General features: G+C 42.1%; 1 protein-coding gene, 1 non-coding gene and 1 pseudogene across 2 annotated transcripts in view; 1 reads left to right on the forward strand and 2 right to left on the reverse strand.

The window, feature by feature from the left end:
- The first annotated feature begins 26,340 nt into the window (after positions 1 to 26,340).
- On the forward strand, positions 26,341 to 27,614 carry LOC693757 (dual specificity mitogen-activated protein kinase kinase 1 pseudogene; annotated as a pseudogene).
- A 12,641-nt stretch (positions 27,615 to 40,255) lies between these two features.
- Positions 40,256 to 40,360, reverse strand: LOC114680462 (U6 spliceosomal RNA). Its single transcript, XR_003732687.1, has one exon. It is a non-coding gene; the product is annotated as a U6 spliceosomal RNA (small nuclear RNA).
- A 21,529-nt stretch (positions 40,361 to 61,889) lies between these two features.
- Positions 61,890 to 72,089, reverse strand: part of SARAF (store-operated calcium entry associated regulatory factor) — a 20,141-nt gene continuing 9,941 nt past the window's right edge. The window contains exons 3-6 of the mRNA XM_015145102.3: positions 67,974 to 68,391; positions 65,730 to 65,871; positions 64,939 to 65,090; positions 61,890 to 62,685 (exon numbers count right to left, since the gene is read on the reverse strand). Coding sequence (XP_015000588.1) covers positions 62,660 to 62,685; positions 64,939 to 65,090; positions 65,730 to 65,871; positions 67,974 to 68,391 — 738 coding nt within the window. The 3' untranslated portion in view covers positions 61,890 to 62,659. The remainder of the gene's footprint in view (positions 62,686 to 64,938; positions 65,091 to 65,729; positions 65,872 to 67,973; positions 68,392 to 72,089) is intronic.

The raw sequence follows: 72,089 nt of genomic DNA on the forward strand, positions 1-72,089 counted from the left end.
CTGCTTACTAACATGTATCTAGCTTGGAAAAAGGATTTCAGGTCCACAAGACCATTTCTCAAGTCAAAGCTAAGCCATTAAGTAATTCTCAGCTTGTGGCTTGAGGACAAATGATCATTTTGTGGTTTTTGTTGCTAAAGCCAAGAATCCTATTAATTGGAAATAAGACATAATGAATACACAACAACAAATGAATTACAAGAAACATCATGGCCTATCAGTAAAACCACATTCTATGAATTATACGATGTTAGATGAATTATATGAATATCAAGGATATGAATGTAATGTTGACATGAATAACTTGGAATAAGAGTCTTAATAAAAATATCAGAACATGTAATTGTACATTCACACCTCTTAGCAACAGCTTAATCACATAGGTTGGAAGTAAGTTTGAAGTGCTTTATGTTGATGAAATTGTTAGTGTTAGTTTTTCTTTTGCTGTGAAGTTCTTGTGGTTCAAAATTTTTTATGGCAACTCACCTTAGAGATTAAAAAATCTGGAGTCAAGTAGAGCTGTGCTTAGCCCTCCTCTTGTAGTCGGGAGAAGAAGTTCCTGTGGTCTCAGCAATTTAGCAGGTGACCCAGGAGTGTTCTCAAAACCAGGCAAGCAGTAGCTAGAACAAAGTGATTGTCTAAAATGCAGCTTTACAATGGGCTTTCAGAGAGTGTAGCATCCAGTTCAGGACTTGTGACAAAGATAAAAATCCTAGCCAGGTTTTGGTCTTTAACTGAAGATTTGGTCTAAGCCACTGGAACAGTCATAGAACAGATTTGAAATCACACCATACTCATGGCTATACAATTCAAAATTAATGACACAACTATCTGAATATCTCCAAATATATGACATGAGGATAAAGATACAGCCCAGAGAATGTTTCAGAAACAGCCAAACCATTCAAAGGCAGAACAAAGGAAGGTAAGGTATGTTCTTAAAACAGGCCAGTCAGGGACAAATAAATCAATCTTGGCAAATAATATTAATCTTCTCATAAATGATTTCCTCACTGAAATTTGTATGCAAATCAATTTGAGAGTAGAAACATAAGGAAAAATGCAAAAATTCACAAAGTAAATGAATAGCCTTTCTAATGATGAACATATTGGCTGGGCATGGTGGCTCATGCCTGTAATCCCAGCACTTTGGGAGACTGAGGTGGGTGAATCACTTGAGGTCAGGAGTTCGAGACCAGCCTGGCCAACAGGGTGAAATCTTGTCTCTACTAAAAATACAAAAATTAGCCAGGCCTGATGGCGTGTGCCTGTAATCTCAGCTACTCAGGAGGATGAGGCAGGAGAATCACTTGAGCAGGAGCAGCAGAGGTTGCAGTGAGCTGAGATCGCACTACTGCACTCCAGCCTGGGTGACAGAGCAAGACTCCATCTCAACAACAACAACAAAAATTGCTGAACATATTATAAAAGAAATAAACCCGTGGTGAAATAGTCATAGTTCAGCATGTAAGGCTATGCATTCCACTTGCCAACAAAAAATATTAAGATCCTGGCAAGCGCAATATGAAACTCACTGCAGAGTGAGTCGAGTATCTGAGCTGGAGTTGCCCTTAGCTTCATGGTTTAAAGTTGGATATGGGTTATACTGAGGAGAAAATAAAGTTTTGTTTTCTTTTGCCTGGAATGAATTCCATTATGCAACTTCAGAACCAGCATTCAGGGTCCTGGGTGGCCTCTCGTAGCTTCCAATTGCAGCTCCCTCTCCTTGTCCTCTTTTCTCCTCTTCTGACATCCAAACTTTTTTTCTTTTTTTCTTTTTGGAGACAGAGTCTCACTCTGTCACCCAGGCTGGAATGCAGTGGCACAATCTCGGCTCACTGCAACTTCCGCCTCCCGGTTCAAACAACTCTCTGCCTCAGCCTCCCGAGTAGCTGGGATTGCGGGTGCCCGCCACCACGCCCAGCTAATTTTTATATTTTTAGTAGAGATGGGGTTTCACCATCTTGGCCAGGCTGGTGTTGAACTCCTGACCTCAGGATCCGCCTGCCTCAGCCTCCCAAAGTGCTGGGATTACAGGCGTGAGCCACTGCGCCTGGCCCCAAACTTTTAAAAGAAAGGAATCACAGACAGGGTTGTTACTGGGCACTCCCCAGTCTTAAACAAGGACACAGATCTTTTCAAAGTTGTTTTTATTGCCCTTAAATGACACTATTGAAAGCTCACTGGTGTCCTAACTCTGGCAGGTGGTTAGCAATGGGGTGAGGTGGGGGAAATGGAAGAGCAGGTGCCCTGTATTAATCCATTCTCACACTGCTATAAAGATACTACCCAAGGCTGGGTGACTTATACACAAATGAGATTTAATTGACTCACAGTTCCACATGGCTGGGAAGGCCTCAGGAAACTTACATTCATGGTGGAAAGGGGAAGAAGTCACCTTCTTCACAAGGCAGCAGGAAAGACAGAGAGAAAAGCAAAGGAGGAACTTGCCAAATGCTTATAAAACCATCAGATCTCATGAGAACTCACTATCACAAGAACAGCCTGGGGAAAACCACCCCCATGATCCAATCACCTCCCACCGGGTTCCTCCGTCAATACCTGGGTTAACAATTCAAGATGAGATTTGTATGGGAACAAAAGCCAAATCATATCTTGCCTCAAGACCAAAAATGAGTGTTAATCGGAGACAGTTTAGAAGTTAATCCTTTTTGTAGGAAGAGAAAATGGCATCAAGATAGCCAGCAGAAATAAATTGGGTTAAATTAGTAAATTTAGAAGAACCCAAACAGAACAGCCAGACCTTGTAGTAAGAGACAGAGAGTGGGAAAAAGAGAAAGACAAAAAGGAGAACTATTGAATAATTTGCATCTGTCGGCAGGGCGCAGTGGCTCACGCCTGTAATCGCAGCACTTTACAGTGCTCGGGAGGCCGAGGCGGGAGGATCACAAGGTCAAGAGATCGAGACCATCCTGGCTAACATGGTAAAACCCAGTCTCTACTAAAAATACAAAAGAATTAGCCGGGCATGGTGGCGGGCACCTGTAGTCACAGCTACTCAGGAGGCTGAGGCAGGAGAACGGCTTGAACCCGGGAGGCAGAGCTTGCAGTAAGCCGAGATCGCGCCACTGCACTTCAGCCTGGGCGACAGAGCGAGACTCCATCTCAAAAATAAAACATAAATAAAAATAAAAAATAAAATAAAAATTTGCATCTGTCATCTCAAAAGTCAGCAGGGGGTCCAACTAAGGCTGAACTGCATATGTCCACTGTTAACTGACCTGGGAGCTCCATGGCTGCAGACTGGGAGAGGACTCCTGTCATCCCCAACAACTATGGACCACACACAGGTAGATTCCTCTTTCTACCCTCAGTTTGCTGTGTACCTTAGCAGTCTCCTGGCTCCTCTAACCAATAGTTTCCTATTTCCATAAATAGGAATCCTATTTCTGCCCTCTGGCCATCCTTTAGAGTTAGGAAGGATAAAACAAACGGCAGTAAAGAACTTGAAACTCCCTGAATATATGTATCATATAACTAGTCTCATACAGTTTCAAGATTTCAACTAATTATAATATGAGCTAGAGGTTTAGTAGAAAATTGGGGGGTAGAGGGGCTAACTTAGAGGAGTCCTATACTCTCTCATTCTTTGCACCTGCAGTGACTATGTTATGGCCATCTTACAAGGCTTCACAGTTCATACGCTCTGGTTGTAATGCACTCCCTTTCTTAGCTTATGCTGGGGCACAAACGAATTCTCCTTCATGCACAATCTTCCTGAAATAATCCTAAAGCATTGAAAGAAGTTGTCCTACAAAAGTTGATGGATTCTACAATGCACTTTGCAGATGAGCGCGGCCATGTAAGAAGTAGAGGACTGGCCAGGTGCAGTGGTTCATGCCTATAATTCCAACACTTTGGGAGGCCAAGGTGGGAGGATCACTTGAACCCAGGAGTTTGAGAGCAGCCTGAGCAACATAGTGAGATCTCCTCTCATGGAGGAAGAGAAGGATGAGGAGGAGGAGGAGAGGGGGAGGAGGAGGAGGAGAGGGGGAGGAGGAGGAGGGGAAGAGGAAGAGAAGACTAACTGCCTTCTCTGGCTCCAAAAACTCTGATGTTTGCCCTCTCTTTTCCCGATAGGGTCTGCTTTCCCCATCAGCCAGCCACAGCCCGGCCAAATAAACCACTGTCCTAGAACTCCCCACATGGTTTTCTCTCATCTACTCTCTGGGTCTGCATCTGGTGCTGAGTGATCCAATTCCTGGAACCAGCCAGTGCCACAGAGCTAAGCTGTTATTTCCCCCAGTGCCACCACCACTGGGGCTTAGAGACCCCCATTCCCACTGGTTCCCTCCTTGACACAGCCACTAAAGTGCTTCTGAGCCACCACCACCACCCCACAGCCTGCCATCCTACCCTACAATCACCTAGAGCTCTGTCTCTTACTCACTCCATCCAGCTGGGCTTTTCTCCCTCACCAAGAAATTGACACAACTTCTAGCGCTCTCTCTCTCCTCTGTCTCTCTCTCTCTCTCTCTCTCTTTCTCTCTCTCTCTCTCTCTGCCATGTGCAGAAAGAAGATGTAACCTTGTAAAGTTGCACCATGTAAGCAAACACCTGTGCATCCAGGAGCGATGTGGCTAATTTTTCCCAAGGGCTGAGGGTCCTTGGAGCCTCAGCATTTTCCTGCCTCCCTCACCTGGGGACCTCCTCAGCGTCTCCAGCTCACTCTTCCCCACATCACCCTCCCTGTAGGAACCAAGACAGTCTCCCCGGGCTCTACATTAGGGATCCCAATGACTTGTATATTTCATTTCCATCCCTGTCTTCCTCCATGCCACTCTCAGAGCCTAGCTAGTCCTTATGGACACTTTATCCAGTGCCAAACCATCCAGACTTCCAGGGAGAGGAAGGATCCCATAGGCCAAATGCTCACACCTGTAATCCCACCACTGTGGCAGGCCAAGGCAGGCGGATCGCTTGAGGTCAGGAGTTCAAGACCAGCCTGGCCAACATGGTGAAACTGTCTCTACTAAAAATACAAAAATTAGCCAGGCATGGTAGTACATACCTGTAATCCCAGTTACTCAGGAAGCTGAGGTAGGAGAACCACTTGAACCCAGGAGGTGGAGTTGCAGTGAGCCAAGATTGTGCTACTGTACTCCAGCCTGGGCAACAGAGCTATAGACTCCATCAAAAAAAAAAAAAACACACACACACACACAGAAAAAGAAACATCCCAGGTGATTTTGATGCCAGGATGCCAAGAAAATAGCACAAAGATATAGCACAATAGGTATCATGGATGACATAAGCTTTCATTGCAACAACCAAATCACAACTAAAACTACTTAAAACTATCTGTTTTCTATGCTAGCCAGTTCCATTACTACATCAGGCACCACACTTAGCAAAACCAATTGCTTTATGTTGCCCAAAGTATTTTTCCATAACTGAAAGATATCTGAAAAAGGAAGAAAATATGAGTTGTCTTAGTGAGACTCATATGAATTTTTCAGTTGCTATAAGAGGTAATTAATTAGAGGGCACTTTTGGTGTCTTGTCATCTTGATCAATCTGGTTTAGCCTCCAGGGCTATCAACCTCAGAGCTGGAAACACTTATTCCTCAGGCCAAATCTGCTGCTGCCACCTAGATCCCAGCAAAGCTTGGTGACCTCTCCTAAACCACAGACAGCTACACATGAGCTCTTGCCATCCCACCTGCAAGGAAACAGCCATGCAATTTGAAGATGGAAGAGACTGTGGTCATCATTTTACATTTTATGAACCTCTTCATTTTACAAGTAAAGAAATAGAGACCCAGAGATCCAAGGGCACAGGGCTAATGCCGCCTCTCCTTGAAGTCAGATAGGAAGAGTCCTCACGCCTCCTGCAGCCAAAATACAGTCATCCCCATTTTCCTTCTTAGAAAGAGGGCAACAGATGGGAGAGTAGCGTTGTTCCTTGCCACCTAACCTTGTCTGTTTCCAAATCACTCATCAATTCACTCAGCAGCCTTGTCAAAAAAATATTTTGAGCTCTGCGGGGGGCCCAAGAAAACTTGGAGACAAGAGGGAATGGGGCTAAGTGACTTCCAATGAGTGGGAGTGACTTCCGAGTGGGAGTGACTTCCCAATGGGACAGAGGATGTCAGGCAGGAAACGCATGTTCACTGGGTCACTGTCTCCCTGCACAAAGCCCAGAGCTGAAGGGCAGAGGGAAGGCAGCAGACCAAAGCAAGGAAGCAGGTCAGGCTTTGAGCTCAAGGTTTCCTTTCTATAGGTTCTAGGGGAAGAGGAGCTCACCAAAAAAAGAAAGAGAGAAAGGGAGAGAGAGAAAAGGAGAAGGGGTGGAGGAAAATGCCCCATGTACACCTAAAAGGTCTGGCAGGGCACAGTTTGTCTAAGCACCCCAAGATGTTTCTCAGCAGCCCAGAGACATGCACAGTAGGTCTGGGCTGTCAGGGGCAGGCAGGTCAGGACTGGGAGATGAGATTGGTCTCTGGGTTGCAGTGCCAGAGGTGTGGCCAGGCCAGGAGAGGGAGGCTCTTCCGGCTGATGCCCACCCCCACTCTGCAGCTGCCCTCCCTCTCCACTCTGCCTTGCTTCACTCCCACCCTTTTCCTGGTTTGGGTTCAAACCCTAGCCACTAGCTCCAACAGATAACACCCGCCCACTCAGCAAACTGGCTCGCAGCCAAGAGACCGCCACACAATTGACTCTTCTGATACAGCACCTTTTGTTGCAGTCAAGATGTTTGAGAAGGAGAGGGTGAGGACACAGCTCAGTGGACCGGCTCCTGGCAACATGGCCTGGTCCGAAGCTCACATTTGCATTCACGTCCTCGGGCCCCCACCCCCGGCCCCCATCCGTGGAGCACAGAGAAACAGGTGGTGAGCATCCTCACTGGCAGATGCAGCAGGCGCTCACAGCAGAGGCAATGTCACTTTCCTTGTAGGTTTCTTGGCACCTTCTGGCCTTTCTGGAGCCAGCGCCTCCCGGGAGCTTGCTTCCTGGTGCTTCATCCAGGCCTTTGGCATAACCATCCAGGATCTGCCACTCGTCCCACAAGGACTAGGGTCCTGCATTTTCTAAGTCACAGAAGCCTGTCAGGTCACACAGCCACAAAGTAAAGAGAGAGACCCAGACAGGAGAAACCTCGTGGAGGAAAATCATCAACACTGAGTAACGGCAAAGGAGGACTCCGCACGTTCTGAAAACCAAATCTCCTTAACTAACCATGTTTTTGTCCCACCCTGGGCAGGCCAGCACTTCTCCATTTTCACACAGCTCTCCCCACATTCACACAGGTCTGTTTGGTTAAAAAAGAAAGAATTGTGCTGAAGTGGCTACTGAATGCTAAGGTTTGGGGGTTTGTTTTATTTTTTTATATTCTAGAAAAGGGTCTTGCTCTGTTACCCAGGCTGGAGTGTAGTGGTGCAATCATAGCTCACTGTAACTGGAAACTCCTAATCTCAGGTATCCTTCCACCTCAGCCTCCTGAGTAGATGGGACCACAAGTGCACACACTACCACACCCAGCAAATTTTTTTTTTTTTTTTTACAGACAGGGTCTCGCTGTGTTGGCCAGGCTGGCACGCAGTGCCACAATCATAGCTCACTGCAGCCTCAACCTCCCAGGCTCAAGCAATCAATCCCCCCACCTCAGCCTCCTGAGTAGCTGGGACCACAGGTGTGCATCACCACAGCCAGCTAAATTATTTTATTTTTTGTAGAGACAGATCTCACTGTGTTGCCGAGGCTGGTCTCAAACTCCTAGCCTCAAGCAATCCTCTCACCTCGGCCTCCTAAGTGCTGGGATGACAGGCGTGAGTCACCACACCTGGCCAAATGTTAAGATTTATATCACTGGAAATTTCTGTGTATGAAGTCAAGTGCCTGACCTTAAGGCCCCTACTTTCTAACAGGAAAAATAAGGCAGGCAACTATCAGAAATATATGTGTAACATGCCACTCTGTGACACTGGGGATACAAGAAACACCTCCTTAATTTTTTTAGTCAGATTGAATCTAATGAGACCCTACTTTCCAAAGATGATGAAAAGTTTCATGTCTGTCATTTGGGGGAGTTATTTCTCCTTCCCATAAGCATAAGAACCCATAGGGTTTACATGATCAAAAAAACAAAGGAGGAGGACCTGCTCATCGCCCCCAAGATGAACTGCTTGCTCCTAGCCCAGGGTGTGTGCTGCATGTGTTCAATGTCAGGCAGTTGTATTCCCTCCATGCCAGGTTCAGCCACAGAGGAATGTCCCTTAATAACCAGAACTCAGACAGCCCAGCAGTCATTGCCTTTGGATGTCTTTCCATCACTGAGATGTTGAATTCAAGGGAGATCAGCTCTGCACTGTTTATGAAACACACATTCCTCCTAGTCCTAGGGGATATAGTCACTGTCTCCCCGGCCCTTGCAGCTCTCTGCTTAGATAAAACCTCCTGGCATTCGATGTCTCAGAGCCCTATCGTATTTTCTTCACCATACTGATCGCTAGCTGAAGCAATCTGATTTGTGGACTATGTGTTGGTTTACTGTGTTCTTCAGAAGAACACAAATTCTATGAGAGCTGGATCCTTCCCAGTCCTATTTGCTGATATATATCCAATGCCTAGAAAAGTGCCTGGCACAAGCTAGGGACAAGTATCTGTTGAATGAGTAACTTAATATGACAAGACTGAAATCTCCTCCTTTTCTTATACTATCAAACATTCTTTTGCCAACAAACCCCATGCTCAATGGCCATAGATCTTCAAAAGCAGCATATCTCAGAGATGGAAAATGGAAAAGCATCGTTGGTTCTTTCTAGCTGAGTCTACAAGAAGAAAACTCAAGTTAATGTTTCAATTACCCATTATACACACATATATATACAGATATCTCTATGATGTCAATATTATTTTGCAGGAATAGAGTTGATAAGGGACTGAGCTGGACAAGATCACAAAGCTGATCTGAATTCAATAATTTTCAGACTGATAGTTCCAACTTGGCTTAAGGTTGCTTTCACTTCTGTTTGCTATCCAACTAGCAAATGAGCAATGAAAATAATACACACAGTCTGGGCATGGTGACCCACGCCTATGATCCCAGCACTTTGGGAGGCTGAAGCAGGAGGATTGCTTGATGCCAGGAGTTCGAGACCAGGCCGGCCAACATGGCGAAACCCCATCTCTACTAAAATTACAAAAATTAGCCAGGTGTGGTGGCTCACACTTGTAATCCCAACTACTCAGGAGGCTAAGGCAGAAGAATTTCTTCAACCCAGGAGGTGGAGGTTGCAATGAGCCAAGATTGCGCCACTGCACTCCAGCCTGGGTGAAAATGAGACTGTGTTTCAAAAAAAGAAAAAGAAAATAATATAAACAGAAGGGCGTGGCAGCTCACATCTGTAAGCCTGCAATCCCAGTGCTTTCAGAGGCCAAGGCAGGAGGATCACTTGAGGCCAGTGTTGGGAACAGGCCCCCAAATCTGGCCATAAACTGGCCCCAAAACTGCCATAAACAAAAATCTCTGTAGCACTGTGACATGTTCATGATGGCCATGACTCCCACACTGAAGGTTGTGGGTTTACCCCAATAAGGGCAAGGAACACCTGGTCCACCCAGCGAGGAAAATCGCTTAAAGGCGTTCCTAAGTCACAAACAATAGCATGAGCAATCTGTGCCTTAAGGACATGTTCCTGCTGCAGATAACTAGCCAGAGCCCTTCCCTTTGTTTCAGCCCATCCCTTTGTTTCCCCATAAGGAATACTTTTAGTTAATCTATAATCTATAGAAATAATGCTTATCACTGGCTTGCTGTCAATAAATATATGAGTCAAACTCTGTTCAGGGCTCTCAGCTCTGAAGGCTGTGTGTCCCTTGATTTCCCACTCCACACTCTATATTTCCGTGCGTGTGTCTTCAATTTCGCTAGTGCTGCTGGGTTAGGGTCTTCATGACCGAGCTGTTCTCGGCAGGCCAGGAGTTTGAGATCAGCCAGGGCAATACAGCAAGACCCCCTAGCTCTTAAAAAAAAAAAAAAAAAAAAAAAAAAGGATATACACAAAAAGAAAAATATGGATGAGTAGAATCATCCCTGTTGCCTTCCTAAAATTATTTACAGTCCCCTAAAATTCAATGGCTTCAGCAGGTCAAGTAGAGTAAGGAACCTACCAAGACAAAAGAGCCCAGAATCTCAGTTCACCACTGACTTTCGCAGGAATTTCCTATCCCATTTTTAACTGCACCAATGGATCAGCTTTGGAGTGTGAGCCCTGGCCACAGTTCACAATAGGGGTTATGGTACAGACTAGCTTTGTGTCATCAAGAATGAATTAAAATAAATGGTTGATCTATGGTTGAAACAAGGAGAGAAATGTGCTATGGAAGACAGGAGGAAGAAAATGCTTTCAAACATATGAAGTGTTTCGTTTAAAAACTTGGAGAAGAGTAGAAGTTGAGTGTGCAGAGGGGAGGAATCCACAAAAGCAAGCCGGGCTCCAAAGGAAGCTGTGGGCGTAGGTTTACACCGAGAGACTGGAGCCATCTGGTGGAGAATGCTGAAAGCAACAAAGAATAATGAGAATCAGTGCAAATCTGCTAGAGAAATGAGGTCCCAGAAGTGGGGACTGGAAGATACTCTTTATTTTTACATATGATGAAGTTGAGATTCAACAAATTTAAGTGACTTGCCGAAGCTGAAAGGGTGAAATAATGTCATATTATTAAATGGGTTACCCTCAGATATGGTTTCAATCCAGTATGAACTGAAAAGTGGAAAAGCTGATTTTGAAGAGCCTCAGTGATCAGGGAATTTGTACTCCACTCTGAAACTTTCAACTCTTGCCCTTCCCTGTGCTAGTCTGTTCTCACACTGCTAATAAAGACATACCTGAAACTGGGTAATTTATAAGGGAAAGAGATTTAAGGGACTCACAGTTCCACATGGCTAAGGAGGCCTCACAATTAAGGCAGAGAGCAAATGAGAAGCAGTCACATCTTACATGGAGGCAGGCAAGAGAGCTTGTGCAGGGAACTCCCCTTTATAAAATCATCAGATCTCGTGAGATGTATTCACTACCACGAGAACAGTATGGGGGGAAACCGCCCCCATGATTCAGTTATATCCACCTGGCCCCAGCCTTGACATATGGGGATTATTACAATTCTAGATGAGATTTGGGTGGGGACACAGCCAAATCATATCCCTCCCTGAGCCTGGGAATCTATAAAGCATCAATCATGATCTCTAAGTCAGTCTTGATTCTCTCTCTGGTCAATATTCAAATGCACACAGTTGGATTCCCAGCTATATGTCACAACCTGCTGCCCAGTCTGAAGGCCTCCCAACAGGGAGGGAAGCATAGGCGACCACTCCCCTCCTAGAGTTGGAATTGCATTCTTAACACCACACCTTTATCACTGGTGGCAATAATGGGATTTCAAATAAACTTCTCTTTGGTCAAAGATTAGATAAGACTGTCCTGCCTCAACTGCATAGAAACTACAAACATTTACCTTGTTCTGATGGGCCTGAAACTTACAGAATGGATTTGCTGTAGATATGCTTTTGTACACATGTGAGCTTAGGCTTGTTCTATGGGTTATTACGCAGACAGAAGTAAACACCATTACTTAGTTCAATAGAGATAGTCTCCCTGAGGCCCAATCTCAAAGATAGATACAATTGATCAAAAGAAAAACAGACAAAAAAAATAAATGAAATGACCCCGGATTTCTTAGCTGCAACCCATGAAAGCCACTCAGACTTAACAGAGTAGGAACTTGGTCAAGGATATTAGACAATTCACACAATTGCTGAGAGAGCTAGAAAGCCAGTTGCTGGAACTACTTGGGCAGAAACAACACCCAGCTAGGTTGTGGGGGCTTGTAAGGAACTACCTTAGCCCCCACTGTTCACTCTCTATGCTCCTAGAGACCGAACATTAAAGAGCTTTTAGCTGGGTGGAATGGCACACACTTGTAGTCCCGGCACTTTGGGAGGCTAAGGCAGGAAGATCAATTGAGGCTGGGAGTTCAAGACCAGCCTGGGTGACACAGTGAGACACCCTCTCTCCAAAAAAATAAAAAGAGTTTTCCCAAGGACCAGCCATCTGTCCCCATGCTAGCTAGAAGATCAATTCCAGCATGTAGCAGAAACTACTATGTAGTCACCAGCACCCATGACTAGATCACATTTCCCAGCCTTCCTTACTATTAAATGTGGTGACTGTCTGAGTTCCAGCCAATAGAATGTAGGTAGAGGAAAAGTGCATCACTTCCAGGAAGAGCCAGTAAAAGCCTCCTGCAAGTCATCTTTTCTTGCTTCCTCCCCTGCCTGAATGGAGAGGACTCTGTGGACCTAGAGAAGGGCAGAACCACAAGATGAAAAAAGCCTTGAGCCCCTGAGTGACCACATGGAAGGTTGCATTACAAGGAACTCTCACATCAGACTCTGGAAAGTGCCAAGTAAGTGTACACTGTGCTTCAGGGCAGAGAAGGTAAAATTGATCGGCGGCAGCAACTGCTGTGACTCACCCTAAGGACAACCACTCACAAGTCTTTCATGGGTTCATGTGAGTGAAAGGATCTAGACTGTATGCTGCACCCTAGCTGCAAGGGGAGCCGGGGGATGCAAGTTTGCTGCCATCATTCTTGTGAAAGTGGGATTCAGAATATGGACAGTTACCAAGATGTAGAGAAAATACTTGAAGCAGTAATAAATGAAGCACGATCCCTACAGAAAGGAACAAACAGTTCACAGAAAATGTAGCCCAAATAGCCAGTAAACATATGGAAGGGGCCGGGTGCGGTGGCTCACGCCTGTAATCCCAGTACTTTGGGAGGCCGAGGCAGGCAGATCACGAGGTCAGGAGATTGAGACCATCATGGCTAACATGGTGAAACCCTGTCTCTACTAAAAATACAAAAAATTAGCCGGGCATTGTGGCACGCACCTGTAGACCCAGCTACTCAGGAGCTTGAGGCAGAAGAATGGCTTGACTCGGAAGGCAGAGGTTGCACTGAGCCGAGATCACACCACTGCCCTCCAGCCTGGGTGACAGAGTGAGATTCCATCTAAAAAAATAAAATAAAATAAAATAAAAACATATGAAAGGATTATCAATGTCACTAGTAATCATGGAGATGCAAAATTTTACCCTAAAAAAACAGGTGATTTTATACCATTAGATTGCAAAACGTTTTAAGGCTTATAAACTTGGCAATGATGTGGAGAAATGAGGCCTCTCATATCAGGTTGGTCAAAGTGTAAATTATCACACCCATTATGGAAAGCAAAATTGAACACTCTATAATAAAGTCAAAGACGTACCTTGAAATCCAATCTAGCAAGTCTGTTTCTAGACATGTATCTTAGCAATGGAGTGTCTCACAGCAGCAGACAAATGCCCTCAAATGACACATCTTGCTTTCACTCATGGCCCATTGACAAGAACTAATCAAAAGGCCCTGCTTTACTATAAGGTCACAAGAAAGAATAATCCTCCCACACGTTCAGAAAGAAGAAGAAAATTAGATATGATTTAGTATAATACTAGAAATCTCTACCACACTTTTCCAAAGAACTTCAACGCTGAAGCCTTTCTTGCAAAAACAGCAAAGAGTCTCACTATAAGACCTTCTCACGATGCAGAGACTTATTGCCATCATCAGATTGCAAAAATTTTTTATTGAGGCAGAATCCGTAGGCGATGAAAAAGAAATGTTTGTAGATTTAGAAAGGTTAAAAGTAAAATCCAGGCAGAGGCAGTAAGATTGCTTGAGCCCAGGAGTTCAAGATCAGCCTGGGCAGCAGAGAGAAACTCTTGTCTCTGCAAAAAATGTAAACATTAGCTGGGCATGTTAGCACATGCCTGTAGTCCCAGCTACTTGGAAGACTGAGGCAGGAGGATCATGTGAGCCCAGCAGGTCGAGGTTGCAGAGAGCCATGATTGCTCCACTGCACTCCAACCTGGGCAACAGAGTGAGACAGAAACTCAAAAAAAAAAAAAAGAAAAGAAAAAGGAAATTCCAATGACAAGGCCAGAATGATTCATCCCTTCCCAATTTATAGACTCAGACAGTCTATGACAACATCTTGCCACCTGTTGTATCTGAGAGCCCCAGTATCTAGATGTAAAGCCATCTCTCAAGAACTCTTGGTCAACAGTACCAGTACCTTGTTTACTTACTATCATCCATCCCAGAAAGGCATCTTGATATCAACACATTGGAAAGCATCCAACAGGTAAGTGGCCATTAGGCCTATTATTGGTTTAGCTACAATCATCTAGATAGTCCAAATTCGGACAAGCCAGCATTGCTGAATCACACAATCTCCTGGATAATTCAAGCAAGTAAACAAGGACTCTGCCTTTCATCTCTATTACAATTCACCTCTATTCAAATGAAGGTGATATTTTCATGGTGGATTCTTGCTCCAGCACCTATCTTAATACCTGGCACACAGACATTAGACAAATGTTTGTTAAATAAATAGATCAACGCATCAATCAATCTGGGTAATTATAGGCATACCATTGCTATCTGGTCTGCAAACTAAATTGCAGGATAAACACACAGCCAGTAAAATCACTACCAGAACTAGATGGTTGTATATATACCAGGAATTTTTGTCCAGATGCCAAGGGGAGGTGGAGGAGGAGGCTGGGAACTATCCCAGCTGGCATGGCTCTGTAGATCCCACTGCCAAAGAAAGCACAGAGGCAGAAACGGATCTTTGAGCCAACTCAGTGAATTCACAGGCTGGGAGATACCATCCCATCTCTCCTCATAAATAATGGAGGCATAGCATATTCTTAGTTTTGCCATTTTTTAAGTATACAAATTTTTTAATTGACAAATAATAGTTCATATTCATGGGGTACATAGTGATGTTTTGATACATAGCATTATTCTATGTCTTAGCTTTGCCATTTTTTAAGTATACAAATTTTTAATTGACAAATAATAATATATATTCATGGGGTACATAGTGATGTTTTGATACATAGAATGTATAGTGATCAGATCAGAGTAATTAGCATATCCATCATCTCAATCATTTATCATTTCTTTGCATTGGGAACATTCAATAGCTTCCTTCTCTACTTTGCCATCTCTAACAAGCAGGGTAGGACTAGAAGAGAATGAAGTCATGCAGCAAGAAAGAGATTATTTTGCTGGCAAATACTAGGATTCTACCGAGTTTCTTACTTCGCTTGGGAATTGAGATGAAGGCCCATGCAGAAGCGAGATCACAAACTTTCCCATATGAAACATATAGACACCCTTAGGTTTATGTCAAAATCCATCTTGATCTCTGAAGGAAGCAATCCTTGAAAAACATATTTTTTTCCAAAGACTGTGGGAGGCTCATGGCACAGCAAACTACCTGGGTATTAATTGGTGATGTCCTAGGAGAACACAGTCAAGAAAATAGACACAAGCTGGGCACGGTGCCTCACAGCAGTAATCCCAGCACTTTGGGAAGCTGAGGCTGGTGGATCACCTAAGGTCAGGAGTTCAAGACCAGCCTGGCCAACATGGTGAAACCCCATCTGTACTAAAAATACAAAATTTGCTGGGCGTGGTGGTTCTTGCCTGTAATTCCAGCTACTCCAGAGGCTGAGGCAGAAAAATCACTTAGAACCCAGGAGGCGGAGGCTGCAGTGAGACGAGATCGTGCCACTGCACTCCAGCCTGGGTGACAGAGCGAGACTCTGTCTAAAAAAAAAAAGAAAAGAAAAGAAAGAAAGTAAAGAAAAGAAAATAGACACAGAGGAGGCTGGGCACAGTGGCTCATGCCTGTAGTTCCAGCAGTTTGGGAGGCCAAGAAGGGAGGAGTACTTGAGCTCAAGTTCCAGACCAGCCTGGGCAACACAGTGAGACTTGTCTCTACAAAAAATAAAATAATCAAAGTAATTTAGCGGCTATGGTGGTGCATGCCTGTGGTCCCACCTACTTGGGAGGCTGAGGCGGGAGGATTGCTTGAGCCTGGGAGGTTGAGGCTGCAGTGAGCTATGATTGTGCCCCTGCATGCCAGACTGGCCGACACAGCAAGATCGCTGTTCCTTACTGAGAAAGATAAATTTCTCTTTGTTTAAATCATTTTTGGTTGGGTTTGCTGTTATTTGTAACCTAATGTAACCCTGATAAATCTTATAATTTTTCAATAACAGAGTCAAAGAAAAGGGAAAAAAAGAAGTACAATGAAAAACACCCAATTACTTTCAAATCTCAGTCTGGTAGATTAGCACTGTCCCTCAAATAAACACCACAATGACAGGTAGAAAAGAATAATTTATAGGAGGACCAAGGTGAGGAGAGGCATTATGATGGCTCCTCCTGCCTCCTGCTCCCACTGGAACAGGTGACTGTCCATTCAGTAAGGCAGGTGTGGAGGGTCCAGGAGCAGAGGGGAGGAGGGTACTTCCTCCAGAGAAAACCAGGAAATGGAGAAGAGCATATTCACAGATAACATTATAGAATCGCAGAATGTTAGAGTTAGGAGGGGCTTTAATTTCACACCTTCATTTCACAAATGAGAGAAATGAGACCCAAGGATGCTATATAACTTGCCACAGTTACTGATTGCACGATGATGTGGTTTGGCTGTGTCCCCAACCAAATCTCGTCTTGAGCTGTAGCTCTCATAATTCCCACATGTTGTGGGAGGGACCTAGTAGAAGATAATTGAATCATGGGGACGGTTTCCCCCGTACTATTCTCATGGTAGTGAATAAGTCTCACGAGATCTGATGGTTTTATATGGGGAAACTCCTTTCACTTGGCTTTCATTTCTCTCTTGCCTGCCACCACGTAAAATGTGGCTTTCATCTTCTGCCATGATTGTGAAGCCTCCACAGCCACGTGAAACTGTGAGTCCATTAAACCTCCTTTTCTTTATAAATTACCCATGCTGTCTTTATCAACGACATGAAAACAGACTAATACAGATAAATCATTCTTTTTGTTTGCTGATTTTTGCCCTTCTGTTGCTGTTCTCTCTCTCCAGCATCCAGTCATGAGACTTTGAGTAAGAAGTCAAAGAACAGACCACAAATTGTGCTCACAAAATTCCTTTTTCTTTGCCCCTTTGACTCCCTGGCTTTGAAATAAACATGAACACATGACTTTTTCTTCCCTAAGCATGAATTATTTGCCAAGAGGTAGGTCTGCCCTCACAGCATGAACTCCCAAAGGGCTCACTCAGTGTCCTCCAACATTTCCACATCTGTTTGACGTTTAGAGTGGACAAAAGTTGAATTTCCAGACTGAGGCTTTTATCAGATGAGAAAAATCCAGCTAGCCACCAGTGAGCCAGCCTCTAACTGTACCTTCTTCTGGAAGTCTCCTCTTTCAGCCAAAGTTGTTTGTTCTTTGGGTGAAATTCCCTGGAAGGTAATGATTAGTGAGTCTTTCCTCAAATCAATGGAATAAATCACAGAAAAAGAAAATGCTCGATCAAAATGCTATCTTATATGTTCTCCTCCTTCCTGTCACAGTAGAAGAAATATTTTTGTGCTTTCAGGCCCTACTAGAAAGATAACCAGTATGCAGACTTTAAAACAAAGTCAGAAAACATCATATTCTGAAAATTAAGCTAGCAAACATTAACACAAAATGCGTGACATTCATTATCAACCAAAGTACCCCAATCTTACTGAAAATATTTCTTGCTAGCCCCATGGAAGGACACCACCTAAAGATAACAGAAGTATTCATCACATACTAATGATGTGCCTGTGTCACTGGTTGAGTTGTAGTCTGCAAACCATCTAGAAAAGGGATGAAACATTTCAAAAGTGTGCATCTTATTTTCAAAGAATAGACATTCCTTTCTAGATTGTGATCTGCATAATAAGGGAAAGCTATCATGGATCAGTGACAGATCCTGCAAATCATTCAAATCCACACTCTGACTTTGCAGACTAAGTAAACATCTGGCATTAATTTAGCTTCATTAGAGAGACAATATACCATAGAATTCAATTACCGAAGGACGTCAGTGAAAATGGCAGTGTAGAGACATTGAAAAGTCCCTCTCTCCACAAAAGCAATGAATAAACTGGCAAAATTTGTGATAATCGACTTCCTCAGAACTCTGGAAACTAATCAGCTTATAGTAACCAAAGGACTGCTTAGTCAATCAAAAAAAAAAAAAAAGCTAAATCTTGAGAAGAAAGCTTTGTAGCCTTTTACCTTACCCAGGACCCATTTTCTACTCCCCAGCTTGGTGATGGCCTTGAAGACAACAGCCCACACGCGCAGTACAGGTACCTTGTAGTGGAAGGAACAGAATGGATCTCATTCACAACCACAATGGGTTGTGGTTGTTTGTTTGGATCTCTCTGGTGGTTCCCTGAGGGACTGCCTCAAAGAGCTTGCCTTCATTTCACATAATTCAGCTACCTGAGGGATGGGGATGGAGGGTGATTGTTAAAAACACTTAAAGGCACATGTATTGTCTGATGCCACCTGGGGCAAGAAATAAAAGCTGGAATAAACAATAGACACACTGAAAATCTTAGATGGAAAGATTGAGGAATGAAATGCTTTGGAGAATAAGGGCTTTGTAAAGCTTCCACATATTCCTAGGAATCTAGAAGACCACACACAAGCCCAGAGCAGGACACACACTCAGAAAAGACCTGAGAAAACTCTAGTGAAGTGAGAGAGTTCCCTGATCCCCCTCACAGGATGTGCAACAGGTACGTGGCTCACAAGGGGTTTGAGCCTTGCTGCTGAAACCCCTAGCAGGAGGGAGAGCATGCAGACAGGCAGGTGCAGAGGCCACAGCTCTGGCCCCATGATAGTGTCTAGGGGTAGATGTCTGCAACCCCAGTGTTACAAAGCTCTTTCAAATTTGCCATCCACAGACAGCTTGAGTGTCAACCAGCTCAGTGGACCAGTGAACCCTCTGCCTTTTTGCAAGGGCAGAGGGCCAGTGTGACAGTTTTCTGTATCCCAAGCTCTTGCTCAGCATCCTGGAAAACTCTGGTCATACAGGGGCTTGAAGGATGAAAGTGAGGTTTTATTGAGTGGTGGAGGTGGCTTTCAGTGGGATGGATGGGGAGGTAGAAAGGGGGATGGAGTGGGAAGGTGATCTTCCCCTGGAGTCAGGCCACCCAGCGTTAAGATGATCCTCCTCTTCTCCCTTTCTCTGCTGCATCATTCCACCATCCATCTCTCTATTGATCTGCTGGTTTGCTGGTTGGCTTCTGAAGCCTGGGGTTCAGGGTTTATATGGGTGCAGGATAGGGGGTGTGGCAGGCCAAAAGGAAACTTTTTGGACATGAAAACAGGAATACCTGTCCTCATTTAGGACCACAGGTCTTCAGGCTTGAAGGTGGGGCCTTTGCTGGGAAACTGCCCTCTTCTACCCAGTATTTCCCTGTCTCCTGTCCACATCACTAAGTTTTGAGAAAGCTCTTTACTGATCATCAGGCTCTGCACGGGAGGAAATGAACGCTAAAACAGGGTTGTAAATCATCTGACTAGAAGTTGAAGACATGCCCCGATACACTTACAGAGCCCATCTCCAAAGACTGTGAGATTTTCGTTCTGGTTCCAGGCATTTAAGGAAATCCCTGTAAAATCACTGGCTGACCACTAAGCTAGCAATAAAGAGATTTCAATAGCCACACATGACAAAGAAAATAGACTTTATATATCTAATTCTGAAAAGTCCTAAGCAAACCATAGCTGCTACAATAACAGCAACAAAATGCCCTAGGTAATTAGCAGACCTGCCACATTACAGTATTTAAAATGTCCTGTTTTCAACAAAACATTACAAGCCATGAAAAGAATAACAAAGCATGGCCTGAAATATAGGAAATAATTCCATTTAACTTATTCCTTCTGTACTGAGTCTTAAAGTACAGAAGTACAGTTGTTGTTGTTGTTGTTTTTTAATTTCAACAGGTTTTTGTGAAACAAGTCGTGTTTGGTTACATGGATAATTTTTTTATTTTTTTTATTTTTTTTTTTATTTTTTGTCTGAGATAGAGTCTGTCTCCGTCGTCCAGGCTGGAGTGCAGTGGCGCGATCTCCACTCACTGCAAGCTCCGCCTCCTGAGTTCATGCCATTCTCCTGCCTCAGCCTCCCAAGTAGCTGGGACTACAGGCACCCGCCATCACATCCGGCTAATTTTTCTGTTTTTAGTAGAGACAGGGTTTCACTATGTTAACCAGGAGGGTAAGTTCTTTGGTGGTAATTTCTGAGATTTTGTTGCACCCATCACCCAAGCAGGGGTGATGTATGTGTATATATACTATATATACATACATATATACATAATATATGTGTTTATTTACCTAGGTTATATATATGCATATAAACAAATCATGTACATATATAAACTGTGTATATATGCTATATATATATACACACACACACACACATATATTCAAGAACCTCAAAAAATTTCAAACAGGATAAACCCAAAGGGATTCATACAAGGCATACTACAATCAACTGTCAAAAGCCTAAGACAAAGACAGAATCACGAGGGCAGCAAAAGAAGCAACTTGTGAGGTAGAAAGGATTCCTCAGTAAGATTAAGAGCTAGTATCTCATCAGAAATCATGAAGGTTAGGAGGCAGTGGGATGACATATTAGAAGTGCTGAAATATAAATTAAAAGTGCTATTAACCAAAAATTCTATATCTGACAAAACTATCTTTCAAAACTAAAGAAGAAATTAAGACATTCCCAGATAAACAAAAACAGAGAATCCATTGCTAGTAGACCTGACCTACAAGAAATACTGAAAGGAGTCCTTCAGCTGAAATGAGAACGAACACAAGTAATGCAAATCCACCCAAAGAAATAATGAACAACCGTAAATATTTACCTAACAACATAGGTAACTATAAGTCAGTATTCATTTATTTTAGTTTGTAACTTCTTTTTTTCCTACATAGTTTAAAACACAACTGTTTAGGGCTGTGTATGGTGGCTCACACCTTTAATCCTAGCACTTTGAGGGGTCAAAGCAGAAGGATTGCTTGGGCCCAGGAGTTTGAGGTCAGACTGGGCAACATAGACTCCATCTCTACATAATTTTTTTAAGTTAATCAGGCATAGTGGCATGTGCCCGTGGTCTCAGCTACTCAAGAGATTGAGGCAGAAGGTTCACTTGAACCCAGGAGACTGAGACTGCAGTGAGCCATGTTCACTTCACCTGCTTCAGCCAGGGCAACAGAGTGAGATCCCATCTCAAAAAATCAATCAATCAATCAATCAATAAAACACAACAACTGTATAAAACAATACTTATAAATCATCATGGATATGCTCAATAACAACAACAAATGGGATAGAGTTTGATAAGACCAAACATTGTGACTATTATTGAAAATAAGTTGGCATTAATTTGAACTTGTTTGTTATAAATTAAGATGTTAACTGTAATTCTCAGAGTAACTGCTAAGAAAAAAACTAAAAAGTATATTGTAAAAGAAATGAGAAGGAATAAAAAATGTACACTAGAAGACATCTATTATATACAAAAGAAGGCAATAATGGAGGAATTGAGGAACAAAAACAGTGTGACATATAGAAAACAATAGCAAAGTGCAGAAGCCTATCCTTATCAGTAATTAATTAGCATAAATTAACTCAGAGATTAAATTCTCTGAGTAAAGGGAAGAGACTCGGCAGAATAGATTTTTTTAAAATAATCCAACCATACGCTGTCTACAAAATAGTCACTTTAAATCCAAAGACAAATAGGTTGAGGCCAGGCATGGTGCCTCATGCTTATAATCCCAGCACTTTGGGAGGCCAAGGTAGGTGAATCACTTGAAGCCAGGAGTTGGGCAACATAGCGAAATCATGTCTCTACTAAAAAGTACAAAAATTAGCTGGGCACAGTGGCTCACATCTGTAATCCCAGCACTTTGGGAGGCCGAGGCAGGCAGATCACAAGGTCAGAAGTTCAAGACCAGCCTGACCAACATGGTGAAACCCCGTCTCTACTAAAAATACAAAAATTAGTCAGGTGTGGTGGCGAGTGCCTGTAATCCCAGCTACTCAAGAGGCTGAGGCAGGAGAATCTCTTGAATCCAGGAGGCGGAAGTTGCAGTGAGCCAAGGTCGTGCCACTGAACTCCAGCCTGGGCACCAGAGCGAGACTCCAATCTTAAAAAAAAAAAATTAGCTGGGCTTGGTGGCACACACTTGTAGTCCTAGTTACTCCAGAAGTTGAGGCAGGACTTGAACCTGGGAGGTGGAGGTTGCAGTAAGCTGAGATCATAGCACTGTACTCCAGCCTGGATGACAGAGCGAGACCCCATCTCAAAACACACATACACACACACAAAGACAAATAGGTTGAAAGTAAAAGGATAGGAAGACACTTTCCAAGCAAATATTAGCCAAAAAAGAACTTGAGTGGTTATATCAAACAAAATAGACAGTAAGATAAAAATGTTTACAAAAGACAATAATGGATATTACATAATCATAATTATATAATGATATTATATACAATATTGATTATTTACAATCAAGAAGATAAAACAATTATAAACATATGTACCTAAAAACAGAGACCCAAAATATATAAGGCAAAAATTGGCAGAATTGAAGGGAGAGATCATTCGATAATAATCATTACAAACTTCACTACTCCACTTTCAGTAGTGGGAAGAACAACCAGAAAAAAGATCAACAAGGAAATAAAAGAGTTGACAACACTATAAACAAACTAGACCTAACAAACTCTATAGAGCTCCATTATAGAACACTCTACCCAACAGTAGACACTTTTCTCATACCTAGCATTCTTCTCAAGTGTATATGGACCAACACCAGAATAGATTATATTTAAACCACAAAACAAATCTCAAAGACTTCTCAAAAGTTGAAATCACACAAAGTTTCTTCTCCAACCACACAGAATGAAATTAGAAATCAATAGCAGGAGGAAATCTGGAAAATTGACAAATATGTGAAAATTAAATAACGCTTAATTTAATTTTCACTCTTAACCAACAGGTGAAAGAGAAAAGTAACAAAAGGAATTAGAAAATACTTTGAGATGAATAAAAATAAAAACACAACATACAAAAAACTTTTGGGATGCAGTGAAAGCAGTGCTCAAAGAAAATGTATAACTCTAAACACTTACATTTAAAAATAAAAAAAGATGTCAAATCAATTACCTAACCTCCTATTTTAAGAAACTAGAAAAAGAAAAGCAAACTAAATTCAGGAATCAGAAGAAAGTAAACAATAAAGATTAGACAAAGATAAATGAAATATAGAAAAACAATAGAAAGAAACAACAAAACAAAAAGTTAGGTTTTTTAAAAAGATAAGTAAAATTAACAAACTTTTAGCCAGCACTTTGGGAGGCAGGGAGGGTGGATCACCTGAGGTCGGGAGTTTGAGATCAGCCTGACCAACATGGAGAAACCCTGTTTCTCCTAAAAATACCAAAAAGAAAAAAAAAAAAAATTAGCCAGGCATGGTAGTACATGCCTGTAATCCCAGCTACATGGGAGGTTGAGGCAGGAGAATCACTTGAACCTGGGAGGTGGAGGTTGTGGTGAGCCGAGAGAGCACCATTGCACTCCAGCCTGGGCAACAAGAGTGAAACTCCGTCTCAAACAAAAAAGAAAAAAAGAAAGGGACAAATTCCTACACAAAGTACCAAAGCTGACTCAAGAAGAAGCAGAAAATTTTAATAGACCCATAGCAAGTAGTGACATTGAATCACTAATCAAAACATTTTCAACAGAGAAAATTCCAAGACCCAATGACCTCTCTGGGGAATACTACCAAATGCCTAAAGAAGAATTAATATTCTTCTCAAACTCTTCCAAAAAATAGATAAGAACACTTATTAACTCTTTATATGAAGCTAGTATCACCCCAATGCCGAAGCCAGGTAAAGACACCAGAAGAAAACAAAACTACAGATCAATATATCTCATGAGGATCGATGAGAAAATTCTCAACAAAATACTACCAAATTGAATCTAGTAGCATAGTAAAAGGATTACATACCATGACCAAGTTGGATTTATTCCAGGAATGCAAGGATGATTCAACATATGGAAATAAATCCATGTAATACACCACATTAATAGAACAAAGGAGAGAAAAACATGAAAACCTCTTCATGCATAAAATGTTTGACAAAAGCCAACACTCTTTCACTGAAAAAAAAAAAAAATTCAACAAACCAGGACTATAAGGGAACTTCCTCAACCTGATCAAGGGCATCTATTAAAAACTCACAGCTAATATCACACTTACTGATGAAATAGTGAAGGTATTTTTCCCTGAGATCTGGAAAATGACACACGTGTCCACTGTCACCACTTCTGTTTGACATTGTGCTGGAAGTTCCAGCCCGAGCAATTAAGCAAGTAAAACAATTAAAGGCATCCAAATCTGAAAAGAAGAAGTAAACATTTTTCAGATGACCTGATCGTATATATACAGAGAAAGAGAAAACCCTAAGGAATACACAATAAAATTTTTAGAGATGATAAATGAATTCAGCAAAGTGACAGATATAAGAACAATACACAAAAATCAGTTGTGCTTCTAAACACCAGCAATGAACACTCTGAAAAGGAAATTAAGAAAATAACTCCACTTACCATATAATCCAAAATAATAAAATACCTAGGAATAAATGTAACCAAGGAGGGCAAAGACTTATATATATGCTGAAAACCACAAAACGTTGCTGAAAAAAATTAAAGAAGACCTAAATAAATCAAAAAACATTTCACTATCATAGATTAGAAGACAATATTATTAAGATTGCAATTGTATTAGGCCATGCTTAGATTGCTATAAAAAAACAGCTCAGACTGCATAATTTGTAAAGAAAAGAGGTTTAATTGGCTCATGGTTCTGCAGGCTGTACAGGAAGCACAGTGCTGCACATCTGCTCGGCTTCTGGGAAGGCTCAGGGAGCTTTTACTCATGGCAGAAGGTGAAGCAAGAACAGGCACATCGCATGGCAAGAGCAAGAGCAAGAGCAAGAAAGAGTGTGGGGGAAGATGTCACACACTTTTAAACAGTCAGATCTTTCAAGTACTCACTCACTACAGCAAGGACAACACCAAGGGGATAGCACTAAGCCAGTCATGAAAAATCCACTCCCATGATCCAGTTGCCTCCCACCTGGCCCCACCTCCAACACTGGGGATTACAATTCAACATGAGATTCTGGGGGAACAGCATCCAAACTATATCAGCCATGTTCCCCACATTGATCTACATATTGATCCTCTGTCAAATTCTGTCATTTTGGCAGAAATAGACAAGCTGATTCTAAAATTCATAGGGAATTGCTAAAGATGGAGAATAGCCTAAAACAAAGATGGAAAAAGAAGAACAAAGTAGGAAAACACAGTTCCCCATTTCAAAACTTACAACAAAGCTACAGTAATCACAACAGTGTGGTATTGGCATAAGGATAGACAGATCAACAAAGTAGAACTGAGAGTCCAGAAATAAATTCTTACATCTATGGCTAATTGGTTTCCAACAAGTTTGCCAAGGCTATTAAATGAGGAAAGAATCCTCTCTTCAACAAATGGTGTTGAGACAACTGGATATTCACATACAAAAGAATGAAATCAAACCCCTACCTCACACCATATGTAAAAATTAATTTGAAATTGATCAAAGACCTAAATGTAAGAATAAAAATGATAAAACTTTTAGAATAAAAAATAAAACATAAGTACACGTCTTCTTGACCTCGAACTAGTTTTCTTAAATATGGCACCCAAAGCACAAGCAACAAAATAAAAAATAGACAAATTGAACTTCAGAATAAGAGGCTTTTCCACATCAAGGTAACTATCAAGAAAGTAGAAATGATAACCTACAGAATGGGAGAAAAATATTTGCAAACATATGTCTGGTAAAGGCCTAGTATCCAGAATAGAAAAAGAATTATTCCCCTTCCCCTCCCCTCCCCGCGGCCTCCATTCCCTCCCAGGGTCGCTTCGCAGAGCTGCTGGGAACCCTGCGGCGGCAGCACTTTTCACGGCAGGAAGGGGAGCTGGGCTCCGAGCTGGGCTCCGGAGCTGAGCCGCCCGAGCCGGAGGGACTGGTTGGTTGAGGGAGAGAGAGAGGGAGGGAGTCCCGGGCTGCCCAACCGCATGTTCAGCCCTATCCGCTCCTGCGGGGAGTCCTGGGCAGGTGGGGCGGGGGTCCACTAAGACCGCCACCGGCCCCTCGGCGCTGACGGGACCGCGAGGGGCACACCCGCCGAAGGCAGCCCCGCCGAAGGCAGACGCGGCCCGGACTTCGTCCTGAGCAGCGGGCGCGGGGCAGCGCAGCGGGAGGAAGCGAGAGGTGCTCCTCTCCCCAGAGTTGGAAGCCCCTTGGCCGGGTCCAAAATGCGCAAGAAGAAGCCAACGCCCATCCAGCTGACCCCGGCCCCCCACGGCTCCGCGGTTAACGAGACCAGCTCTGCGGAAACCAACTTGGAGGCCTTGCAGAAGAAGCTGGAAGAGCAGCAGCGAAAGCACCTTGAGGCCTTTCTTACCCAGAAGCAGAAGGTGGGAGAACTAAAGGATGACGACTTCGAGAAGATCAGTGAGCTGGGGGCTGGCAATGGCGGTGTGATGTTCAAGGTCTCCTGCAAGCCTTCCAGCCTGGTCATGGCCAGAAAGCTAATTCATCTGGAGATCAAACCCGCAATCCAGAACCAGATCATAAGGGACCTGCTGGTTCTGCATGAGTGCAACTCTCGTGGGCTTCTGTGGTGCATTCTACAGTGAGAGGCGAGATCAGTATCTGCATGTAGCACATGGATGGAGGTTCCCTGGATCAAGTCCTGAAGAAAGCTGGAAGAATTCCTGAACAAATTTTAGAAAAAGTTAGCGTTGCTGTAATAAAAGGCCTGACATATCTGAGGGAGAAGCACAAGATCATGCACAGAGATGTCCAGCCCTCCCACATCCTAGTCAAGTCCCGTGGGGAAATCAAGCTCTGTAACTTTGGGGTCAGTGGGCAGCTCATCAACTCCATGGCCAACTCCTTCGTGGGCCCAAAGTCCTACATGTCACCAGAAAGATTCCAGGGGACTCATTACTCTGTGCAGTCAGACATCTGGAACATGGGATTTTCTCTGGTAGAGATGGCAGTTGGGAGGTATCCCATCCCTCCTCCAGATGGCAAGGAGCTGGAGCTGATGTTTGGGTGCCAGGTGGAGGGAGATGCGGCTGAGACCCCACCCAGGCCAAGGACCCCAGGGAGGCCCCTTAGCTCATAAGGAATGGACAGCCGACCTCCTATGGCAATTTTTGAGTTGTTGGATTACCTAATCAACGAGCCTCCTCCAAAAATGCCCAGAGTGTTCACTTTGGAATTTCAAGATTTTGTGAATAAATGCCTAATTAAAAACCCCGCAGAGAGAGCAGATTTGAAGAAACTCATGGTTCATGCTTTTCTCAAGAGATCTGATGCTGAGGAAGTGGATTTTGCAGGTTGGCTCTGCTCCACTGTCGGCCTTAACCAGCCCAGCATGCCAACCCATGCTACTGGCATGTAAGTGTTTGGGAAGCAGCAAAGAAAGAAAGAAAGAGAAAAGAAAGAGGAAGGAGGGAGGGAGGGGAGGTGAGTGAGGAAGGAAGTAAGAGCAAAAGAAAAAAAGAAAGAAAAAGAAGGAAAGGAAGGAAGGAAATAAAAAAAAGAAAGAAAGAGAAAAGAAAGAAAGAGAGAGAAAGAAAGAAAGATAGAGAAAAGAAAGAGGAAGGAGGGAGGGGAGGGAGGAAGGGAAGGGAGAGTGAAAGAAGAAAAAGAAAGAAAAAGAAGGAAAGAAATGAAGGAAAGAAAAAAGAAAGAGAAAGAAAGAGGGAGAGAAAGAGAGAGAAAGAAAGAAAGAAAGAAAGAAAGAAAGAAAGAAAGAAAGAAAGAAAGAAAGAAAGAAAGAAAGAAAGAAAGAAAGAAAGGAAGGAAGGAAGGAAGGAAGGAGAGAGGGAGGGGAGGGAGGAAGGGAAGGGAGAGTGAAAGAAAGAAAAAGAAGGAAAGGAAGGAAGGAAAGAAAAAAGAGGAAAGAGAAAGAAGGAAAAGAAAGAAAGAAAGGAAAGAAAGAAAGAAAGAAAGAAAGAAAGAAAGAAAGAAAGAAAGAAAGAAAGAAAGAAAGAAAGAAAGAAGGAAAAGGGAGGGGAGGGAGGGAGGAAGGGAAGGGAGAGCAAAAGAAAAAAGAAAAAGAAGGAAAGGAAGGAAGGAAAGAAAAAAAGAGGAAAGAAAGAAAAGAAAGAAAAAGAAAGAAAGAAAGAGAAGAGGGGAGAGAGGAAGGAAAGAGAGGGAAGAAAGAAAAGAAGGAAGGGAAAGAGGGAGGGAAATGTTCTAGAATTAGATAGTAGTTGCAGTAGCACAACCTGTGTGTGTACTAGAAGCCACTAAATTGGCATACTTTCAAATGGTTAAAATGGGGAATTTATGTTATGTGAATTTTACCTCAATTTAAGATGTGTGTGTGTACCATCGGATTATGTTATTCAACCTATGAACAACAGTCCACAGACCAGATTTAACACCCAGCTCCAACCAAATCCAAATCCAACCATTTGAATTAGGGCAAAAATTTTAGCCTCTGAGTCTCAGTGTCCTATATAAAAATGGAGATAATAATGCCTGCCTCATAGAGTCCTTAGGATTAAATGAGCTAACGAAAGTAAAGAACATATAATGCGCCCTAGAATGTAATAAATTCTCAGCAAATACATAAATTATGCACAGAAAATAGATAGCTATGGCTGGGTGCAGTGGCTCATTTATAGAATCTCAGCACTTTGGGAGGCTGAGGTGGGAGTATCAGTTGTGTCTAGGAGTTTGAGATGAGCTTGGGCAACATAGTGAGACCCCGTCTCTATAAAATGATAATAATAATAATACAATGGCATCAGCAGTAGCTGGGCAAGTTATTTGCTGCAAAGAAAGACAAGTGTCATGAGTTTCCACTTTGCATAATGTGTTCGCCAAAATTACAGCTCTATGTTAACTTCAGTCTCTTTGCCTATACAAATCTTTCCAAAACCAACTTAAATCTCATCTCAATTAAGCCTTTCCAGTTACCCACACTGAAGATACCTCCTCTTCCACTGAACTTCTCAGAAAAAGAAAAAAGAAATGACGCAAAAAGAAAAGGTACCGCCAGGTGCAATGGCTCATGCCTGTAATCCCAGCGCTTTGGGAGGCCAAGGCAGGAGGATCATTTGAGCCCAGCAGTTCGAGACCAACCTGGGCAACAAGGTAAGACCTTATCTCTGTAAAAAAATAAATAAACAAATATTAAAAAAGAAAAGGCACTAATTTAAAAACCTCTGTCTCCTACCATAACTTCTTTCCTTTGACATCACTTTCTCCATTTCCTTCCACGTTTCTTTGACCTCATCAACATCCCAAAAACAATGACATTGCTACTTTTTTTTTTACCCAGCACATTCCATCTCATCAAGCTGCAATTCCATAGTCTAACAATACATTTGCTGTCTTACAAATACCTTCAGCTCCATGACCTTCTCCTTCCAAAGCAGAACCTGAACTCTGCACAGATCCAATATCCACCTTACCTCTTCTATGCCTTGAACTTGAACCATTAGTTATGACTGGAGAAAAACATCCAGTTAGGCAGAATGGTAACAGGTCAAATTAATAGTGACCATCCTCAAATGTACACTCGACCATGCCCAGAAATTTTCTTAAATATCCTCTATTAAAACCTTCTCCCATTCTCCATTAGGATTTCATACCTCTCCACTCCACTAAAACTCTGACTTCCTGTTCCATGTAGCCTCAATTGATCATTCCTCACACTTCATGAAGAATACAGAACCCATCAAGTACCAAGTCATCCCTCGTATTTTAGCCACCAATTCGCCATTTGCAACTACAGTCTTCTTTTTCCTTCTATTACATAGAAATGCCTTTCCCATAATGAAAGTTATACTTCTACATCTCTGCTCTAGATTGAATCCTCTTTTCACTCAGGGCCTTGCCGCACACCAAGGTGTGAATATGGTGATCTGGGGGTTTTCTTTTAACTTTTACATAAGTGATTATGGGGCCAGGCGTGGTGGCTCATGCCTGTAATCCCAGCACTTTGGGAGGCGTAGGTGAGAGGATCACTTGAGTCCAGGAGTTTGAGACCAGCCTAGGCAACAAAGTGAGACCCTCATCTCTAAAAATAAATAAATACAATATAATAAATAAAAGAAGCTATCATGGATTACTTACATCGTTTTTAAGGAAGAAATTAAGAGGGAGGTGTAATCCGTTGTCATCAGAAAGTTCTGGCATCCTTGGAGAGGATCTAACACTACGTTGTCATTTTGGGTCAACATTCAGTCACCAATTCAATTTTGGGGTAGGAATAGAAATTAAATTCTGCAGCCGGGCACGGTGGCTACACCTGCAATCCCAGCACCTTGGGAAGCCAAGGCAGGTGGATCATGAGGTCAGGAGATCGAGACCATCCTGGCCAACATGGTGAAACCCTGTCTCTACTAAAAATACAAAATCAGCCAGGTGTGGCGGCACGCACCTGTAGTCCCAGCTAACTTGGGAGGCTGAGGCAGGAGAATTGCTTGAACACCAGAGGCGGAGCCGAGATCACGCCATTGCACTCCAGCCTGGCAACAGAGCGAGACTCCGTCTCGGAAAAAAAAAAAAATTCTGCCCAATGGAGAACTGAGTGAGCCAGTCTCATAAAGATCATATGAAGTGCTACAGAATGTAGTAACTATCTCTTGTAAAATAACAGGCCATATATCTCAAGCCTCTCCCATAGCCGACTTAATTGTTGCTAATTTTCTAATTTACCTAAATCACAAAAGTGAAATCAGAGAGATTACCTAATGACTGATCTGTTAAAAGACGAGTGAATTCAAAAGGCATCAGCAGCATTGGAGAGCCTCTGGTGTGGGGAGGGCTCACCTCCGCAGGGCCACTTTTTCTTGTCAGTGAATCACACGGTCAAATTACGGAAGAAAGTGACAGGAATTCGGCTAAATTCCAACTCCCGGCCTCAGAAGGTTATTCATAATCAACCCTGGAGCAGCAGCTCTCTGTCTGGCAGGGAAGGTTTCCTCTAATTATGTATCGCTCCCTGCAGGCCACCCGGCAGGACCTTTATTTTCTTCACAGTTATTAATCAGCTATCCAGTGTTAACAAGAACATCAGATCCAGAAGTATGCAAATCCACCCCCAATTCTTTGTCATAATCACTAGGCAGGCCACCTTAGGAGCTCACTAATGAGCTGACCGTCTAAAAGCCTCCTGCTAACTACCAAGTCTCCTATTCTTAATGATCACTTCCAAAATGGGATATTTTTGTTTCAAATACATAGGCCTATTCAATACCCTGAAATATATAACTTTTCAGCAACTTTCTGGCAAAACTTTAGCTAAATTAGGCAATGCTGAAACTGACTAAATTGTAATAAAACCGAAGAAATGTCCAATGGGCAATTCAAATTCAACACCTGGGGACCTTCCAGTCCCCAGAGACTGAGTCCCAATCTTTGTTCCTTTTTTTTTTTTTTTTTTTTTTGGAGGTGGGGGCGGGCGGCAGAGTTGCACTCTGTCCCCAGGCTGGAGTGCAGTGGGGCGATCTCGGCTCACTGCAACCTCACTGATACCACTCCAATGACTGGAGGAATACCAGGGTCCTCGGTCTCGCGCCGGTTTAGATAAAACGAAACGGATACACGTGGAGTGGTTTTAAAGATCCTAAAGTTTAATAGGCAAGAAAGAAGGAAGAAGAAAACAGCTGCCCCGTATAGAGACAGAGGGAATGGGGATTCTAACAAAGAGAAAACTCCGTGTGCAGCGGGAAAGTGGCTGCTTATATGAGGAAGCTGGAGGAGGTGGTGTCTGATTTCCATAGGGCCCAGGGGATTGGTTTGACCAGGTGTGTCATTTACGTAACCCGAGAAAAACCTGGCCCTCCCACCTTAGCCCTGTAACATGCAAATGCAGGTCGCCATTATGTTCTGAACACATGGTGTTATTTGGAGGTGGTCATGACAACTGCTACACCAGTTGAAAAGGAAAAGACAGCAGGAATCGCCATATTAAGTGAACCCAGTTTCTAATGGCCGACATTTGCATATTAAAGCTTGCTGACCCAACCCTTCAAGCCACCTTTTCTGTTCAGAAAACAGATGGTTCAGGGATTGTTTCTTATTACAGGAAAATTTCCACCAAGAAACTTTACCCTTACTATCTGCCTAAAAATTATTTCCTTTTTTTTTTTTTTTTTTTAAGATTGGAGTCTAGCTCTGCCGCCCAGGCTGGAGTGCCCTGGCGCGATCTCGGCTCACTGCAAGTTCCGCCTCCCCGGTTCACGCCATTCTCCTGCCTCAGCCTCCCGAGTAGCTGGGACTACAGGCGCCGCCACCACGTCCGGCTAATTTTTTGTATTTTTAGTAGAGACGGGGTTTCACTGTGTTAGCCAGGATGGTCTCGATCTGCTGACCTCGTGATCCGCCCGCCTCGGCTTCCCAAAGTGCTGGGATTATAGGTGTGAGTCACCGCCCCCAGCCCCAATCTGTGTTTCTATTATCAAAGTCTTATCCTTTGAATGCGTCTTCTTCTAACAACTTCAAAATAGGATCCCTGTTCTGGAGTATTACACTGAGCCTTACCAAACTGCCAATCTAATAATTTTTTGTCTACAAACATGGCGATTTTGTGGTTCAACTTAATATACTGGCCCTCAGAGTCTTTTGGAAGGGGATTGAGATTTTTAAAGCATACAAATAAAGAATTTTAATAATAATAATTGTAATAACTAACGTTATTGAATCATTCATTTAGTCCTCACAACATGTAACACTCTCATTTCACAGATGTGAAAACTGAGCATAAAGAAGTTGAGTAAGGCCAGGTGCAGTGGCTCATGCCTGTAATCCCAGCACTTTGGGAGGCCAAGGTGAGAGGATCACTTGAGGCCAGGAGTTCAAGACCAGCCTGGGCAACATAGTGAGACCTTGTCCCTATAAAAACTTTTCATTATTTTCTTTTATTTTTTAGAAATCAGTGCACACCTGTAGTACCATCTACTTGGAAGGCTGAGATAGGGGATGCACTTGAGCCTGGGAGGTTGAGACTGCAATGAGCCAAGAATGCACTACTGCACTCCAGCTTCAGTGGCAGAGCAAGACCCTGTCTCCAAAAAAAGAGAAGTTGAGTACTCTTCTCAAGGTCACAGACTGGCAAAGGTTAGATTCAACACAGGCTTGTCTGATACACAGGCGTTAACCACTGCACTGTATTTCCCAAAAAGTTTCTGTTGATCATGAAGGGACTCCCTCTGACCCCATATACTTTTCTAGGCATTGAAACTTTTACTTTTTCCACTGAGATCCCATAAGGGATAAAGTTACACATGGGCACTAAGGGTGAGTCTACTGTATGCAAAACAGGTATTGTGTGGCTGCACACGTGTGCACATGCAGCATGCTCCTGTAGAAGTGTGTGCCATGAGTGGAAATTAGGCTATGATTGTGTGGTATGGACAACAACACTTGATAGATTAGAATTCTGAAGATTTCTAATTTTATGAACTTATGAACAGGACAGACTCAATGTTTTGAAAACTCTCCCACTATTAACACAGAAGAATGCCAGATGTAACATCCATTTGAATGCATAGCAGCCAGCTGTGGTGGCTCATGCCTGTAATCTCAGCATTTTGGGAGACTGAGGCAGGTGAATCACTTGAGGTCAGTAGTTCGAGACCAGCTTGGCCAACATGGCAAAACCCCCTCTCTACTAAAACTACAAAAATTAGCCAGGCATGGTGGTGCATGCCTGTAATCCCAGCTAATCGGGAGGCTGAGGCAAGAGAATCGCTTGAACCTGGGAGGCAGAGGTTGCAGTGAGCCAAGATCGCACCACTGCACTCCAGCGTGGATGACAGAGTGAGACTCTGTAAAAAAAAAAAAAAAAGTAAAACCATTTGAATGCAGAGTTAAGCTTACAAGAAAGTAAGAGAAATCCCCAGAGCTCAGCAATGAAGATTTGGTTTCTGAAAACCAGAGCATTATGCAAGTGAGCTGATGTGGCAACTAACCTGGATTGGTTGGGTTTATCTTCATCTTGACGAATGTTAGGAATTTGGTTTTAACATGCACACAGCAATAAAGTAAAAGACCTTGAGACTGCCAAGTAGGAAGCTGAAGTAAGACCCACCCATCCTCCCTCCCCTGACTCCACATACAGCACAGGAAGAGTCGACTAGAAAAATCTCTCTCTACCAGCATAATGAAATGACGTGGAAGTTAGTCTCTTCTGGCCTACCTAGACTCTGAATAGAAAAACAAAAATATGAGTTTCCTCACTGGAAAGTCAATTATGGAGCCCTGCTGAAGATGAACTCACAACATACGATCACACAACTCAGTACTTAATAATCCGTCGTGAGCAAGAGCCAGCAGAAGTAACAAGCATGTAACAAAGTTCATTAGACTCTCAGAGCTTCAGGTTGCTGAATAATCAAATGAAGATGATAAAACAAAGACATAAAGGAGAAAAGTAAACATAGGAGACAGTATAGAAAGAAAAAAAAAACTTATGAAATGAAAAATGGAATCACTGAAACAGAAAACCCACTAGTCAAATTTGGCAACAGCTTAGACACAGCTGAAAAGGGAAGAGTAGACTATGATAGGGCTCAGGAAATTGCCCAGAATGCAAAAGAAATAAAACACGGAAAGGCTTCAAGAGAGTTTAAGAGCCACAGAAGAGAGAATGAGAAGATAAATATGTATCTAATTGGAATTCCAGCAGAAACGAAGAGATGTGAGAGAGGTAATATTCAAAGAACACATGGCTGAGAATTTTCTAGAATTAATGAAAGACATGAATCCTCAGATTCAGGAAATACAATACAAAAAGTACCAAGCAGGAAATGCAGAAATAAAGCTATACCTTGTCACATTATAATAAACAGCAAAACTCCAAGACAACAAGAAAATTTTAAACACCAAAAAAAAAGTAGATTAACTACAAAGGAATGACAAAGAGCAGACTTAACAACAATAGAAACCAAAAACACAGTATCTTCAAAGTGAAAAAATGTAATTATTATCTAGGATTCTCTGCAGATAAAGAAGATAAACTATCACTGAAGAATGAGGGCAAACTAAAGACATTTTAAAGCGAACAAAGAATAAGAGAGTTGACCTCTCTCAAACCTTGGCAGAGAGGAATCCTAAAAGACATAATTTAGGAAGAAGGAAAAGAGGGCTGAGTGCAATGGCTCATGCCTATAATCCTAGCACCTTGGAAAGCCAGGGCAGGAGGATTGCTTGAGGCCGGGAGTTCCAGACCAGCCTGGGCAACATAGCAAAACCCTGTCTCTATGCAAATGTTAAAAAATTACCCTGGCATGGTAGCATCCACCTATAGTCCCAGCTACTCGGGAGGCTGAGATGGGAGGACCGCTTGAGCCCAGGAGTTCCAGGCTATAGTGAGCCATGATCATGCCACTGCACTCCAATTTGGACAACAGAGAGAGATCCTGTCTTTAAAATGGGAGGGAACAAAGAGAGGGAGGGAGGGAGGGAGGCCAGTGGAAAGGAATAAGGTGCAAATGTGTCAAATGTAGGTAAATCTAAGTAAGCATTGCTCATATAAAACAATAAAAAGTAACAAATTTGTGGAGGAAACAAAACATTGTGAAACTAGAATATTAGCTACAAATAACATATTATTGGGACTGGGTAAAGAATAAAGATTATTTTCTAGTTCTAGAGGAGGCTGGTGATGCTGATCAATTTCAGACTTTCTTAAATCAAGATGCAAGTTAAATGTAAGAAATAGAAATTGAATGCATGATGTCGTTAGTTAAAAAGAAAAATGTGAATTTTAAAAACACACTTAAAGCAAGACAAAAAAAGGAGCAAAGAAAAAGCATAGTAGGCCGGGCGCGGTGGCTCAAGCCTGTAATCCCAGCACTTTGGGAGGCCGAGATGGGCGGATCACGAGGTCAGGAGATCGAGACCATCCTGGCTAATCCGGTGAAACCCCGTCTCTACTAAAAAATACAAAAAAACTAGCCGGGTGAGGCAGCGGGCGCCTGTAGTCCCAGCTACTTGGGAGGCTGAGGCAGGAGAATGGCGTGAACCCAGGAGGCAGAGCTTGCAGTGAGCTGAGATCCGGCCACTGCACTCCAGCCTGGGCGACAGAGTGAGACTCCGTCTCAAAAAAAAAAAAGAAAAAGAAAAAGAGAAAGAAAAAGCATAGTAAATAGCACAAAAGAGGAGGACAGGAAGAAATCTAAACATGTAAGTAATTGCAATAAATGCAAATGGATGAAATTCATCATTAATAGAGCATCAGCCTTTAAAAATGCATGTATGGCTGGGCACGGTGGCTCACGCCTGTAATCCCAGCACTTTGGGAGGCCAAGGCAGGCAGATCACCTGAGGTCAGGAGTTCGAGACCAGCCTGGCCAACATGGTGAAACACCTGTCTCTACTAAAAGTACAAAAATTAGCCAGCTGTGGTGGCGCACGCCTGTAATCCCAACTACTTGGAAGGCTGAGACACGAGAATCGCTTGAGCCCAGGAGACGTAGGTTGCAGTGAGCTGAAATTGCGCCACTGCACTCCAGCCTAGGTGACAAAGCGAGACTCCATCTCAGAAAAAAGGTTTTTAATTAAAAACTTAAAATGCAGGCATAAGCTGCTTACTAGAGACACAGTGGAATACAGAAAAGTTACAACTAAAGATGTAAAAATATATTACAAGTAAATATCATCAAAACTACTGATAGAGCTATATTAATATTTTAAATAAGACTTTAAGTCCAAAAGAATTATTATGAAAAAATAGATGAAAGGTATACCACCAAAAACATACAACAATTCAGAACATGTACTCAACTAATAACAGTATCAGAATATGAAGTAAATATGGGTAAAATTACAAGGAAATTTTTTAAATCCATTGTAAAACTGGGAAATTTTAACAAAAGTACCTCAGTAATTAATAAAGCAAATGGACAAAAAAAAAAGTAAACAGAGGTCGGGCACGGTGGCTGATGCCTGTAATCTCAGCCCTTTGGGAGGCCGAGGTGGGCAGATCACTTGAGGTCAGGAGTTCGAGACCAGCCTGGCCAATGTGATGAAACCCTGTCTCTACTAAAAATACAAAAATTAGCCAGGCATGGTGGTGAGTGCCTGTAATCCCAGTTACTCTACTTGGGAGGCTGAGGCAGAAGAACTGCTTGAACCGGGAGGCAGAGGTTGCAGTGAGCCAGGACTGTACCACTGCGCTCCATCATGGGTGACAGGAAAAACAAACAAAAAATATATATATAATTAATATATTATATATCAGATTATATAATATACTATGATAGATATAGAATGATTATAATACATAGTAAATATAATAGATGTATAGATATATGTAGTCTACATACACAAACACATATATATACCATATCAAGCTAATTTTTTATTTATTAACATATATAAAATATATAAACTATGTTTGTGTATATATATGTGCATATATATACCACAGCCAAAAATCAGCAAATACGCGTGCTGTTAAAACATAAGCAGAATGTTTTAGAGTATTTGAACATGTATTTTGTCTCAAAGTAAATCTCAAAAACTTCTAACAACCCAATCCTAACAAAACTCAAACTAGAAACCAATAACAAAAAAGTAACAAAAAAATTATATAAAGAAATGTTAAAATACACTTCTAAATAACTCTTATTTATTTATTTACTTTTTAATTGAGATGCAGTCTCACTGTGTTGCCCAGGCTGGAGTGCAGTGGTGCGATCTCGGCTCACTGCAACCTGTGCCACCCAGGTTCAAGCAATTCTTGTGCCTCAGCCTCCCGAGCAGCTGGGACTACAGGTGCATGCCACCACACCCGGCTAAATTTTGTATTTTTAGTAGAGACAGGATTTCACCATGTCGGCCAGTCTGGTCTCAAACTCCTGACCTCAGGTGATCTACCCACCTCAGCCTCTCAAAGTGCTGAGATTGCAGGTGGGAGCCACCACGCCCTGCCTGAGTAACTCTTAAGTCAAAGAAAAAGTATAATGGAAATTAGAATATAGTATGCATCAAAACGTATAAGATGTCGCTAAAGTTGTGCTTAGGAAAAAAATGCATAGATGTCATGGATTATAATTGAAAAAACAAAAATGACAATAGGGGAGCTAAACTTCTGTGTATGTTATATATTGCTATGTAACAAGCTAGACTGAAACTTAGTGGCTTAAAGACGTAACAATTTATTATTTCTCCTGAATCTGTAGGATGGCTGGGCAGTTATTCTGTCGACCATACCTGCATGTCCTGCTGTGGCTACATTTGTTGGCAGGGACTGGGCTCAGTTGGGATGGCTAGACCTCTGTCTATTTGATTTTATATCCTTAGGGTGGCTAAACTGGCCTTTTTCACATGGCATACAATTTCCCAGTGCAAAGTGCTTATCAAGTCTCTGCTAGCCTCGTATTTGCTTATGCCCTGCAAGCCAGAGAAAGTCACATGGCTGGGCGCGGTGGCTCACACCTGTAATCCCAACACTTTGGGAGGCCAAGGCAAGCAGATCACTTGAGGTCAGTAGTTCGAGACCAGCCTGGCCAACATGGTGAAACCCCGTCTCTGCTAAAAATACAAAAATTAGCCAGGTGTGGTGGCAGGCGCCTGTAATCCCAGCTACTTGGAAGGCTGAGGCAGGAGAATCACTTGAACCCAGGAGGCGGATGTTGCAGTGAACCGAGATCACACCATAGCACTCCAGCCTGTGTGACAGAGTGAAACTCCATCTCAAAAAAAAAAAAAGTCATATAGCCAACTCCAGCATCAAGACAGGAAGACTGCAAGGGTTTGGATACTAAAGAGAGAAATTCATGGGAGGCCTTTAATATAGAACACTCTCAGCCAGGCACAGTGGCTCACTCCTGTAATTCCAACACTTTGGGAGGCCCAGGCAGGCGGATGACTTGAGCACAGGAGTTCGAGATCAGCCTAGACAACGTGGCGAAATTCCATCTCTACAAAAAATACAAAAATTAGCTAGGTGTGATGGCACGCACCTGTAGTCCCAGCTACTCAGGAGGCTGAGGTGGGAGGATGGCTTGAGCCCCGGAGACAGAGGTTGCAGTGAGCTGAGATGATACCACTGGGCCTGGACAACAGAGCCTGGGTGCCCAGCTTGCACGATAGAGCCAATAAATACATATATATAATATATATACTTGCACACATATATGAAACAATCTCTATCACAGTCTTCCCTTGACCCCAATGGTTGATACCCCTCCGGCATGCAAGGGGTACTCATCTGCAGTCAGGACTCTGAAGTCTCACTCAATCATGTCATCAGGGACAACGTCCATGACGACATGATCTGCAAGATTCAAACGTAAATGACGCTTCTCAAATCCAACTTCTCTGGATCCAGAGACCCAGGAACTAAAAAGACGAGTTATCTGCTTACACACACACCCAGCATACAATGGTGAGGCAGAGAGAGGACAGTTACAATAGACACCTCCATCCAAAAACAAAAAGGAGTAATGGAAGGCATATAGTAACAACCAACCCATAGCCAGACAAATTTGATTAAGACCCTGGATTAACCCACTCGGGCTGCTATAACAAAATACATAGAAGGGGTGGCTTAAGCAATAGAAATTCTTTTAAGCAGTCTTTAATTTTTATTACAAAAAAGTTCGAATTTACACAAGAATACAGAGAATAGTATAGTTAACCCATTATATCTATCTTCTAGCTTCTTTTTTATTTTTCAATAGTTTTTGGGAAACAGGTGGTGTTTGGTTGCATGGAAAACTTATTTAGTGGTGATTTCTGAGATTTTGGTGCACCCATCACTCAAGCAGTGTTTATTGCACCGAAATTGTAGTCTTTTATCCCTCGGCCCCCTCCCACCCTTTCCCTCGAGTCCCCAGAGTCCATTTTAAAATATGGAATGTTGGCCAGGTGCAGTGGCTCATGCTTGTAATCCCAGCACCTTGGGAGGCCAAGGCAATCAGGTCACTTGAGCTTAAGAGTTCAAGACCAGCCTGGGCAATGTGGTGAAACCCTGTCTCTACCAAAAATACAAAACAAATTAGCCAGGCGTGGTGGCACATGTCTGTGGTCCCAGCTACTTAGGAGGCTGAGGCAGAAGGATTACTTGAACCCAGGAGATGGAGGTTGTAGTGAGCCAAGATTGTGCCACTGAACTCCAGCCTGGGCAACAGAGCGAGATTCCATCTATACACACACACACACACACACACACACACACACACACACACGTGTGTGTATCTTCAAAAATTTGCATGTCATCCTTGCACAGGCACCACGCTAATCTTCTCTGCATCATTCCAATTTTTTAGTATATGTGCTGCCAAAGCAATCACAACAACAGAAATTTATTTCTCAAGAGTTCTAGAGGCTGGGAAGTCCAAGATCACAGTGCCAGCCAACTTGATTCCTGGTGAGGGTGCTCTTTCTGGTTTGCAGATAGCAGTAAAGCTCTGGTGTCTCTTCCTCTTCTTACAAAGGACACCAGCCCTATTGGATTGGGGCCCCATTCTTATGACCTCATCTAATCTTATTACCTCCTCATAGGCACTGTCTCCAAGCATAGTCACACTGAAGGACAGAGCTTTAACATATGAATTTGAGGGGACACATCATTCAGTCCATGTCACACCCCCTATTCTGGAGGCAGAGAATGTTCCTAGTTTAGGGCCTAGTTTTCCTCCTGGGAATGGTTTCCTAATCCATTATTCCTCACAGTTCTGGGCTTCTGGCTCTGTTCTCCAAGAGTTCCTATCTACACAACTACTTGGTAGAGTGTAGTATCTAGTAAGGTGGAAGCTGCCTATAGCCCGTGATCCACAAATTTCACTTCTAGGAAGTAGGCCCACAAGTTACTAATGTTGTGACCTTGAGCAAATAACCTCTCTCTGTGACTTAACTTCCCTCTGTGCCTCAGTTTCCCATCTGTAAAATGGAGAAATAATATTGAGCTCCTCCTAGTCCTATTATGATAATTAAATCAATTGGTACTTGTCAAGTGTTTAGAACAATGCCTGACGCTTAATATGCACTATTTTAAAAATAATCTCAACATAGATCTATTTATTTTTTAAAATACTATCCAACAGTAAGAAAATAAATACAATAACTGGGTTAAAGCCATAGAGAAATATTATGAAGCAGTTGAAAGGAATGACCCAGAGGAATGAACACAACTTTATAAACTTATGTAAAGTTGTAATATATTCAAACTATTCTTCACATAATCGTGCACTTGTCTGTAATTAAAATTTTTTAATATTCATGGGAATGATGAACTCCAAAATTAGAATAGTGGTTACTGGGAAAAGAAAGAGACTAATGAGATTGGGGAGTGATACACAGTGCCTGGTACTGTACCTAGTGACTTAGATTCTTCAAAAATAGGGATCTGATATGGCTGGGCACAGTGGCTCACGTCTGTAATCTCAGCACTTTGGGAAGCCAAGGCAGGCAGGTCACTTAAGGTCAGGAGTCAGAGAGCAGCCTGGCCAACATGAAGAAGCCCATCTCTACTAAAAATGCAAAACTTAGCCAGGCATGGTGGCACCCACCTGTAATTCCAGCTACTTGGGAGTCTCAGGCAGGAGAATCACTTGAACCCAGGAGGCAGAGGTTGCAGTGAGCCAAGATCACACCACTGCACTCCAGCCTGGGTGACAAGAGTAAGACTCCATCTCAAAAAATAAAATAAATAAAACAAGAATAGGGATCTGATATGGCTGGGCACAGTGGCTCACACCTGCGCTTTCTCCAAATTATGACCCTGTAAGGCTCTGTTTTAGGATAAGCACAGGAGGAGGAGCCAAACACAGAAAGGGAGTGATTAAAGATGCCTTCCTGTGGTATACTAAGTGTCCATGTGAAGAATATCAAAATCCCAGCCCTTTGGGAAGCCAAGGCGGGCCAATCACTTGAGGTCAGGAGTTCGAGACCAGCCTGGACAACGTGGTGAAACTCTGTCTCTACTAAAAATACAAAAATTAGCCGGGAGTGGTGGCTTGCCTGCCATCTCAGCTACTCAAGAGGCTGAGGCACAAGAATTGCTTGAGCTCAGGAGGCAGAGGTTGTAAAAACTCTGTCTCAAAAAAATATATATATAGGGATCTGAAATAGCTATAAGATAGCAGGATATTTGATATGCTATTCTCCATGCTTTTCTCATATTTGATGTATTTTGTAATAAATTTTAAAATTAATAATTATTCACAAGAAAATATATAATTGAGCACTGAGGCTGAATCTCCTGTTTTGGTCTCTGCAGAGGCCTGACACACAGAAGAAAGCACTTGGAGTCCAGATGACCCACCCTTGTTCCACCCTTCCCAAAATTTCCATCGTAACTGATGTCACTAGGTCAAGAAAGCATCCCAGCAACTGAACTGGGGAGGAAATTGAATACGAGTGTACTTAAGGGAGGTGGTTATAGTGTAAAGTAGGACAGAGATTCTCAACCCTGCTTCCTCTACAGCATACCTGAGAAATGAAAGTCACATCTGCAACTTACTCCCAAGAGTAAGCAGGTCTGTTTTTAAAGAGCTAAGATTAGCTATGGGTTATGTACCGCGTCATCATCTGCTGTCTACCAGATGTAAGTCCACCTCTTTCTCCTCCTCATATCAGGAGGGAACAAAAGCCCTGACCTAAGGTTTGAAAAACACTAAGTCATTGATATTGGACATCTGACCTCCTGACCAAACTAGACCAGGGAACCAGGCTTGCCTAGTCTAGGGCATGGTTGTGGATACTGGTGATACCATCTGTCTGGATACCCTATGCTGTTTCCTTATTATTTCTTCTCATTCCCTCCCACAAATGCAGTTTTGAGAGTAAATCATGAACCCAGAGGAGGAAAGCATGGGAATAGGGCAAATTAGGACCCATGAGAATAGACTGAGGGATTGAAAGGGGATACCACATTTACCACTGGAGTCAGTCACTAACAGCAGTGGTTAGTGGGGAAGAAGGGGTATGGCCAGGAGAGTTTACTGTTCCATATTCCCTCTCCCTTTCTCTCAATCTTTTTTTTTTTTTTTTTTTGCTTTTCGAGATGGAGTCTCTCTCTGTCACCCAGGCTGGAGTGCAGTGGCACCATCTCGGCTCACTGCAACCTCTGCCTCCCAGGTTCAAGCGATTCTCCTGTCTCAGCCTACCGAGTAGCTGGGACTACAGGCTCCCGCCACCATGCCTGGCTAATTTTTGTATTCTTAGTAGAGATGGGGTTTCCCTATGTTGGCCAGGCTGGTCTCCAACTCCTGACCTCAGGTGATCCACCCGCCTCAGCCTCCCAAAGTGCTGGGATTACAGGCATGAACCGCCCACCCAGCCTCCTCTCCCTTTCTCCATCTCCTGTGCTATGCTGTCAGTCCTAGCCATCTAAATTGCCTGACCTACCATAGTATGAGAGGAGAAAAAAAAGTGTGACCCTAGGCAGGAAGAAGAGAGAAGGAAACAGGAAAGGAAGGTGGTAGAGACAGAAGAGAAGGTCCTCTGGCTGTGGACCTTGCCCCTGAGGCCACAAATATATGTAAGGGACATAGTAACCTGGGGAAATGGAAAAAGGGGACTATCAGATGGGCCAAAGCTAGTTTAGGATAGGAAATTTACATAATTTTTTTCAAAACACTAATGAAAGCCACTTATACAAATGAAGATTGAAATTTATACTTTTCATGATGCTCATACAGTCTTTTAAGTAAAGGCAAAAGAGATGTTTTATTTTAAATAGCTTCTTCTCTTGGGATTCAAAATTTTAGTCAATGGGCATTTCTGATGCAACCTGCAGTTGCTGAAGATAAGTAGTAAAGGAAGGTGTTCATTAATTTGAAGAAATCTGGTCATTTAATATCTTAGCACTTATTCCAATGGACCCTGGTCTTAATTTGAAAACACACACACCCCTCACATTCTTTTTCCCTAAGAAAAAGAGGTTTCCAGCCAGGCATGGTGTCTCACGCCTATGTAATCCCAGAACTTTGGGAGGGCGAGGTGGGTAGATCATGAGGTCAGGAATTCAAGACCAGCCTGGCCAACATGGTAAAACCCTGTCTCTACTAAAAATACAAAAATTAGCCGGGCATGGTGGGGGATGCCTGTAATCCCAGCTACTCGGGAGGCTGAGGCAGGAGAATTGCTTGAACCTGGGAGGCCAAGGTTGCAGCAAGCAAGATTGCACCCCTGCACTCCAGTCTGAATGACAGAGCAAGACTCCATCTCAAAACAAACAAAAAAGAAAACGAGCTTTCCGTAACTTCTTTGAAATCAAAATAACCATCAAACCTCTCCATCTTTTGACTATTCTTATTTTATTTTATTTATTTATTTTTTTGAGACAGAGCCTCGCTCTGTCATCCAGGTTGGAGTGCAGTGATATGATCTCAGCTCACTGCATCCTTCGCCTCCCAGGTGCAAGCAATTCTCCTTGCCTCAACCTCCTGAGTACCTGGCATTACAGGTTTGTACCAGCACACCCGGCTAACTTTTGTATTTTTAGTAGAGACGGGTTTCATCATGTTGGCCAGCCTGGTCTCGAACTCCTGACCTTAAATGATCTGCCTGCCTTGGCTTCCCAAAGTGCTGAGATTACAGGCATGAGCCACCGTGCCCAGCCTGTTCTTCTTTCTTATGACCAGGCTTACAGCGTAAGGCAAGAAAGGGAAGCAATGAGATAAAACAATTTCTTTATCGCCTTTCACTTGATGATTTCTGGAAGCTGGTGTTGGAATGGCCATGTCCCAGAATCACAGACACTTAATGATGGAAGTCATCTGAGAAGCGTCCTTGTCTGTTGCTCCGCCACACGGGCATTTTCCCCACAGAAAATGACAACTGATCCTTTCATTTCCATGAAGTCCAATGAGTAACTAATAATTGTGAGTTACTTTAAAATATCAAGTTAGGCAGTACCGAACTAATAATAAGAATGCATATGTAATGAGGAATCTGACTCCACTTTTTGATGCTTGACTGCTGACAGCTTTTAAGCCTCCATCTGCCTCTGCAGGGACCATAACAGCATATATTTAAAATAATTGGCCAGGCACAGTGGTTCACGCCTGTAATCCCAGCACTTTAGGAGGCCGAGACAAGAGGATCACTTGAGGTCAGGAGTTTGAGACCAGCCTGGGTGACATAGTGGGACCCATCTCTACTAAAAATGAAAAAATATTAGCTGGGTATGGTAGCACACACCTGTAGTCCCAACCTGGAGGCTGAGGTGGGAGGATTGCTTGAGCCCAAAAGTTCAGGGCTGCAGCAAGCTATGATCACACCACTGCACTCCAGCCTGGGTGACAGAGCAAGACCCTGTCTCAAAAAAAATAAATAAGTAAGTAATTAAATAAGAAAAGAAAATAATTGACTTACCATTATGTTTACCATCATGCTTATGAATCCAACAGTAAAGACAGTACAGTAAACAATATTCCCAATCTGCTTGTTGTCATGATGCTTTATGAGGTCCTGGATTCAAAAGACTTCATTCTCCCAGTAAGACACCCTACTTGCAAAGACTTTCCTAAATATCATGGTTTGGGGTTTTTTATTTTTGTTTTTATTTTTTTATTGAGATAGAGTCTCACTCTGTTGCCCAAGCTAGAGTGCAGTGGCGTGATCTCGGCTCACTGCAACCTCTGCCTTCCTGGTTCAAGTGATTCTCCTGCCTCAGCCTCCCAAGTAGCTGGGATTACAGGTGCCCACCACGTCCGGCTAATTTTTGTATTTTTATTAGAGACAAGGTTTCACCATGTTGGCCAGGCTGGTCTCGAGCTCCTGACCTCAAGTGATCCACCCACCTCAACCTCCCAAAGTGCTGGGATTATAGGTGTGAGCCATGGTATCCAACCTAAATATCATGGTTTTGAACAAGCACAGTGTCAATTTCTCTAATTCGTGTCATCATTCCACCTATACAGGTGGGCTATTGTATAAGGTGAAGAAAATTGTTGTATGATCAATTGATTACTCATTCATTCAGTATGTATTGAATACCTAGTATGAGACAGGCACTGCTCCAAACAATATGGATATAGTATAGAAGAAGATACACAAAAATTCCTGTCCTTGTGGAATTTATATTCTAGAAAGAAGGGGTAGGAAAAGTAATAATAAAGTAAATTATATAGTAAGTCAGAAGATAAGGGTTATAGGAGAAAATAGAACAGAATAAGGGAAATCCAAAGTCCTGGGGCAGAAATGGGGAAGTGAAATTATCATTAGAGTGGTTTGGTTTCCTTTCTGCTGTTCACCAAATACATATGATTTTCAATCTCCAGGCTTATACTAGGATTGTACTTCCCTAACATGTTAAAGTTAAGTACAGCCATAGGATTTGTTTTGGCCAATGGAATGTGAGCAGAAATTATGTGTATGATTTCTGGACAGAAGCTTTAAGAACAGTGTGTGATTCTCCACATGCCTCTCCCACTGCTGCATGCCATAGGAAGCTTCGCTTGGCCAGAATTCCTGAATAACATCATGAGCCAAAGCCCCTGCCAGCCTGCGTTAGACACTTGGTGTGAGCTACATATTGATTAAGCCAATGAGATTTTGGTCTCATTTGTTACTGCAGCATAACCTGAGCTATCCTAACTGATGCAAGCTGTCAGGGTAGACCCCACTAAGATGACAGATGATAGTGGCTTGAACCTGAGTGACAATAGCAGAAGAGATGAGAAGTCATCAGAATCTGGAAATATTTTGCTGTATGGAAAAGAGTTAAGTCCTATATGATTGAAAATGTGAGACCAGTTACAGAAGACTACATTGATTCTAATAGTATGTCAGAGACTTCTCATGTAAAAAGGGGAAATACTTGTGTAAAAAGGGGAAGTATACTAGAGGCAATCTTTTATAGTCTGGTGACAATCTGGGAGGAGATAAATAATCTATCTAGCAAGTTTACAACAGCATAAGCAACCTACTAAATATTAGGAGATTTTATGTCTGTGATGAGTTTTCCGACTTGTATAGTGGAGCATTATTGCCCTCTAGTGATAAAAGAGAAAATGTTCTTAGAGGAAAGGAAAGTGACAACCAATGCTTCTGGAAAACACACAGTTTGAAATTTGGGGTTCTCTTTGGGCCAAGACTGGTCGCTTTCTAACAACTTTTGACTGGGAGACACCATGAGCAACTGTATATCTGAGAAGATAAAATCTGGCATTGCTCTTCAAAGTTATCCATAATTTTCAAAAAAGTGAGAATCCTGAATCTCTGTTGGTTACGGTGCCATGATTATTGTAAGTATAAGAATTAGTAGTGATATCAACAACACAAATATTTTATTGTCTTTCATAAAAGATAGGGACAAGTAAGGGGATGAAGATTAATGCGTGTAACTGATAATTCCTGAACTTGGTGTTTTTTGTTTTGCTTTGTTTTTTAACCAGTTGTACAAATGAGGAATGGTGGGAGACTTCCTCTTAGTAGTTCCGTGAAATAGTGGTTAGTGAAATAGAGTGGCATTTTTTTTTTTTTGTCACCTTCATAAGCTCAATATGAAGTAGTAGAGAGATGTAGCTTCCCAAAAGGCTGCAATCATGAAATGTTTATCTAAAAGGAAGTAATATATCCACTGAACTTCATATAATCATGCTGGCACAACCAGTATAATTTATTTAATCAAGATACAAATATGGTTGCATCTCTTATTTTACTTAACTAAACCAAGCAGCATCCCAATATTTTGGATAGGTTGGAGGTATAATTTCTTTCAGCAGACTTCTCTTCTTCTGCCCACTTATTCAAGAATCCCAGGATGTTGTCCAGAGTGGCTGAACATATTTCTGAAATGCCTTCTGGAGAGTAATCCAGAGGATCCAGTCCATCACCAGCAGACCTAACTTTCAGCTACCATTGTTGTTGCCACATTATGAATACAGGTCTTTCCAAGTCTGGTATATCCTTTTCCACTGTTCTTTTCCGTCCATATTCCTATGCAGGCCACAGTGGTGTCCTCCTCCCTCACTTCCCAGGTAATAGCTCTCCAGGTTAAACCCACATATGCAGTCATTCTTCCCAACACACTCATTGTGCCTTTGTGGATCCAGGACAATTCCAGTTCCAGACAGAGCCACAAGCTAACCCGGAAACCACTTTTCCCCAAGACTATGTGGAATCAGGTAATAAGCCAGAATCCCCGGTCTTCACTCATCCTTCTCTCCCCTAAGAGCTGCCTCTAACCATGCAAAAGGTACTATTTATGAGGAAGTCCAAAAGAGATGTGTGAGAGATGTTGCGTACTCTTCCAGTGGCCACCTGGGTTTCCATGAAAATTTACTTCCACTTAAGCAAACTTTCATCTCTACATATTTAAAAAAGCAGCCTTCATCAAGCCCTTTTTAAAAGGTTTTGTTGTACATTTCCCCAAGAGCAACAGATGCCTGCTTACCCTATGTTTACTTGTGAACCACAAAGAACAAAGAAGATCCGCTTCGGAATGATTCACTTTATCCTCCCATGCAGGAAGATAAAAGGCCAAGTTTAAATGGCAGCTTCTCTGACATCCATATCTTAATTACAGTCTGCGTGCCACATTTAAGCATAAATCTTATTCTAGAAATATATCTTATAAATCTAAACACATGTACATTAAAGATCTAAACTATAATAAAGACTCTGACTCCAATGTCTGGAGCAGCTACAACATAAACTCATGTACAAAAGATATGTTCGGATGTTCATTATTGCATTGTTGAAAATAGGGAAAAAACTGAAAATATGGTAAATGTATATTGATAAAGGAATGGTCAGTTTAAATTATAATATATCCATATGATGGAATATTATGCAGTTGTGAAAAGAATAGATTTATTCTTTGTGAAAAAATTCTGGACATTGTGTATAATTTCTATAATAATAACCAAAAAATGTTAACAGAGATTATTACTAGGTAGAGGGATCACACTGAGAGGATGAAAGGAAGGGGGCTGTGGGGAGTTGGGCAGATATATACTTTTCTTTTTTTTGGAAACAGGGTCTTGCTGTGTCGTGACTGACACGGTCATAGCTCACTACAGCCTCAGACTCCTGGGCTCAAATGATCCTCCTACCTCAGCCTCCTGAGTAGCTGAGATTACAGGCATGTGCCACCATGCCTGGCCAGATACAGACTCTTTATTTTCTCTTTATATCCTTCCAAACTGTTTGAATGTATTACAAAGAACTTGCATTGCTTTTCTTTTTCAATTATGAAATATGCATATTATTTTAACATATATAGTTGTGAATGGTTTATCTGTATAACTTAAATATAATTTAATTTGATAAATATTCATAAGTTTGAATATTTTAATGTAAGAAAGAAATGTGTTTTTTCTCCTTTAATAAGGAAAGATTGTGCTGGCGATTTAAAAAACAAAAAACAAACAAACAAAAAAACATTATCAAACCTAGGTAGATGACCAGATGGTGGAGGATCCAAAAGCTAGGTCGAGTAAATAACTGAGGATGTTTTGGATTTTTAACTTGAATAAAAGATAGAGCTGTCTTCAAATATCTAAAGTAAGGGAATTCCACTTTTAGGTTTGTGAGGGCAAGATGATTTGGACCAATCCTATCACACAGGGAAACTAACAAAACTGGGCAAAATACGAAAAGGCATCTTCCTGAAGGCATCCTAGAGCTAACAAAATCATGAAGATTTACTGTTCCTGGATCCAGCGAAGACAGGAACTCCTATAAATTATGTGGGCATTATTCCCATCCTGCCCTTCATCCACTATAAAATGATTTACTTAGAAACAATGTGAAACATTGTGATGCACAATAACATATTCTGTAAATCCACATATCATGGTTTCAACAACAGCTTTTCAACTGGGAAGGGCCAACCCAAACCCAGAGTAAATGTCCACTCCAGTGACAACAAATCCTTGCCCCTTTCATGATAGAAGTGGTCTCATGTAATCAACATGCCACCAGGTGGCGTGCTGATTTCCCCAGGGAATTGAACCACATTCAGGGTTCAGTGTTGGCCTCTGCTGTTGGGAGATAGGGCACTCAGCAGCGGTTGTAATCTGATCGGTTTTGGTGAATGGATGACCCTTTTGCTGAATCTATGGATAACTTTCATCCCTACCACCTTAGCGACTTTGTTTATGAGGCAATGAAACAGGAATAGGGTTTGCTGAAAAAAAGACGCTGAATAATAGCCACAGAAAATGTCATCTTGTGAAGTGACTTAAGATTCAATGTTCTGTTGGGGACATGAACTACTGATCCTAATACTCTGTGTGGATGGTTTCCTGAGGCATGATGGCTTCCTGTTTGGATGTGATGATGCCTATAGTAAGTGAGGTGGAGATGCCAGAATTTCTGTGATACTCTACTACTCAGGTAGTTGTAAGCATGTATATTGGACAAAAAAAAAAAATCTCATTTTTGTTAAGAGAGGACTATACATCTACATTTCCCCCAGATCTCCTTATCATTAATTTTTCTCTTTTTTTGGGGGGGCGGGGGGCAGAGTCTCATTCTGTCGCCCAGGCTGGAGTGCAGTGGCACAGTCTCATCTCGCTGCAACCTCTGCCTCCTGGGTTCAAGTGATTCTCCTGCCTCCCTAGTAGCTGGGACTACAGGCGTGTGCTACAATGCCTGGCTAATTTTTTGTATTTTTAGTAGAGATGGCGTTTCACCATGTTTGCCAGGATGGTCTCGATCTCCTGACCTCGTGATGTGCCTGCCTCGGCCTCCCAAAGTGTTGGGATTATAGGCGTGAGCCACTGCGCCCGGCCTAATTTTTTTTATTTTTAGTAGAGATGGGGTTTTACCATGTTGGCCAGGCTAGTCTCTTAACTCCTGACCTCGGGTGATTCGCCCACCTCAGTCTCCCAAAGTGCTGGGATTATAGGCGTGAGCCAGTAATCCTGCCCACCCTTATTGTCAATTTTTCAATCTCATTTTTCCAAGCCGCTGATCACCCATTCAAACCAGAAACTACTGTCTATTTTGAAACGTGTAGATACATATGTCTTGCCGTCTCTTATTTCAGATGCATTGCTCAAAATTCCACCCCCTCAGGGCACTTCCCTTCACTGTCCTTCCAGGTGGTATCAGCATATCATGCAGATCCATTTGTAAATCAGGCTACTGTTGACTTGCTGCCCAGTATGGAACTCCGTCCACCTTAGTTCTGACAATGAAGAGATGCAATCTGCCACTTCAGAAACCCACCATCTCTGTTGATCTTTGGAAGTCCATTTCCATGACAGCATTTCCCACTATTAGCCTTTGCCCACAGAGGACAGCCATCATTGAGCTCTTAAAAATGCCAGTAACTCTCTCACCAGTACCTTCCTTACTACCTTGGGTGAAGGGAGATGCTCTGAACCCTCAGAGAGGAGTCAAATGTTGGATTATTCAGTCTCATAAGTCAATTCTAACATTCCACTTCCTTAAGTCTTCGGATACTGTGCTCAATACCGTACCACAGAAAGTCTGGCATCTCCACCTCACTTATGGTAGGCATCATAACATCCAATCAGGAAACCATCATCATCCATCAAGAAACCATCCCAGAAGAGTATTAGAACCAGTAGCTCATGTCTTTGACAGAACACTGAATCCCAATTCACAAGTGAACATAAAGGACTCCTCTTTCCACCATATTTCACTCCTCCCACAGCCCAACAACCTCCAGATGAATTTCCACCTGGTTTATTCCTACTCTCACTGGTACATATTAGCTGTATGGTACCATGATTTTTTTACTATGTGACCTACTTCCTCCCAAGCCAAGTGCTCTAATTCCAAGAGAGTTATCATTTCCTCTGCTATGTGACTTATTTCCTCCCAAAGCAGGGACTGTCTTTCCCTGTCAAGGTTGAGATCTGACTCTAGTTATTGGCCTGGAGGCAGAGATGTGGCAGGACTCAGTCTTAAGAATAAATGCTATCTTGCAAGGCATCTGCTTCAGGTGAGGCCGTTACATGGTCTCTAGATAAGGAAGGCTAATCCCCTTCAGCAAGAAGGAAGGGGCTGCTATGCCAGAAAGAAAGACTTGGGAAGATGTCGATGTTCAAGGTCTTCTGATTCCTGTGAACAATCCAATTCCAAAATTCCATCCTGTACAACTTTCACAACCAATTGTCTTAACACAAGTCCTCTAGAAAGCAGAACTCAAGGAAAAAAAAACAAACAAACAAAACCGTTTCTGGCACTTGGACAGAAGCATGTCCAGAGACACAAACGTGAGGGGAAAAAAAGTGAGACAAGACATGATGCAATGGCATGCAGTGGATTGCAGCATTGATTCACAATGAGCTACAGACACACAGCACGTCGCTTTGCAGGCAGGTTCACTCTGCACACAGGACTTCTCCAGAAGAGGTGCCAAAAGAAAACACACCTTGTGGTAATTCCTGAAAAGACAGGAGTTTATTTCCCATTGGTCATTGCTCATTCCATTGAGCTAATGCCCTAAACTTCTGAGTTGCACCATCTGGGCTCCTGGCAGCCACACAGGAAACCATATCCCACACCTTGCAATGTGGCGTCTTATTCAAATCTCAAAGTGGAGGGGTGACCTGGTGTGGGTGTGACACCAACCAAGTGTAAGAAGGAGGCAGTCAAGAGCCTCTGAGAAGGTACACAAGTGGTACTAATATGGTGGATTTGGAAGTTCCAGTGCGCAAGGAAGGAATGCTTCCACCAGGAAACACTGTCATGATGAATTGGAAACCTGAGACTGTCCTTGGCCAGTTTGGGCTCCTCATGCTACTGAACAAATGGACAAAGTAAGGGGCCACTCTAGCGGGTAATTCATCCTAATTATCAAGGAAAAATTAGGTCGCTGGCCAGGCGTGGCGGCTCACGCCTGTAATCCCAGCACTTTGGGAGGCCAAGGCGGGTGGATCACTTGAGCTCAGGAGTTTGTGACCAGCCTGGCCAACCCCGTCTCTACTAAAAATACAAAAATTAGCCAGGCATGGTGATGGGCACCTGTAATCCTAGCTACCCTGGAGGCTGAGGCAGATGAATCACTTGAACCCAGGAGGCGGAGGTTGCAGTGAGCCAAGATCCACACCACTGCACTAAAGCCTAGGCAACAGAGCAAGACTATGTCTAAAAAAAGAAAAAAAAAATGAGTATTAAAATGACACTTGAGCTTGCCCAATAACCTGGACCCATCACAGAGCCTTCTTTTGTTCTAGGCTCCTGTTAAAACTAGCAGCTTTGGGATCAGTCAGTAAATGGACTAGAGTCTCATAACACTTAAGGAATACGTTGCCTGCAAAATCCACTCGGTGTTGCATCATTTTTTTCATCTGGAGCCAGATGTAACAATTTATCCTTGGCCTTAGAAATTTCAACATTTCCCATACTACTGGATTTCTAGAAATTTCCTTGAGGTAGAACACCCCTGAATCTTTGTCAGATTTGTTTCCCACCCTCTAACATACAAATGCCTTACCAATATATCTACAGTAGTTGTTACTTCTTGGTAGTTGCTATTTCTTGCTCATCAGGTCCAATCAGCTTAATATAATCAATGTCATGGACCAGTGTGAAGTCTTGTGGAAGGGAAAGGTAACCAAGGTCCTTGCAGACTAAATTATGACATAGGACTAAAAAGTGAAGGTGTACTGCTGGCCGTGCCAGCTGAAAGCAAGTTGCTTCTGGTGGTGTGTACTAACAGGTATGGAGGAAAAGCATTTGCCAGAGCACTTGTGTTTCAAGTACCAGATATGTTAATGTACCCAAGCGATGAAACCACATCTGGAACAGCAGTTCAATTCGAGTCACCATCTGGGTAAGTTTATGACAATCTACTATTATTCTCCGTTTTCTGCACAGGCCAAACAGGCAAGCTGAATGGGGATGTGGTAGGAAGCACCAGCCCTATATCCTTCAAGTCCTTGATGGTGGCATTAATCTCTGCAATCCCTCCAGAAATGTAGAACTTAAACTGTCTCCCAGTTCTGGAGGCTGTGAGTCTGAGATCCAGGTGGTAGCAGGGCCATGCTCCCTCTGTATGTGCTGAGGAAGGATCTGTTCCAGGCCTGACTCTTAGCTTCAGGTGGTTTCCTGACAATCTGTGGCATATATTGGCTTTCAGCAGAACTCCAGTCTTTAAGTGACGATTTCTGTGTGTGTCTGTGTCCAAATTTCCTCATTTCATGATGACATGAATCATTGGTGTTCACTCTGCTCCAGTATAACCTGATCGTAGTTTCATCTGCAGTAATCCTGATATGGTTTGGATGTTTGTCCCCTCCAAATCCCACATTGAAATGCGATTCCCAATGTTGCAGGCGGGGCCTGGTGGGAGGTGTTTGGAGCATACAGGAAGATCCCTCATGAATGGTTTAGCACCATCCCCCTGCTGATGAATGAATTCCTGCTCAGTTAGTTCACACAATATCTGGTTGTTTAAAAGTCTGGGACCTGGCCAGGTGCAGTGGCTCACACCTGTAATCCCAGCAGTTTGGGAGGCCAAGGCAGGAGGATCACTTGAGGCCAGGAGTTCAGCCAACATGGTGAAACCATACCTCTACTAAAAAAAAAAATACAAAAATTAGCCAGGCATGGTGGCATACACCTATAATCCCAGGTAATCAGGAAGCTGATGCGGGAGAATCACTTGAACCCAGGAGGCAGAGGTGAGGTGAGGCAGTGAGCCAAGATCACACCACTGCACTCCAGCCTGGGTGACAGAGCGAGACTCTGTCTCAAAAAAATAAATAAATAAATAAATCTGGGACCTCCCTCCCTCGCTCTCTCTTGCTCCCACTCTCACCATGTGACACACTTGTTCCCTGTACCTTCCACCATGATTGGAAGCTTCCCAAGGCATCACCAGGAGCAGATGATGGCACCATGCTTCCCGTACAGGCTGCAAAATTGGGAGCCAATTAAACCTCTTTTCTTTATAAATTACCTGGTCTCCGGTATTCCTTTATAGCAACACAAATGGACTAACACAGACTCTATTTCCAAATAAGATCATATTCTGAGGCACAGAGCTCAGGTACTTTTTTTTTTTTTTTTTTTTTTTTTTTGAGACGGAGTCTCACTCTGTCACCCAGGCTGGAGTGCAGTGGCGTGATCTCAGCTCACTGCAAGCTCTGCCTCCCGGGTTTATGCCATTCTCCTGCCTCAGCCTCCCAAGTAGCTGGGACTACAGGCGCCGCCACCTCGCCCGGCTAGATTTTGTATTTTTGTAGAGACGGGGATTCGCTGTGTTAGCCAGGATGGTCTCAATCTCCTGACCTCGTGATCCGCCTGTCTCAGCCTCCCAAAGGGCACTTTTTGTATCCCTCCATTTCACACTATTTCCTCACTCCAACTCTCCCTAGTCACCTTCATCTCTAACTTTGATATTCTTCCAATTGGGATTCACCACAAGTCCTCTCAGCCCCTTTAATCAAGTGTCCATATCACAGCCACTATTGGTTTATCATTCTTGTAGGCAGAGGTAGTTCTAGTGACTTCCACTTGGCCTATGCCACCATAACAGCCTTCATTCCACAGGTCAGGGACCCAATGTAGAGATTCTGCTAGTTGCTGAGTATGTCTATTCTAATTCTGCATTCTAGAATGCAGGTTCCATTCCTGTGTAATAATCACAGGATCATTCAAGGGACCCATGGGACTCACTGTGAAACTGATCTGAGCTAAAACTCTATAAGCTCTTACTCTGACTGGTGGACCACAGTAATGTTTTGAGCCTCCTGGAATTAGCATCAATTCAGTGTCCAGTAATCCCTAAACTGTCTGATTCTTTTCCCTTTCACCAGAGCATAGTTACCCCAGTAAATAGTCATGGGTCCATTGAGGGAAGACTGGGAGAAAGATGAACAATATAAATCTGGCAATGTGGTAGGGTCCTTCCTCAAGGGGAACCCAGTCTCTCCTTCATTGAAGGGATCCTGGACCTATAAACTAGCTCAAGTCTAGGAAATGATTCAGAGGCTATGACACAATTGTGGTGACTTAAGATAGACTTCTGTTCGTTGGGCACAGTGGCTCATGCCTGTAACCCCAGCACTTTGGGAGGCCGAAGTGGGCAGATCACCTGAGGTCAGGAGTTTGAGACCAGCCTGGCCAACTTGGTGAAACCCTGTCTCTACTAAAAATACAATAATTAGCCAGGCATAGTGGCAGGTGCCTGTACTCCCAGCTACTTGGAAGGGTGAGGCAAGAGAATCACTTGAACCCGGGAAGCAGAGGTTGCAGTGAGCCAAGATTGTGCCCCTGCACTCTCCAGCCTGAGTGACAAAGCGAGACTTGGTCTCAAAAAAAAAAAAAAAAAGACTTCTGTTTACTCAGCCTAGAACTCTTCCACTTACATAAATCAAGTAAGACTGCCATCTATCTCTTCCATATGTACACAGTGATCAACCAGCCAATGCCATAGGTCTTTGAGTCAGACAATTCTTGTTAAATTCTTGTTAATTTTTGCTTTATAAAATTTTTTGTAGAGATAGAGTCTCATTATGTTGCTCAGGCTGGTCTCAAACTTCTGGCCTCAAGCAGTCCTCCTGCCTCTGCCTCCCAAAGTTCTGGGATTACAGGCATGTGCCAGTGTTCCTAGCCTGAGTCCAACAATTCTGATGGCTGCTTTGACTCTGCTGTCCATTACAGTATAACCATGCCATGCGATCTTTGGTGATTGGCACCATTTGCCCCTGCTACCCTGGGATCAAATTAACCCCACTGCCTCTAGGGGTTCCAGTTTGATGCTAGCAGTTCCCACTGTACATTCTGACCTACAAAGAAGAGAACCCAAATTTGTGGGCCTCCTCAAAAATCTATTTCTCACAGTCATGGTGAAAGGTGTGTCCTCTTGACTCCTCCAGGGTGGGTGGGTGGGGCTTATATGATAAATCCACCCTAACATTCCAGTCTCCCTGAACCTTTGAATCCCTTCCTCCACAGTACACTGAGGCAGTTCTGGCATTTTGACTTTAGTGTAGGCCATATTTGAGTCCATGTTCAGCAAACCAACTAAACTGTTAAGAGTCCTTTTTAACCCCTTAAATATTGAATCCAGATCAATAAAGTTGTCCTGACTCAACCTTAGTCCTACCACCATATCCTACACTCTGAGATCCATTCTCACATATATTCCCCAGATTTCTGTCTGTATAGACTGGGAAAATCATGGAGTCCTTTTGGTGTGCAGGGTACCTCCTCATGGATCATAATTTATACCTCACTCTTTGGTGCCTACTGGAACTTATGTCTAGTTATACATCTAGGAGCAAAGCAGGTAGCAAGGGCAGACCCTGAGGAAGATCAGTGATGCCTGGTAAGGAACCCCTCTGAAGAGACCATTACAGATCCTTCAGGCAAAGTAGGATTAACCTTCTCAAACAGAAGTAGAAGGGCAGCTTCTACTGGCAAGAAATACAACGCAGAATTTAGGGGTTCCATTTCACTGGCTTCATCAGGATCCTCTCATATGTCCCCATTCCACTTTTCAGGATCCCACTGCTTCTCAATCAATGCTCTCATCTTATTTTTTAAGAGACTAGGTCTCACTCTGTTGCCCAGGCTGGAATGCAATGGCAAAATGACAGCTCACTGCAGCCTTAATCTCCTGAGCTCAAGTGATCCTCCCACCTCAGCCTCTGGAGTAGCCAGGACTACAGGTGCACACCACCATGCCCAGCTAATTAAAATAATAATAATAATAATCTGTAGAGATGAAATCTTGCTATGTTGCCCAGGCTAGTCTCGAACTCCTGGACTTAAGCAATCCTCCTGCCTTAGACTTCCAAAGTGCTAGAATTACAGGCATGAGTCACCACACTCAGCCAATGCTCTCACTTCAATAGTATACACTCTGCAAGGCTGAGAATTCCATTTACATGGTAATACAGCCACTTGCAGGATGCACTCTGGGTTTGGTTTTCAGAAATCTTAGTCCTGTGGCTAAGAAGATGAGAGTTGCTTCCAGGGCAGACATAAAACACTTTCCGATCATTTACGCAACACTTCAGCTGGGAATTTGAAACCCTTAGCTCACCCTTTTCTTTCTCCACTTTGTCCAGCTCAATTAGGAACAGTCAGCCAATCTCATTATAGTACCTATTTGATTAAAATGTTCTAAGATATCAGATCCATGGTCACCCAGAACCTTGCATTTTATAAGGTATTTCAGAGAGGCATCTAAACATGGTATTTCGTGCATCTCCACTGGCACATCAGGCCATGGACCATCAGCACCGTCTTTACCACTGGAAACACAGTCATTAGTGCCTTTCAATCTAATCAGATTAGAAAACAAATTCTAGAAAACACAGAGCCAATTCAGAAAACTCATACTTAAGATTCCGTTCCTCTGGTACCAAAATCCGTATCAGTCAGGGTTCAACCAGAGAAACAGAACAAGTAGGAGACATATATGGAGAAATTTATGGAAGGAACTAGCTTACATGATTGTAGAAGTTAGCTAGGCAAGTCCAAAATCCATAACATGGGTCACCAGGAAGGGCAGGTGCTAATTCCCAAGCTGAAACTGCAGTGCACAGGCAGAATTTCTTCCAGGAAACCTTAGTTCTGCTCCCAAGGCCTTTCAGCTGATTGGATCAGGCCCACACAAATCATCAAGGATAATCTAGATGTAGATGCTAATCACCTCTACAAAATATCTTCACAGCACCTACAACGCTGTTTGAATAACTGGAGACTATAACCTAACAAAGTTGACACATAAAACCAACCATTACACCTACAAAATCAGAATTTCTGAGGGTGGGGCCAAGCAATGTGTTTCCAAAGCCCTCCATTGATTCCGATGCTCCTTCAAGTTTGAGAACCACTGGTTTAGAAACCAATCTACCTACCTTCTTTCAAAATGTTAATGAAAAATATAAAAAGAAAAAAAGAAACCAAACCAACCAGGAGGAACAGATGTTGGGAGTCAACCACAATGTTTCATTACCATTAGCCAGCCAACATCTGTTGCTTGCAATGAAAGAATCTTAGGAGATTCACCATATGTATGAAGTTTTTAATAGCAAACAACAAAAAATGACTCTATTGAAGTAGGCAGAAAGGGAAATTGTTAACATATGTGTCAAATAGCTCAGAGTCGATGGGAAGGCTAGAGATGCAGGCTTGGGAAGAGGCAGGTTTTCACCATCAGCATCCAGGCAGCACAACCCAGCCAAGATATGCCACAGCAAGTGTCCAGTGAGAACATCTCCCCATGAACTACCACCAGGCACTCGCCAAAGCCTCTGTTAAGTCTTTGACTACTCCGTCACTGCTGAGAATAATTTCTAATTGCCCTGAGCTCTTAGTACCTCTCCCCTCAAAGACCTGAAGGAGGCATCTGATTGACAGAATTTAGTCACATGACCATGCACTAGCTGCAAAGGGAAGAGTACTCCATGCCCCTAAAGAGCAGAGTAGCAAGAAAGACCTGTGTTTAGAAGATAATTATGACACAAAAAGTTAAGATGTGTTATAGAAGAACATTGGAAGGCCAGGTTCGGTGGCTCATGCCTATAATCCCAGCACTTTGGGAGGCCAAGTCAGGCGGATCACTTGAGGTCAGGAGTTCAAGACCAGCTTAGCCAACATGGCGAAACCTTGTCTTTACTAAAAAAAAAAACTACAAAAATTCAGGCCAGGCACGGTGACTCACATCTGTAATCCCAATACTTTGGGAGGCTGAGGCAGGCAGATCACATGAGGTCAGGAGTTCGAGACCAGCCTGGCCAACACGGTGAAACCCTGTCTCTACTAAAACTACAAAAAAAAAAAAAAATTAGCCAGGCATGGTGGCAGACGCCTGTAATCCCAGCTACTTGGGAGGTTGAGGCAGGAGAATCGCTTGAACCCAGTGAGCCGAGATCACGCCATTGCACTCCAGCCTGGGCAACAAGAGTGAAATACCATCTCAAAAAATATATATCCATATGTATACATGTATAGATACACACACATATATATATGTATATACATGTGTATATATGTATGTGTATACATGTACACATATATACATACATATCTATATATACACACATATATTTATATACACACACACACAAATTAGCTGGACATGGTGGTGTGCATCTGTACTCCCGCTACTCAGGAGGCAAAAACAAGAGAACTGCTTGAACCCAGGAGGCAGAGTTTGCAGCGAGCCAATACTGCACCACTGCATTCAAGCCTGGGAAACAGAGCGAGACCCTGTCTCAAAAAAAAAGAAAAAAAAAGAACATTAGAGAAACTTAAACCAGTCTTAAGGAGGTACAAGGTCAGAATGGAAAAGATCAAGCAGCTTCAGACAGAAACCTGCTTGAATCTATAGAAACACCCCTAACTGGTTAAAATACCAGAAACCTCATCTTAACATTCAAAGGTTCTAGTGAACTCTCATGTGTGTAAAACTTCAAAGCTTGTCTTCAGTTCCCTTTCACTCCTCTTTGTCCTTTCTTTGCCCTCCGAACAGGGCACACCAATCTTCCACTGAAGTGCCCCAGTCTCCCTTGGCAATGACCCTTATCTTGGTCCCTAAGGAGACTTAGCTGTACTATCTTATTACTCTGAGTTTTACATCTGGGGAGGCGATATATGTGAACCTTTTCCATAAACAACAAAAGGCCGGGAGTAATGGTTCATGCCTGTAATCCCAGCACTTGGGGAGGCCAAGATGGGAGGACTGCTTGAGGCCGGGAGTTTGAGACTAGACTGAGCAACATAGTGAAACACTATCTCTACCAAAAAAAAAATAAAATAAAATAAAATAAATAACAAGGAAGTGCAAATACACAACAGATAAAAGAGGAACACTCAGGTGGGGTTTGAAACCTATACTCTGCCTCTTTTCCTCCCTTCCTTCCAGACACCCTCTGAAAGAACCTCGGAAGAACATCCCTAGGGTTCCCCAGAGTAGCTTGAAAGTCACCAATTAGTCAACTTTTTTTTAGTTTTAGACACCTCTCTTTACATTAACTCATTATTTTCTTACAATCCCAATGATCTGCAGTACTATGTTCAAAAACAATCTTGAGTAAGCTGGGCGCAGTGGTTCACACCTGTAATCTCAGCACTTTGCGGGGGCTGAGGCATGTGGAACCCCTGAGGTCAGGAGTTCGAGACCAGCCTGGCCAACATAGTGAAACCCCATCTCTACTAAAAATACAAAAAATTAGCTGGGCTTGATGGCAGGAGCCTGTAATCCCAGCTACTCAGAAGGCTGAGGCAGGAGAATTGCTTGAACCTGGGAGGCAGAAGTTGCAGTGAGCCGAGATCATGCCACTGCACTCCAGCCTGGCAACAGGAGCGAGACTCTGTCTCAAAAAAAAAAAGGCAACAAACTACATTCTCTTTTACTCCATATCCTTCTACTAAGGAGAAATGGAGTAAGGATTTAGTGGAACATACATAAAGTAAAGCTGTGTTTCTTCTATCAGTTAAAATTTCTACTGTTTCACTGATGAAGAGAGGATAGTTCTAATCGCAATACCCTTGCAACTATCCCCTAAATCATATTTTAAAGTTTTAATAAGGGTTTGTTTTAAATTAGTTCCTATTGGTTAGTGAAAAGTAACTGCAGTTTTAAATAGCAAAAATCATTAAACACATAAGATATAAAACCGGGGTTTTCAGGTTATGAAGCTTAACTAAGTGTAACCATGCAATCTCTGATGGGTTGGGATGCTTGGAGATTTAATTATTTTTTTAAAAAGCTATTTTTTGGCAGAGGCTTCCAGACCATTTCTAAATTGCTTTTTGAAAACATTTACCAAAAGACTAAGGTATGACTACCACATAAAATTATTGTTTAGGGGGACAGAACTTCTGCATGAACTTTCCCCTTTGGGAAAATGGGTTGTTTTTTTTTCTAAAAGTAACATTTATTTGTGCCTAGGCTAATAGAAAGAATGAGACTAAACCCCTTGTTTTTATTGATTATTTTTAAGATTGAAACAGACTATTACAACAATATTTGAGATTCCACAGAGAACTGCATGCTTTTGTTATTAAAAGACTTTTTTTGAAAAATTTGACCTTTACCTCTTATGAACTGAATATAGAGGTTTCAAGCATTTCTGCCAGCACACAGTCATTCACAACAACCTTCTAGAGCTTATTTTCTACCTTTTCCTACAGAAGGTAATACTCACTTACCAGAAGGCCATCACCACCACTGAATGATTCAAAGTTTCAGAGCTCAAAAGTGATCAGAACTCACAAATTAGCATAATTAGTCCAAAGCCTGATTTAAATGTTTGAAGAACAGCAAACATCAAATAATATAATATCAAATAGAATATTAAAGTCTCTATGAGGTAATTACTCATCAGCTACAACCACCTAAGACTGAAATTTTCTGTACTTAGTTTCTATTAGTACAACACCTTCATTCTTAATGCTTCCTAGGGCATCACAGGTTTTAGAAATTAATGTATTTTTAGCATTCCACAGTAATGATCACTTTCAAAAACTGCAATATACATCTGCATGTTACACTGACATACAACACATAAGTATTTTGTCACACAACTTTTAGCCTCAAATAATAGAATACAAAAAGCTATACAGGACAAAACACCACAGAACTTTTGAATATCCCCCTTTCCCAATTGTTAACAGGTAGCACTTTTTCTAAAGAGAAAGTGACGAAAAATCCAAAATTTCTGCATCCAATGTTTGACTCCAACTTTCTACTTTATCGTCTCCTGGTACCACCATATCCTAGAATGAGAGGGGTAAAATTTACATTAGTTTTTAAAAATGCATTAGAATTGCTTATAAAATTACAAGTCATACATGTTTATTGTTAGCAAATGAATGAGATAGGAGGAAAGGAAAGAGTGAGCCACTAGGTGGAACTGGGCTGAGCAGGACAGTGCATCGCCTCCCACAGCAACCTTCCCAATCATTGAGCCTACTACACTCGCACATGGTTGCTGGGAATGACAGTTAGGACCCCAAAAAAGAAGATGCATTCTATAGTGGAGCCACCATGGTACAGGCAATACTCAAAGTCTAAGCCAAAAAGACAGAGGCCAGTGGCGCATAAGCCATGCCCTGCTACTTCTCACAACTCCAGTGGTAAGAGACGTAATGTGGGGAGGACTTCAGATGGTTAAGCATTATTTAGACACCATGCCCACGACACACAGGCTACAGGATGACAAGTCTTCCTATCTGGAAAGTCTCTCCATTATTTTTAGGTTTAGATTATTTGGTTTTTATGATTTTCTTTCATATAATTCCCATATATTTCTAGTTGATAGTCATGATTTTTTGCAAGTCTTCTTTCCACTGAGAAGGAGTTTTCTTCTGTCATGATGTCTTACCTAGCCATATATATATATATTTTATATATCTATATATGAGTTTTCTTCTGTCATATATAATATAGATATATAAAAAATATATATAAATGAGTTTTCTTCTATCATGTCTTACCTAGCCATATATATTAAGACATCATGAGAGAAGAAAACTCATTTATATGTATTTTTTATATAGTTATTTATATACATTTTATATATATTTTTATACACACACACACACACACACACACACATATATATATATATATATATTTTTTTTTTTGAGACAGTTTTCCTCTTGTTGCCCAGGCTGGAGTGCAATGGCGCAATCTCGGCTCACTGCAACCTCTGCCTCCCAGGTTCAAGTGATTCTCCTGCCTCAGTCTCCCAAGTAGCTGAGATTACAGGCGTGCGCCACCACACCCAGCTAATTTTTGTATTTTTAGCAGAGACAGGATTTCACCCTGCTGGGCAGGCTGATGTCTCAAACTCCTGACCTCAGGTGATCCACCCCTCAGCCTCCCAAAGTGCTGGAATTATAGGTGTGAGCCACCACGCCTGGCCTTACCTAGTCATATTTCTATATATTCTCCCAACTCCTTTTTTTCTCCCCAGAAGTATGCACTATCTCATACTCTAATACCACAGATCAGTTTTGCCTGTTTTTGCATGTGTATTTTATAAAATATAACTGCTATCATCATAGTGTATATATTCTTTTGTGTCTGGCTTCTTTATATTTGGTAGATCTATCCATGTTATTGCACATAACTGCTTATTTTCTTAGTTGCACAGTAACCCACTGCAATACAGCAAACATAACTCAATTTATTCATCCATTTTACTGCTGATGGATATGTGGGCTGTTTCCAGTTTTGGGCATTTATGAATAGGGATGCTATAAACAGTCTTGTGCTTATCTGCCAGCATACAAGTGTATGCATTTCTGTCGCTATATATCTGAGAGCAAAACTGCTATGTCCTAGGTATGCATAGGTTCAATTTTAGGAGGTAGTACCAGTTCTTTTAATTGAATGTATCAATGTATATCCAAACTAGCATTATGAGAATTCTACTCACATTTTAAAACATATTTAAATGTATTTTTCTATCAATTTCAAGAATTAATCACTGTCTATAACTTCTTTCTCCTGAAAGACAAATCTACTCCACAGCAATCTCTCATGGCCTCCTTACCCAGCAGCTCCCATTTTCTGCCAATTAGATTTGATGTTTAATCCAGTTATTCCTTTTTTTTTATATATCTTTGCTTTTTACAAAATATTCTCTCAGCATTCCAGTAAACATTATATTTTTGAAAATTAAAATATGCCTCAATATCTTTTTTGAATGTTACTGAATTTTAAGTTTAAGTTTCTACTTAGAAAAGTCTAGTTTAGAACTTAAAGGATCTCTAGAGATCACAGAATTAAATACATGTGGAAGCTAGCACACAGTAAAGTTCAAGTTAAAACCTTGGTCTATGGTAGAGCTAAGCCCAAATCAAATCCCTATTTGATTTTTAAAGAATGTTTAGAAGTGGGATCTCAGTTAATTGTGCTGTTAATATTTTTGGTAGGTACACACCAAATAAAACCATGGTGGCTAAATAGATAATCTGTACTTTACTCCTAGGTTAAAATGAACTTGTATTTTTTGCTCTTACCTGATGCAGTTCTGGTTTTTGTGTCTGAGTTTGAACATGCCGAATAGCCGCCCAAGCCTCCACGAAGGGGTGAGTAAGCTCTATTCCATGTGCCAGGGTAGGAGGGAGGATAGGATGGGTAGTACCACGAGTCAGAGAAGGGTGTTGCCGCTCTTTAAAGGCATAAAAGTAAGTTAGGCATTTTTTTCTTGTGGCTATAATTTTTAAATACCTTACTGTTCCTAAACTGTCAGAAAAAAAAATACCTTTATCAAGTATTTTTTCCTGAATGTTCTGGTATATCAGAATTAACATGAAATAAAAACTGTTTCATATTTCTGCCATTATTATGGTCATTGCTATGGTGGAAAAGTGACAGGGAGTCAATGCTCTTTCTTTCTGAATTTGTACTCAAATAAAATCTAAGCTTAAACTACCATTAATATTTCATATTCCAAAATCTGGCCCCAAGCTCTTTCCAGCCTTACTTTTATCATTCTCCTACCAAACCAGACTAACTGTTCCCCAAATATTGTATTCTTTCCTTCCTTCTCATTTTCTCAGATGTCAACTAAACAGTCTTTTTCTTATAATATCTATGAGGGTGACATAGGAAGAAACACAATGAAAGAAAATAACATATACAATACTGATCGAAACACATATAGTGTACCTTCCCCCTTCCCAGAGAATCTTATTTAATAGGTTAATGTCACCAGAATTTATTTTCCTTAGTGAAACTAAATGCAGTTAAATTGTAAGCAGAAGTCTCTTGAATTAAAGAGCAAGAGAGATAAATGCAAAAAGCTTACCTATTGCTGCCAAACAAATATCCTAGTATTCCACCAGTTCCCAAACCAGTCCAGAACCCTGGTCCTGAATTTTCATATCCTTGTTGTCCTGTAAAAGCACTGCCAAAACCAGAAGTTGCACCATGGCCAGTATTCTGCGGTCCTTAAAATAAAAATGATTTATTATGTATCCTCACTTAAACATGACATAGTCTACAAGAGCAAAGATAATATAACCAATATAACACTTCAATTATTTCATCTGTACTGAACTATTAATAATACTCAGGCATCAAGTTATTAACAAGTTGTATTCAAAAAGGTATTTGTAAAATACTGGTTTATAATGAAGGAGAGCATTTCCCATAGATATGGGAGGAGAGGGATAGATTTTAGGACTGGCGAGGGTCTTGCTATAAAATTCTACCTTCATTTTTTGGCTGTTATAAACAAAACTGCTATGAACACTCCTGTGCATCTTTCTTGGTGCACCATGCACTCACTTCTCCCAGGTATTTATGTAGGAATAGAAATAGGTAGGCATATGTTTGGGTTGTTTTACCATTTTAACTCCTACCAGCAAAGTATGAAAGCTCCAGTCACTCTACATCCTTGTTCACACTTGGTACTCTTGTCTTTCTAACATTAGTCATTATGGTGGTTATCTGGTGGCTAAAAATAATCTCCCTGTGGTTTTCATCTGCATTTCTCTGAAGACTAATGATGCTAAGCACCTTTGCTTATTTTTATTGACCATGTAGATCATGGGTTGGGACCCCAGCACTGGTCAGTGGCCTGTTAGGAACTGGGCCACACAGCAGGAGGTGAATGGCAGGCAAGCAACTGAAGCTTCATCTGTATTTAGAGCCACTCCCCATCACTTGCATTACTACCTGAGCTCGGCCTCCTGTCAGATCAGCAGCAGCATTCGATTCTCATAGGAGCACCAACCCTACTGTGAACTGCACATGCGAGGAATCTAGGTTGCGTGCTCCTTATGAGAATCTAATGCCTGATGATCCGTCACTGTCTCCCATCACCCCCAGATGGGACTGTCTAGTTGCAGGAAAACAAGCTCAGGGCTCCCACTGATTCTATATTACAGTGAGTTGTTAATTATTTCATTATATATTACAATGTAATAACAACAGAAATAAAGTACACAATAAACATAATATGCTTGAATCATCCCAAAACCTTCCCTCCCCGCCCCATCCCACCCCAACCCAACCCCCCTAGTCCATGGAAATACTGTCTTCCACAAAACTGGTCCCTGGTGCCAAAAAGGCTGGGGACTGGTGAAGTAGATGTCTTCTCTTATTATAAAATGGCCATTCAAGTCCTCTTTGGAGGGCTTGTCTGCCTGTTGCTCAGATTTATGGGAGTTCATTGTATGTTCTAGACACATATATATGCCGGAAATATGTTTTGTAAATTTTTCCCAGTCTGTGGCTTGCCTTTTCACTCTCCTAATAGTGCCTTTTGATGATTAGATGTTCTTAATTTAAATAAAGTCTAATTTACCCATGTTTTCTTTTATGGCCAGTACTTTTTATGTTCTGTTTAAGAAATCTTTACCCATCCTAAGGTCATAACAAATATTCTCCTATGTTTTATTCTGGAAACTTAATTGTTTTGCCTTTTATGTTGAGAATTATACTACTTAAAGAATTAATTTTTATGTATAGTGTGAGACGGGGTCAGGGCAAATGATTATTAGCAAAGTTGATCAAGTTTTTCTGATTAAGAGTACTTATAATTTAATCAGGCTTTTTTTTTTTTAAGACAGGGTCTCGCTCTGTCACTCAGGCTAGAGTGCACTGGTACGATCTTGGCTCACTGTAACCTCCACCTCCCAGATTCAAGTGATTCTCATGCCTCAGTCTCCCAAGCAGCTGGAATTACAGGTGCCCGCCACAACACCTGGCTAATTTTTGTATTTTTATTAAGAGATGGGATTGTACCATCTTGGCTGGCCTCAAACTCCCGACCTCAAGTGATCTGCCCACCCCGGCCTCCCAAAGTGCTGCGATTACAGGCGTGAGTCATGGTGCCTGGCCAATCAGGCATTCTTAACATAGCGATCACAATATACCTTGGGAGACAGCAGAACAGAAGAGGTAAAAGAAGTTGAAAGTAAAAAACAAAATGAGAAGACAAACCTCCTTTGGTTTCCCAATGCAACGATTTTCTATTTCAGAACCAAGCACAGGATGCACTAACCTCACACCCACCCTATTTATGGCCACTGCGAGGGAAACATACCTGTGAACTCAGACTTAAAGCCTGGGGGAGGAGGTCCTGCTGAGTTGGTGAATCTCTGGTAACGGTGGGAAAATGGAGGATACTCAGAATATGGTGGAGGAGAATACTGCCCATCACTCAGGAACAGCTTATAGACTACAAAGGCGATCCCAAGGAGCACCACGATGGTAATCAATCCACCCATGTTACAGGAATCCGCCGAGTACCACTTATAATAATAATCAGAGAAAGAGGCAAAGCCGTGCTGCTTTCCAGACTCCTTCAGTTTCTGCAGGCCAAGTTCTGTATAATCTAAATTGTACTCCAAGCCACAAGACCCTCTTAGTACATACTGGTCTTCAGAGGACTCATAGCCTTCACAGCTCACCACAGTTTTTCCAAATTTGTATGCAATATCTAAGTCGGTCTTACATTCCCACTGTGAAGAAAAATAGAAACAGACTATTAGAAACAAACTTTTTTTCATTTAATATATGTTACTTGGGGGCCGGGCGCAGTGGCTCACACCTGTAATCTCAGCACTTTGGGAGGCTGAGGCGGGTGGATCACGAGGTTAGGAGTTCGAGACCCGCCTGGCCAAGATGGTGAAACCCCATCTCTACTAAAAATACAAAAATTAGCCAGGCACAGTAGCAGGTGCCTATAATCCTAGCTACTAAGGAGGCTGAGGCAGGAGAATCGCTTGAACCCAGGAGGCGGAGGTTGCAGTGAGCTGAGATCGTGCCACCGCACTCTAGCCTGGGCGATAGAGCAAGGCTCCGTCTCAAAAAAAAAAAAAAATGTTACTTGGGCTATATATCCATCATAAAATTGCAAAATGAAGCAAGGGAATGAGCCGCAAAATTCACAACAGTAAGTATTCGTGTCTAGAAGGCAGGGAAAATGAGGGGCTTCAAAGATGCTGGTGGTATCTGTGTTCTACTTCTTATGCTGGATAGTGCATACACGAGTATTCACTTTATCACTATTCTTCATTCTTTACATATACATGTTATATATCCATCTGAACATATTAAGTATTCCATAATTTATACAATTTAAGCAAACTGCCAAAATGTCAACTTTTTGCCACTGTTCAAGAAGCTTTCTTTAAAAACACAGATTTCTTAAAAGACGCTAAGGCTCAAAACAGCATCATATATGAACATCTGGTAGCTACACAAAGCAACAGAGATATTACATAACACTCTGAGAAAAAAACCTTTCTACATAAATTTTATAAAACTATGGACTAACTTTCCAGGGTCCAATTCTACGTAATTCTCTTGTATTTTTAAAAGATATTTAGAAAAACACAAAAAGAATCCAGGCTAGCCCCAAAAATGTCCACCTTAAAAAAACATATGCCCAAGTTTGCTCTACATTCTATATTTTGTGGTGAAAAAGCAATATGCTTCTTTAACTCTTAAGATACAAGCTAAAGGCTGGGTGCGGTGGTTCATGCTTGTAATCCCAGCACTTTGGGAGGCCAAGGCGCGTGGATCACCCCTGAGGTCAGGAGTTTGAGAACAGCCTGGCCAAAATGGCAAAACCCCGTCTCTACTAAAAATACAAAAATGAGCTGGGCGTGGTAGTGCATGCCTATAATCCCAGCTACTTCAAAAATAGAGGCTGAGGCAGGAGAATGACTTGAACCCAGAGGCAGAGGTTGCAGTGAGCCAAAATCATGTCACCGTACTCCAGATTGGGCAACAGAGGGAGACTCCGTCTCAAAGAAAGAAAAAGAAAAGATACAAGCTAAAGTAGATTTAATTGGTTCTGCTGCCCTTCTGCAAATTTTTGTACAAATGATTTTCCTCTTTCAAACTTCAGACACACTATTTTATTTCATTTATAACAGCCTTATTGAAATATAATTCACACATACCATACAATTCACCCATTTCAATGGTTTTTAGTATATTCACAGTTGTGCTACCATCACCACAATCAATTTTAGAATATTTTCGTCACCCCAAAGAAATCTTGTACCCATTAGCAGTCACTCTCCATTCTGCCCTCTGCACCCCTCCCAACCAACTTTCTGTCTATATGGATTTCCCTAACTGGACAGTTCACAGGAATGTAATAATACAATATGTGGTCTTTTGTGACTGGCTTCTTTCACTTAGCATAACATTTTCAAGATTCATCCACGCTGTAGCATGTATTGGTACATACACTACATAATATTTCTTTGCATAGATATAGCACATTTTATTTATCATTCATTAGTAATGGACATTTGAATTGTTTCTACTTTTTGGCTATTATGAATAATGCTGCTATGTACATTTGTATGCAAATTTTTGTGTGGACATGTGTTTTCAATTCTCTTGGGTGTACACCTTGGAGTGGAATGACTGAGGCATACAATGGTAACTCTATGTTTAAACTTTTGAGGAAATGCCAATTTTCCAAAGCAGCTGGACCATTTTACATTCCCAACAGCAGTGTATAAGGGTTTCACTTTCTCCACATCCTCACCAGCCTTGTTATCTTTTTTATTATACCCATCATACTGAGTGTGAAATGGTATCTTACTGTGGCTTTGATTTGCATTTCTCCAATGGCTAATAAGGAACATTTTTCATGTGGTTTATTTGTTACTTATGTATCTTCCTTGCAGAAATGTCTATTCAGACGCTCTGCCATTTTTAACTTGGTTGTTTTCTTTTTTTTTTTTTTTTGAGACGGAGTCTCGCTCTGTCACCCAGGCTGGAGTACAGTGGCGCAATCTCGGCTCACTGCAAGCTCCGCCTCCCAGGTTCACGCCATTCTCCTGCCTCAGCCTCCCGAGTAGCTGGGACTACAGGCGCCTGCCATCACACCCGGCTAGTTTTTTGTATTTTTAGTAGAGATGGGGTTTCACTGTGTGAGCCGGGATGGGATGGTCTCGATCTCCTGACCTCGTGATCCGCCCACCTCAGCCTCCCAAAGTGCTGGGATTACAGGCGTGAGCCACCGCGCCCGGCCTTTATTGAGTTGTAAGAGTTATTTTATATTCTTAATACACGTCCCTCACCAACTATGATTCGCTAAGCTTCCTCCCATTCTGTACGCTGTCTTTTCACTTTCTTGATGATGTCCTTTGACAGTCAAAAGTTTTTAATTTGGATAAGGTGCAGTTTTTCTTTTGTTGCTGTTGCTGTTACTACACTGTTTTTAAAATAATTTTATTTGGAGGAAGATGTATAAGTTTGCTGACTTAGGTAAATAAAACAAGCTAACCTTATATTGGTATTTCATGTTAACTACCACTTCCTTAATCATGCGTACTATAAGTAGCTTCTAAGTACTGTATTTAAATTTCAACTCTTGGAATAGAAGGAGTTTCTCTCCTGCTACTAAATGGCCTCTCTCCAGCTACTAAACATAAGCCAATGTATGATATGCTCAACACTCCTTTGCTCATGCTATTCCCTTCTCTAGCCTTTTCCTCTCTAAAAATGTTATTATTCCTTCCTAACACAGCACAAATACCTCATCCTTTAAATCCCAATGACTCCAACCAGACATGACTTTATAATGTTGTGTTGGGACCTACATGTAATCTGAGTACTTGTCTTACCTCCTCTACTACTAAGAGAGCTTCTTCATTCTACCTTATCCATTTTTGTATATTGCAATTAATACATATTTAATGAATGACATCACCATTACTGCCTTTTTTTCCCATCAAGACTGTAAAAGTCATAAGTGGGAGTGAGACTTCCGCTATAACCCAGAGGATTCTATGATTCAACTTAGCAGTACTGGGGGAAAATATTGTGAAGTAAGTATCACCCAGTACACATCACCTTCCTCTCTGAATTGCAAAGACTATGCATAAAGGTTGTATCAAACAAGAATATCATTCTGATGGAGAGGGGAAATTGTCAACACAAGTTTCTTGCCTTGTGACCTGTCGTCTTAAATCCCTTTTGAAAGCAGTCAGCATACAAAGTAGAAATACGTAACTAGTGATTTAAACTGAATTCATTTAACAAAATCTATATTTAAAGCATACTCAGTTTTGGAACTTCAAGGAGATGCTCTGCTCGTATACAAAATACCAGTGTCCCAAAGACAATAAATGAAACCTGCTGAAATGCTTCCATTCAAAAGTAACCACCCTCAGTTATAAGATAATTTTAA

The sequence above is a fragment of the Macaca mulatta genome, chromosome 8, assembly GCF_049350105.2.
Source record: "Macaca mulatta isolate MMU2019108-1 chromosome 8, T2T-MMU8v2.0, whole genome shotgun sequence".
Lineage (NCBI taxonomy): Eukaryota > Metazoa > Chordata > Mammalia > Primates > Cercopithecidae > Macaca > Macaca mulatta.